Source organism: Haemaphysalis longicornis, unplaced genomic scaffold (genome assembly GCF_048455015.1).
Source record: "Haemaphysalis longicornis isolate Haplotype H1 unplaced genomic scaffold, Haemaphysalis longicornis Haplotype H1 scaffold_5, whole genome shotgun sequence".
Lineage (NCBI taxonomy): Eukaryota > Metazoa > Arthropoda > Arachnida > Ixodida > Ixodidae > Haemaphysalis > Haemaphysalis longicornis.
In genome coordinates, this window is record NW_027526385.1 from 120,238,141 (window position 1) to 120,310,229 (window position 72,089).

Consider the following 72,089-nt stretch of genomic DNA (forward strand, 5'->3'; position numbering starts at 1 on the left):
GCTTTGGGAACTTCTGTGCCGTCCGAAGCACCCCGCGAGCCCGAGGCTATGACCTACTCTGCGGCTGTTCGTCGACCCCGCCCTGCCCCAACACGCCGTCAAGAGGCCCCGCCGTACCGCCGCCCACTGTCACCCGCTCGACCCCCGGTAGCCCGAAACCAGACGCCGAGGAAGACGGACGTATGGCGAACTCCCGATAATCGTCCTCTGTGCTACCACAGCGGAGAGGCCGACCACATCTACCGTCGCTGCCCATACAAGAGACTCGGACTGCGTGGTTTCTCCGTCGACGCACCTCGCCCTCTCCCTGGCCAACGACCACGTGAGATCGACGAGTATCTATCTGAAACCAGCCGTGGCCCATCCCGTTTCAACCGCTCGCCATCGCCCTACCCGTACCAATCGCCGAACCGCCGTAGCAATGCTGACTTCTCACGTGGAAGGTCCCCCAGCCCACGCGGGGGAAACTAAAAGCAGCAACCTCGGGAGGTAAAGTTGCACAACGGCGGAAAAATGAAAACCCTCCAACGACGCAGCGACTCGCTGAAGACCATCATTCACGACATGCGCTCATCCCTACGACCCGACCCAGCCCTAACGAGTCTCCTGAACACGACGACAGCTACACGGCGCGACGCGTACCCGACCTGACCGAGACGTCCGTTGAGAAGACGACGACAACGACGATGCACACTGCCCGACCGTCAACACGTACAAGCAGAGATACGACGCCCCGACGAACCCGAAACTCGAGGAAGACTGCTTCTGACGTCAAGGTGTCCATCGACGGCTTTGACGTAGTCGCCCTCGTAGACACGGGAGCTGACTATTCGGTAATGAGCGGACCATTTGCGTCTAAACTGAAGAAAGTTATGACCAGATGGGACGGTCCGCACATACGCACAGCAGGAGGCCACCTCGTGACGCCAAGCGGAACGTGCACATCGCGCGTCACCATAGACGGCACAACGTACCCTGCGGCGTTCGTCATTCTGCCTAACTGCTCCCGCGACGTAATTCTTGGGATGGACTTTTTGATGGACAACGGGGCAATAATCGATCTGCAGACCAAGTCAATAACTTTTTCCCCCAATCACTCCATGACGCCGGAAGCGAACCCCGAACGACGTGCTGCTGTAAGGATTGCCGATAATCATGTCACCCTGCCACCCCGCGCAAGCTTGATGGTCTCAGTCTACTGTGAAGATGCTGCTCCTGACGTCGACGCTATCGTAGACACTGATCAAAGGGTGCTTCTCGACCGTGGTGTGTCGGTCGCAAGAGGCTTTGCGCGCTTCAAGGAACACCAATCCCACATTCTGGTTACTAATTTCACCGAGGAGTACCAGCTATTAAACAAGGGCGCGGCAATTGCATTCCTCGAAGAAGCGCAAGAAGCAAGTGACGTGATCGCGGTCGCCGACTTTGAACGCACACCCGTAGAAACCTTCAAGCTCCCGCAGCCCTTGCACGTGAATCCGGCGCTACCGCAAGAACAACGAAACAAATTATTGGCTTTGCTGCGTCGCTATAGCGAATGTTTTTCGTCGAGCGCAAAACTACGTCAGACCCCTCTAGCGAAGCACAGAATAATAACCGAAGATGGAGCCCGACCTACCCGACAGTCACCGTACCGCGTCTCTTCACACGAACGGGAAGCCATCCGGACTCAAGTCGACGACATGCTCAGCGACGACATTATACAGCCATCGAAAAGCCCCTGGGCTGCGCCCGTCGTACTCGTAAAGAAAAAAGACGGCACATTAAGGTTTTGTGTTGACTACCGGCGACTGAACAAAATCACGAAAAAGGACGTGTACCCCCTCCCCCGAATCGACGACGCCCTCGACCACCTCTGCCACGCGAAGTACTTCTCATCGATGGACCTGAAGACCGGCTACTGGCAAATTGAAGTGGACGAGAGAGACCGAGAGAAGACTGCATTTATAACCCCAGACGGCCTATACCAGTTCAAGGTGATGCCGTTTGGGCTGTGCACAGCACCAGCGACGTTTCAAAGAGTCATGGACACTGTGCTAGCTGGCCTTAAGTGGCACACCTGCCTCGTATACCTCGACGACGTAGTGGTATTCGCCCGGACTTTCGACGAACACCTTGCAAGGTTGGAGTCTGTACTCGAGGCAATTCGTACGTCGGGGTTGACGCTGATGCCTGAAAAGTGCCGTTTCGCATACGAGGAACTCAAGTTCTTGGGCCACGTCGTCAACGCCGCGGGAGTCCTACCTGACCCGGCAAAAACTTCAGCTATCGCGAACTTCCCTAGGCCGAAAGACAAGAAGGGCGTGCGAAGATTTCTCGGGCTGTGCGCATACTACCGGCGCTTCGTCGCAAACTTCGCACGCATTGAAGAGCCACTCACGCGCTTGACGAAAGACAGCACCCCTTTCAGCTGGGAAAACGACCAAGAAAAAGCATTCTGTGAGCTGCAAAAACACCTGCAAAGCCCGCCCGTGCTCGCTCATTTCGACGAAAATGCCGAAACGGAAATGCACACGGACGCCAGTGATATAGGCTTGGGTGCCGTCCTTGTCCAAAAGCAAAGCGGCTGCGAAAGGGTAATCGCCTATGCCAGCCGTGGTCTGTCGAAGGAGGAGAAAAACTATTCTGCCTCTGAGAAAGAGTGCCTGGCTATTATATGGGCGATTTCAAAATTTCGCCCATACGTGTATGGAAGGCCATTCAAGGTTGTAACAGACCACCATGCGCTGTGTTGGCTCGCCAATTTGAAGGACCGCTCTGGCCGTCTTGAGCGGTGGAGCTTGCGCATGCAGGAGTTCGACATTACAGTCATTTATAAATCCGGCAGGAAACACTCCGACGCCGACTGCCTGTCCCGCGCCCCCGTCGACCCACCACCACAAGACTCTGATGAAGACAGCGCGTTCTTCGGGATCGTGACGGAGAGCGACCTAGCGGTCCAGCAGCGTGCCGACCCCGACTTACGCGTCATTATCGAGTACCTCGAGGGATGCAACGTTGCCTTTCTTAGAACCTTCAAACGCAGCTTACCAGCATTCAGCCTGAGAAACTCCGTCCTCGTGAAGAAGAATTTCAGCCCCGGAACAAGAGCGAATTACCTTCTCGTCATCCCCGCGGACCTTCGTGACGAAATCTTGGAAGCGTGCCACGACGACCCGTCTTCCGGACATCTCGGCACAGCCCGCACTATTGGAAAAATCAAGGCGAGGTACTACTGGCCCGGCCTTACCTCTGACGTCACCCACTACGTCCGGAGCTGCCGTGACTGCCAGCGACGAAAAACGCCGCCGACAAGACCCGCCGGACTTCTACAACCGATCGCCGTCCCATCAAAACCATTTCAACAGATTGGAATGGACCTTTTAGGCCCGTTCCCTACGTCACGATCGCAGAACAGGTGGATTGTCGTAGCGACAGACTACATGACGCGCTACGCCGAGACCGCCGCTCTTCCGAGTGGGACTGCACAAGAAGTGGCAAAGTTCTTTATAAGCCAAGTGGTGCTGCGACATGGAGCCCCGGAAGTCCTAATCACAGACCGCGGAACGGCATTTACTGCGGAGCTGATGCAAGGAGTATTACGCTACAGCAACACGGATCACCGAAGAACGACGGCGTACCACCCCCAAACGAACGGACTAACAGAACGTCTGAACAAGACAATCGCAGATATGCTGTCAATGTACGTTGACGTTGAACACAAGACTTGGGACGAAGTGCTCCCGTATGTCAGGTTTGCGTACAACACGGCTATCCAGGAGACGACGCAGCTGACGCCGTTCGAGCTTGTCTACGGTAGAAGGCCGACTACGATGCTCGACGCCATGCTTCCGCACGTAGAAGACGACGACCTCAACGCCGACGTCCACGGATATCTTCAACGTGCGGAAGAGGCCCGCCAGCTCGCTCGAGTTCGTATAACGGACCAGCAGCAGTTGGATGCGGGCCGCTACAACCTCCGACGCCGAGACGCCGAGTACCAACCAGGGGATCGTGTGTGGGTTTGGACTCCCATCCGACGACGCGGACTCAGTGAGAAGCTCCTGCGACGCTATTTCGGACCCTACCAGATTCTACGACGTGTTGGCCAACTTACCTACGAAGTGATCCCTGATGGTGACTCCGGCACATCACGACAACGCAGGCGGCCTGAAGTCGTCCACGTGGTTCGCCTAAAACCTTTTTACGGACGATGACGAACTTTTATTTTCATTTGTTCGGACTGTCGCTTATGTTAGCATCGGGTCGATGCACTCTTAGAGGGGGGGTAATGCCGCGAACCATACATTGGGTTTGTTTATTTGTGTTTTGCTTTTACCGCCCGGCTGCGCCGGTCTGCGTTATCTCTGCGACAAGGGAAGCGCGTGTTCCATTCTTTCTTTCTGTGCCGCATGTGTTATCTGTTGTGATAGGGAGAGCATTCCGATCTAACGTGAACAGCCCAGAATAATCTTCTTGGATCTACTATGTTCTCGATGCGAATCGACGTTTCGAGAACCACGCGCGCCGAAAGATAAAAAGCCTGCAGTGCGGACGCCAGGGCATTCGATTCTGCGACGCTCGCTGACGCAAGTCACTTTGTTGACCGCTGCTTCGCCGCCTCTGTATTCTTTTGAGTTGTTAGGGGAGCACAAGTTCGCTCCAATAAACTTGTTTCTCCTGCAAGACAACTGCGTCGTCCTTGGCTTCATGACAATATGTGTGCTCTAATGCGAACTCAATATTTGCTAGATTTGTCAACTAGAACTTCTGGTGTTAAAAGCTCACAATACTTAACAGAACTCTGTTAATTTAAGTAAGCAACTTCCAGGACTGTGTGGGAAACTCCCACGAGAAAAAGGAGCTTTGATTTCGTCATTTTTTGTTTAGGATTAACATAACTGTGGATATGTGATGTACTAGATTTGAAATACTGAACCCGAAGCATATTTTCAATAACCTCAAATAAACTTATTTTCAGGTGATAATCACTAGCGAACCACATGTCTTTAGACGAGCACGAGCAACACAAACGCCGCTTTACTTTCAAATGGGACCTTTCGTTTCAATTTAAGCTTTACGAAAATACATTTTTGCGCTTTCGGCTACGTATCCCTTTGTAAGACTATTAGGTATCTTATTGATTACTGATTGTGCCTTAAGTAGTTTAGGATAATTAGGCACTTGAATCCTGCCTCGAAATTGTTATTGCTCTATTTGAAGAAGACGCGTACGTGTGCTATGAGAGCAATAGTACAGGAAGGGTAAAAGCTAATTTAAAGCATTTGAGTGTATTTTAAAGCACCGAAATATCCACTTGCAACAGTTTCTTTTTTTCCGAATGCCAAAAACATCTTGCGCACGCAGGATAGAAACTTCGCAGTTGTGTTCTGGAACAACTCCTCGTGAAGAACCTCCATCGCGAGCAGTTTTTTTTTATTTTCCCAGCTGTTTCTAAGTTTTCAGAAAAGGCTTTTGGGCAGTGAAAGAAGTGACACTTTCAAAAAACCAGCATCGTAAAGACGATTAATTTGAATGCGCAACAACCCTCCTTCGAGCGGGAGTTACCTTAAAAGCGATTGGCCGGAGGACAACTTCTTGAACTGGCAGTTTTTTACACCTTAGGACGCATATAGGTTCCAAGTCCAGCTGATGTGATGAAGCCCGAGAACAGAAGGCAGTAATCTGAAAACACGTGTCATTTCTCGTAACATAAAAAAAATAAAATAAATGTATAATACAAATGCTTCCTTTTCATGTCAAGAGGAGGTTTCACCAATATCTAGAAAAATAAAATCGATTCGTCTTTGTTACCAAACGAGACGCTATGACGCAGCAATACTATGCTGCTCACCAGCAGAAGATGCAGTTCTAGTAATAATAACCACGTGTAACAGAATATACGTAGCAAAATCAGATCGACGCATGTACGTTCGATTAGCCAATAGTATAAAGAATGCTGCAAAACCGCAATGTCTCACTGGCCTTTATTACAGCGACCGTTGCTATGTAGTTCAGTGCCGAATCGCCACGATAACATTAACGATAACAAGTATGATGACTAATTAGATGATTGCAGCAACGGGGTTTTTTTACCGGTAAGGGGACTGTAAATTAAGCCTTTGTTTATTTATCCACCGAACAGCGTACAGTTAAACCTGGATGTAACAAACCTCTATGTGCGGAATTCCTGCCGTTAACGACGTTTTTCATTTCGCCATTGCCAACGCTACAGAAGCCCATGTGTTTGCGAACGCTATGTAGCGAAGGCATTGCGGTGGTTACCCTTGATGTAACGAAGTCGCTAAGGTGATCGGCCATTGTTTTTTGCACTTTTACTTCAAAATCGGCGGAGGAAATGCAAAAATATTCGGACTACTAGCACTGCTCTAGGAAGCAGCAGCTATGAAGACATCTCCGCGCAAAACCAAATTCGTCGTGATGACCATGATGAAAGCAGCGTTTAGCGCCATCCAATGACTAGCATAGCACCAACTTGAGCTTAAGTACCGGAAAACCAGGTTGCAAGTGTAACCGCACTTCAATGTTTTGGGGGTGACTTGCGTCGTCTCTAATATCTCTCACCGCCCCTCTCATCTTTCCCTTCTTCTTGCTTTCTGCCATCTTTACTTCAATAAAATTTACTCATTTAGTCAATCTTATTTCACTCGTACCGCAAACTACCATTTGTTTTCATGTGTAAGTACGTTGTCGGTAGGAGATTTACGCTTTGAGGTTCTAGGCCTGCCTTTCGACTTGTAGTCGGGCGTCTTCAATGCTATCTATTGTGTCGGGTCACCGGTGACAAGTCCTGTCGTCACAAAACGATGTTTTCGGTTTCGAAGACATGTTCGCATTTTTAAATTCTGTCTGTCTCCTCCGGTACAGTACTCCAGCGAGCACCCTCTGAACAATTTTGAGTGTGAAAAAGAGCAGCAAGTTAACAAAGGGCGCACTTTCAGAAAAATTTTGGTTCTTGAAACGCATTTAGAACCCAAAAGTGTTAAAAGGCAAACGTGGTACTCAAGCTACGTTTGTGAATAGGGGCGTAAGTGACCTAACGCCTTTGGAGCGCTGTGTGGTGCCTAAGATTGTGGAAAGCGGCAGGCGCAAATGAGACAGTTTTTCACTGTGAAATAAACCCTGGAAGGGTGAGTTTACCATCCCTTAGGTCTTGTGGTTTTGCTTCTGCTTCATCCACGCCAGGCTTAACTCGAAACCGGCAGGTGACGAAAACCTGGATGTAGGAAAAATTTGCTCGCTTTTGTCGCCTTCGTTATATCCAGGTTTAACCGTATTTCAATCCGCAAGGAACTATGGGCTACAGGTGTTTGGTTATTTTGTTTCGCAGAATTGGGTGGGAATATTTCTTCTGTCGAACGAGCGACTGCTTCATAGTGGCGCTGTTACCGCAAAGGTCATTATTGCGTTTTGTATTAGGTTTCGACGTTCGTTTCCTTAAATGTGCACTGCCGTCTGTCGAGCAAGGTTCCTGATTACAGGGCTCGGTAGTATCGCGATACTACAATATGGCGATAGTATCGCGGGGATACATTTGTTCTGTGTATTTCAGTGTCAAAATACACTAGAAAAATGTATTTGTATCACCGTTTGAAAATATTTTAAGTTGTGTCAAGTATGTTGCAATAATAAGGCAGGTAAGAGTACCCCATTACAATTATTTTTGTGGCGCAGAAGACACCCGCTTTATTTGTTGAGTTGGAGCCATAGGCTCCGGACAGCGAAATTTGCCGCACGAGCGCAGCGCCAGCCGCGAAAGACACGCTCAACTCTGAGTCGGTTCCGCCGCGCCGACCGCCTTCGGGGCCAGTGAACGCAACTTTGCAAAAAACGTGTGTTATAACGCTATTTGTGCGTATATGTGCTACATAGTGCAACAAAGTCTTGCAAAATGTTATATAGTCGGGTCTTTAATTCACGTCTTTAAATAAAACGGGGCGCTGATAAAATGCTGTCGCCTCGCTGCCGAGCCGTAGGCTAACACAACTGGGAAGCATGTGTTCAAGGCTTTGCATTCTCCCAGGGATCCTTGATCTCTGCTTTTTTTTCGCAGATACTAAGCATGGTTACTGAATCTTGAAAGTCCCGCATTAAGCGAGCGGATTACATGCTGCCGTGGTATACGATCAGCTTGTCAGTAGGCTGGTTAGCAGGTGGTCAATACACATAGGTGCGCTTTAAATTTGGTAACAAAGAGGGCCCCCAAGCACAGTTATAGCATTGTAGTTCTATCACCCAGCGGTTCTACTCTGCTTTATCTAATATTCCACGTGCTTATACCGCCGCATTAAATATCTAACCACATATGGGGCGCGGACACTTATAGACGTTAACGTTCCCAAATGTTTCGCGAGCTTTTAGATAGCATAAAATAACCGCCTATTCTTGCACAAGAACAATGAAATTGTCGTCTAAGCCACTGAAAAGCAAAGAAAAATAGGGCCAAGACGTGCCGCAATAAAAGTTGGAACAATATGTACAGAGGAAAAAATTTTTCGCGTTCGGGGAGGAGAAGAAGGAGGACAAACTTTATTTATCTCATCCGTTGTGATTGCGGTAACTCTGGGCCAGTGAGGAGTGTATTTAGGGAACTAAATTTTTCTCCCGTGACTTTTGTTTCAAAGGTGTAGACGGTAATAAAAGCGCTACTATTCCGGAAGTCTCCTGGCGAACCCGTTGGCGTGGAGAGAGAGAAAAAAAACCGAATATGAATATTCGGCAATTTATTCAGATACGCCTATTAATTGTTATGCTTACCCCTCCCCCATCCCATCCCTGCCCAAAGGAATTTCTTGTGATAGCCTTCTCGGGAAGAGTTTCTTTTTTCTGGGCGTGTTTACATGTATGCAACTAGCGTACTGGGCTACAAGTGGAAGCCCAAAAGTTTCTTGGCGAAGCGGGTACTTATTTACGTCCGCACTTTCACTACACCCCAACAGACGTGAATTTCGTAATGTTACATGTATGGAGCATCGCATTCGGATCAAAGACCCGTATGTATACCTCCCATGTGGTCCAGTTAGAAGTTCTGCACTCGCATGCAAGTGCACTCACATGGATGGAATACCCCACGCGGAAACATGGCGCAACGTCTGATATATTTGCAGACAAAGCCTCCTTTTTTTGTGGATTGAACAATATAAATTACGTTTTCTTTTGAAGCGAAACATGCTGATCTTGAGAAAGGTTTGCCCCGCAGGCAGGCTGTACAAGCGTCTCTCTTCTGGGCATCACTCCTATGCGGCCTCTATATTCCTTCCTATACGCGAATTCAACCGAATAAATCCTTCTTCATTCACATGCACTATGTGACAGGATTACTTTACAATCTCTGGCTTCGTTTTGAGCCCAAAAGGGGCGTCTAATATGCTTAATCCGCGCTGCAAAAAGAAGAGCGCCCCCGAGCCAGCAGCGTACCGGCTTGCGGGGACCGACCCGGTGTTGCGCATATCTGCCGAAGGGGGCGCTGGGTGTCGCGGGCTCCGTGTCGCCCTCTGGGCGCTGTCTGGCGCCTATACCACCCGATTTCCAAAGCCTCTCCCAGTTTTACATCTACCTTCGTCCTTCTGTGCACGGTAGCATTCGAATAAAATTCTTGACGCGGCGCTGATAAAGCTTCTGGGTAGATAATTGCCACCCGAAGGAGCCTGTGTGTTCTGGATCTCTTTCGTTTGGATAGCCACACAAAAGAAAGCAAGGGATTCGTGCATGCAGATGCAGTTATCTGCACTATACCGATTGGGAAATGGAAAGGCAGTGATAGTTGCATCGTGCACGCACTCAAGCTTCACCATGTGGTGGAATCTGGAGCAGCACTGCGAGAGGACCAGTTTTCGAGAGGTTGCTAACAGAGCACAGTTTATGTACTTATGGACCACGCTTTAAGGACTCGCGCGAAGAGATGTCATCACAGACAGTGAACCACAGCTTCTACAATTGCGAAGGCAAAGACTTCCTAAGATCAGGGCGGTGCAAGCCGAAGCTGGTTCGAGCTGAGGCCTTTCGATACTTCGAAGGCCTATTAAAGATTTCGCTAGCCTGAAGGACTTTACATCCATGGAGGTGGCGTTTGTTTATTGTAACAGAAACTTCTGCCCTTCTGCAATGGTAGAAAGACTTTTCGAGTTTGTGAGCCTCGTGCTCACCCCAAATTAACGTTGTCTTAAAAACAGTTGGTTTGAGAAGCTGTTTTTGCTTAGGTAGAACCGATGTTTTCTGGTGTTGCGAGGGAAGCTATCTAATCCTGTTCAAGATTCAATTGTAATAGTGATTTACTTTTTTCGTGTATTGGTTTCGAAACACATTACGCTTCATTAAAATGCATATTAGAAAATGAATTCGGCAAAATAGGAAAACTATTTCAGTATATATTTGTACCTTTAAGCTGTATTCCGGAATATTTCGTTGGGCGTGCAAAATTTATTCTCGATATTTGTTTACGTGAAACCTAAATGTATTTAATATCTGTATTTTAAGCGCCCTCGTGCCACTAGACAAACTATAACAGTAGCGCCACTGAGGCATGAAGTCAACAACGCTGGCCGTGTTTGCGTTTATTAGTGTTGTCAGGTTGCCGCTTTTGCTGCTTCGCCGCTATCTTCTACCGGGTCGTTTGTTAACAACACTGCTGAAGATGTATAAATCGCTTCTGCAGACACTCTTTTGCCGCGGAAATTCTGCTACACGCGTCATTTGAATTCGCGTTCGGAACGACGTCAATTGCGCACAGCCGCTGAGCAAGAAGGAAAGCTAAGTCTACCACAGTTTACCGTCTGAAAACGGCAACAAAATTTGCGGCGCCCTTGAACGGTCCCAGTGCAATTAAGTGTCACATGGTGCGAAATAACCAGTGAGCATGGCGGCAGAACGGACATTACAAGAAAAGACTCCCCATATTCTGTAATCGTATCTAGCTACACTAAGGTGCCCAACGCGCGTATGCCGATATTTGTATTCGATAATATATTTAGAAGTATGTCTGCCCAGCCCAGTCTGATTAGATAAAGAATTGCGCCCTGTAAGTTCTAAATGGTGGTCACTATCCTGGCATTTGTACCGCGAAGACTATTTCCAACCTACAGATTTTCGAGAACTCTGGGCGAGAGAATATAAACGTATTTGGGAAGGTTTAGAGGCAGATGACAAAGTACTATGTTGAAAAGAAATAAAATTTTTTGTTTATAATTTTGTCTTATTTTTTTCTTTCAAGGTAACGGGTGAAAAGAAGTTTGGAACATGTGACGGCCAACATCATTGTGTTGTTGTACATCAACCACAGTGCGGGGAGAAGATATCATTACATACCTTGAGCCAGTGTTCAAGTAACACATCGGAGATTCTGATAAAAACCTTTAAAAATTCAGTATGTTTTATACGAAGAGGCCTTGTAACGAAAAATAAAAGAACTCATGAAGCACCAAAATTTTACTTCGGTGAAAAATTTAGTGCAGGTAGATACTTTCCGCATTGCTTTGCTATCGGCTTCTGCGCTTACGGTCTTTAAAAGTTGACAAATGAAAATACCCTAAAACATTAGGTAGGGCGAAATCACAAGTGTGGCTATTTTAAAACACTCCAAATATATTACAAGTTCGTTGCAGATAAAGGCAATTGTTCTAAGCATTGCAAATATTCATGGTAAATTACCCTGAACGACCGGAGTAAAATTCACATCACTTCTGAAAATTTACCTTATGGCGCAGACGTTTTCTCAAAATAACTCTACCAGCACGGTCTCACCTAGGCAGCACCAATAGCCCTACCCGTCTTGTAATCTATATAGGAACAGAGCGGCAGTGGTATGGCCCCACCGTTTTTTCAGTCATAAGTCCTGCCCTGTCCTCGTCACTAGAATACCGCAAGTGGTCTGGCGGCGTACTTCTGGATTGCTTTACCCGTCTTTCGTTGGTGCACAGGCCACGTGTACAATTTAAGCACATAATTGGTAAATGAAACCACTGGCAACGTTGATTGCCCGAAGCTACAATGTCTAGCTGGCAGTGTAAGTTCGTTCTTTCATGTGGCCGTTATAATAACCCAGCAAATTTTTATGCCGTATTGCTGCTTTGATCAATTCGCCATATCGAATAACATTTGTAGCTAAATCGTCAGGCAAAGACAGCCTGGACGGCAAACCCAAGCAAGATCTGGCACTGGCATTCGGAGCCGGTGAACTAACGGATTGTGCACGAACAAAAGACAAAAATCAGGGGAGCCGTCATAATTATTCATTGGGAAAAAGCTGTGCTGAATGAACGACGCTACGTAATGCCATTATTAAGTACACCCTCGATTACTTTCATGGACACTCCCAAAAGTGCCTTAGTGGATATGGCGTTGTGCTGAACCCGGGAACACCGGTTTGATACCGGCCTCATGGCTGCTTTTCAGATAAAGCGAAAAGCAAAAAAGCCCGTGTATTCTAGAATTCGGCGGACGTATAAGAGCCGCAGGCGGATAAAAGTAATCCAGAGACCTCCACTGCGATGCCTCGCAAGGTGTCTTCAATTAGACATCATGCACCTCCTGCATGAGTTCAGAAAGAGTTCAGCGCAGTGGCCCAAACTGAAAAATCTGTGCTTGACTTTTTTTTTTCGTCTGTGCCTACTCCTTCTTTGAGAAATGCCAGAAAATCCGCGATTTAAATTCTCACTCTCTGCACCACCGGTAAATTGAAAAGTGCATTTGTTGCGCGCTGGACTCGAAACTCGAAGAGGACAATGATGCACTAGCTGAAGGAGTTCCGCGAGTGCAGCCAAATCGAAGACGCGTATATTCAAAGTATACCTTCGGAGCATCAACCAATCAAAATTTGACTAATTTTTGCTCTTGTGTTTCCAACATTACAACTTCCACAATGATGCATATCTATAATAAATACCACATGGGAGTAAGATGTATTGCTGCATGTGGAAAAGCAATGCCTTTTTTCTGGTGGAGCAGAAAAGAAGAAACGCCTGTGTGGTCGAGATTTTGGCGCATGTTAAAGACCACCCGATGGTCAAAAATATTCCGAAGCCCTTCAATACGGCGGGGCACATCGCTTCAGTAGCATTGGTATCGAACATCGCAATCAATCAATCAATCAATCAATCAATCAATCAATCAATCAATCAATCAATCAATCAATCAATCAATCAATCAATCAATCAATCAATCAATCAATCAATCAACCAATCAAAGAACCAATCAATCAATCAATTATTCAATCAATCAATCAATCAATCAATGATTTATACCTGTAATATGATTGAAGGCTAGTAGTTTTTGTTGCATGGCTAAACTACGCCAGAGAGCGGAGGGTCCGAATCCGATTTCTCTAAACCTATTTTTCCGCATATAATAAACACACTTCCTCGCTTCAGTTGCTGGAAACCGTTCACAACTAGTAGGCTCAAGTGAAGCATATGGAACAAAAACTCTGCAGAAAATGGAATTGTTGGTACTCTCACGTGGTTTCTGGAATTCACAAACCTTGCTTTTTGGTGTGTTTGCACTGAGCGTGCAAACAGGGTGGGAGGTTTTATTTTTTCTTTGTTGAGTTAATTCATGGGCGGCCAGATCGAAATACACCTTGGTAACTTCGCAGTTTATTTTCAGTATTTTTTTCTACACACACGCACGAAGCCACGATTTGGCGTTCGCAGGCCGCAGCTCTATTCAAACCGCTTTCGAATAACGCTGCCAAACGGCCTTAGTTCGGCTCCAGCTTCTCACAAATACGCCTGCTGAGCGCAGCAGGACATTTTAATGGAGAACGCCATTATAGACATCTCACCATTAGCTTAGGTAGAACTTCGCCATTTTTTTTAATATTTTAGTTTTACGCCATGGACCTGAATGTTTTCATTGATCCTTACAGACTTTGTGTTGCGGTATTTGGCAAATAGTGCTTAGACCTAAAAAACACGTTTCGGCGTCAGGTAACACACTCTATCACATTTTTTAACACCCTTCACATTCGACTGGCGCCAACGTTTAGTTGTCATACGTGTGAAATTGTCGGGTTAAAGGTAGGGACGCTGGTTGGAATACTGCGATTCTCAATGAAATATACAAAAGAAGCGCAGCTGTATCTCCCGAGCTAGCATGGCGTCACTCCTAGTACACAGGTGGTAAGTGCTTCTCTTTTCAGACCAAACTGTGCTTAGTTATGCTACCAATAAAGCTGGAGCAAAAATTTATCATCATAATCACCACCAGCCTGTCTACGCCCACTGCAGGGCAAAGGCCTCTTCCATTATTCTCCAATTACCTCGGTCCTGTGCCACCTGTGACCAATTTATCCCCGCAAACTTCTTGATCTCATCTGCCCATCTAACTTTCTGCCGCCCCCTACAGCGCTTGCCTTCTCTAGGGATCCACTCTGTTACCCTTAATGACCAGCGGTTATCTTGCCTTCGCATTACATGCCCTGCCCACGTCCATTTCTTGTTCTTAATTTCTACTAATATGTCTTTAACACCAGTTTGCTCCCTGACCCACTCCGCTCTCTTCTTGTCCCTTAATGTTACACCTATCATTTTCCGCTCCATTGCCCGCTGAGTCGTTCTCAATTTAAGTTGAACCCTCTTAGTGAGCCTCCAAGTTTCTGCCCCGTAGGTGAGTACCGGTAAGATGCAGCTGTCATACACTTTCTTCTTCAACGACAATGGTAGGCTGCTACTCATTATCTGAGAATGTCTGCCATATGCACCCCACCCCATTCTGATCCTTCTAATTATCTCTGCCTCATGGTTGGGATCTGGGGTCACAACTTGGCCTAAGGATATATATTCGCTTACAACTTCCCCTGCCTCGCCATCTATCTCAAACTGCTGTGCTGTCCCGAGGTTATTGATCATTACTTTAGTTTTCTGCAGATTAATTTTCAGGCCCACGGTTCTACTCTGTTCGCCCAGTGCGGAAAGCACGCTTTGCAATTCGTCCCCCGAGTTACTTAGCAAGGCAACGTCATCATCGAATCTGAGGTTACTGAGGTATTCTCCATTAACCCTTACTCCCACCTGTTCCCAATCCAACGTTCTGAATACTTCTTGTAAGCATGCTGTGAATAACATTGGAGAGATTGTGTCTCCTTGTCTGACACCCTTCCTTATAGGTATTGTACTGCTCTCCCTATGGAGGATGATGGTAGCTGTAGACCCATTATAGATATCCTCTAGTATTCTTACATAATGCTCATCTACCCCCTGGTTCCGTAATGCCTGAATGACTGCTAGGATTTCGACCGAGTCAAATGCTTTCTCATAATCTATGAAGGCTATATATAGGGGTTGAGTATACTCAGCGCACTTTTCTATCACCTGATTGATCGTGTGAATATGGTCCATTGTTGAATAACCTTTACGGAACCCTGCTTGTTCTTTAGGTTGATTGAAATCTGAGGTTGCAGAGATTTGGTTAGCGATTACCTTGGTAAATACCTTGTAGACGACTGACAGTAAGCTGATCGGCCTGTAATTTTTCAAGTCCTTCATGTCGCCTTTATTATGGATTAGGATGATGTTCGCGTTCTTCCAAGATTTCGGTTCCAGTGCGGTCATTAGGCATTGCGTATACAGGTTTGCCAGTTTTTCAAGTACAATTTCTCCGCCATCCTTCAAGAGGTCTGCTGTTATCTGATCCTCACCAGGTGCTTTGCCCCCTTTCATTTCTTTCAAAGCCTTCCTTACTTCTTCGGTCGTTACTGGTGGGATGTCTATCTCCTCTGGACTACTGTCTCGTTCGGAATTATCCTGTATGTCCCGGCTACTGTACAGATCCCTATAGAGCTCCTCGGCCACTGTGACTATTTTATCCCTATTTGTGATGACATTGCCTTGCTTATCCTTAAGTGCATACATCTGATTTTTCCCCACGCCAAGACGCCTCTTTACTGCATTTAGGCTACCTCCGTTCTTTACAGCGTATTCGATCCTCTCCATATTATACTTCCGTATGTCAGCTGTCCTGCACTTATTGATTAACTTCGAGAGCTCTGCTAGTTCTATTCTGTGAGCTGCGGTAGAGATTCTCATGGTTTGCCGTTTCCTGATTAGATCTTTCGTCTCCTGTGAACGTTTACCAGTATCCTGTCTAGCCATAGTGCCCCCGACTTCTACTGCACACTCCGTGAGAATGCGTGTAAGGTTGTCGCTGGCTTCCTGTGTCGTAGGCTCGGCTTCCTCGTTAAGGGCAGAATATCGGTTCTGCAGCGCGATCCTGAACTCTTCTACTTTACGTCTTACTGTTTGCTCATTTATCGGCTTCTTTAGTACTAGCTTGTTGCGGTCCCTCCTCAACTCTAGCCTAATTCGAGATTTACCATACGGTGGTCACTACACCTTACCCTTCCGAGCACTTCCACATCCTGCACGACGCCAGGTTTATCGCATAATATAAAGTCTACTTCATTTTTGTGCTCCCCATTCGGGCTCATCCAGGTCCACTTCCGACTCTCCCGTTTACAGAAGAAGGTATTCATTATGCGTGGGTTATTCCGTTCTGCAAACTCAACTAGTAGGTTCCCCTTGCTATTTCTACAGCCCAGACCATAGTTCCCAACTGCCTTGTCTCCAGCCTGATTCTTGCCTACTTTAGCATTGAAGTCCCCCATAACTACATTATACTGCGTTTTTACTTTAGCCATTGCCGATTCCACATCTTCATAGAAGCGTTCCACTGTTTGGTCGTCGTGGCTGGATGTGGGCGCGTAGCCCTGCACTACCTTGAGCTTGTACCTCTTATTGAGCCTAATTACAAGACCTGCTGCCCTTTCGTTAATACTATAGTATTCGTCTATTTTGCCAGCTATGCTTTTATTGACTAGAAATCCCACTCCCAGTTCTCTTCTGTCCTCTAGACCACGGTAACATAGGACGTGTCCATTTTTCAGCACCGTAAAGGCTTCGCCTGCCCTGTTAACCTCGCTAAGCCCTATTACATCCCATTTAATGCCCTCTAATTCCTCGAACAACACCTCGAGACTTGCTTCGCTAGATAAGGTTCGCACGTTAAACGTTGCCAGCTTCAGATTCCATTGGCGGCATGTCCGGATCCAGGGATTCTTAGCACCCTCTGCTGCGTCACAGGTCTGACCGCCGCCGTGGTCAGTTGCTTCGCAGCCGCTGGGGACTGAGGGCCGAGGGTTAGTTGGCGTATTCATGGAAGGTTGTGGCCGTTACTACACCAGGGTGACCAATCCTGCTCTGGTGAGGGTGTGCATTACCGGCAATGGTCGCCGGGGTCAGGCCGCACCCCAAGCCCCTGTGTGCAATTCCATCAATACGGGGATTTTTTTTTAAAATCCGGTGGGAATTGTCCGGCACCGGGATTCGAACCACGGTCCTTCTGCACGCGAGGCGGCTGTTCTACCTCTACGCCATCGCTGCGAAAATTATTATGATTGAAACCGGTAGAAGTTAATATACTGTGAAGCGAAGGCATGGTGAGGCAGAAAACGGCTTATTGGAGCAACCGCGACCGAGGTCCTAGTCTGAATCTCTGATGACAATGATAAAGTGATGATGACATAGAACCTCCCACTCGGTATAATGATGATGAGAGTACACAAGAAGTGAAACAAACAATCTGGGGAGCCTACGCACACTCATTCCCTCTCGTATGAAGGTGACCTCCTCCATTCCAGTTAGAGCAAATGTTGCGGGTTAACGGCTTGCGCTGGCGGACATGCACAATTTCAGTTCCACAGCAGTGGCGGTCAGTACTAGGTGTCGTGGTGTGACGCGGTAGTTCACCGGCGACGTTGTCTTGAGAACAATGTAAGGCCCGAGAAAACGATGCACAAATTTCTTAGAAAGGCCGGCTACTCGCAAGGGAGTCCACAGAAAGACCTCGTCGCCAGGTCTGTAACGTACTGAACGGTGTGACGCGTCACAGCGACTTTTGCGGTTGTGCTGGCTACTTTCAGTACACTGTCGGGAGAGTTGACGGCAGTGCATTAGCCCAGAAACGTAGATTTCTTCTCGGGAATCATAGGCGGACTCCGAGTCGAAGAACGACACCTCTAGCACAAAAGAACCTTCCCGTCCCAAGACCAGGAAAAACTGACAGAATCCTGTAGTTGGTTGAACAGCGGTGTAAAAGGTGGACGTGACAAAGGGAAGAATTGTATCCCAATCTGGTTAATCACGCTCGATGTAGATAGATATAATGACAGATACGGGGCGATGAAACTGTTCAGTGAGTCTATTTGTCTGAGGGTGGTAACTGGTTGTCGTCTTGTGAATTGTGTTGGATGCGCGAAGTTCTTCTGCAAGGACGCTGGAGAGAAAGGTGTTACCGCGGTCACTCAGAAGAACATGTGGGGCACCTTGGCGGCACAGTATTGTGCTCAAGAGGAAGTCGGCAACCTCATATGCGGAGCCAGAACAACGGGAGCTGTCTGGGCATATCGCGTAAAATGGTCAGCCACGGTGACAATCCAGCGTTAGCCAGCAGCAGTTAAATGCAGGGGCTAATAGAAGTCAATTCCGCAATTTTGAAAAAGCTGGATGCACATGGTAGTGGCTGGCGGAGTCCAGCAGACGAAGACGTAGGGCGTTTGCACCGCTGATAAGCAGTTCACGAATCCATGCATCGCGTGATACGGTTGGAGAGGCCCGACAAAGAGAAGCGGCTACTGACACGATCGTATGTCTTGTGAAAGCCCAAATGGCATCTGTCGCATCGTAATGCAGGTGTGCGGAGATTCGTGGTTGCCGTGAGAGGGTTACCGATTTGCTGCCGGAAAGATAGTAGTTGCCCCGGTACAATACATCTCGCACTAGCTCGAACTAATTAGGTTGACGGCACTTATTATTAGGTTGAACGTATTGATTGATCGTGGGGTTTAACGCACCGACGCAATGCAGGCGATGAGGCGCGCCGTAGTGGAGGGCTCCGGATTAATTTTGACCACCTGGGGATCTTTATCGTGCGCCAAAATCTCGTACACACAGGCGTTTTTGTTTTTCGCCTCCATCAGAAAAGCGGCCGCCGCGGCTGGGAATCGAACCCGCGACCTCGTGCTCAGCAGCGCAACGCCTTAGCCACTGAGCCACCGCGGCGGGTCAGGTTGAACTTATTAGTTTGACGGTTCGGTAATTCTGTGCATCCGATCAGGCGATAGATGATTGTCCGACGGTACATTCACCCACGTTGAAGTGTCCCAAATCCGCAGGGAAGCTCAGGACGGACATAGTCGATGGGGGCAATGGGAAAGTCATTGCTAATTAAAGCGGAGCATCGCTGCCCTTAGGATGTCCCAAGTTGGCAACATATAAGAGTGTGTGTGTCAGATGTATCTTCCCCGATTTGTAGTACATAGTAAAGTCGTACTCTTGCAACGGGAGGGTCCAACGGCTAAGTCGTCTGACAGGTTTTGCAAAGACGAGAACTAGCATAGAGCGTGATGTTCCATCACAATTGTAAAGTGGCGGTCATTTAGGTAGGGAAGCAACGACTCAACCGCCCAAACAGTAGCAAGACACTCCTGTTCAGTGATTGTATAGTTCCTTTCTGATGATGTTAGGAACCGACAAGAATATGCGCCGACACGCTCGCGATGTTCGGTATCGAGTTGGAGAAGGACGGCGCCGACACCATGTCCACTAGCATCTGTGGGGAGAATGGTGGGCCTTGATTAGTCAACATGGCACAGGACGGGCACTTACGTGGGTGCAGACTTAAGCTTTTGGAATGCCTCTTCGCACGCATCGGTCCGACTAAAAGGAGATCCGCTTTGAATAAAATCGTGAAGGGAGGAATAAATGGCGGCGAAGTTTTGGACAAAACATCGGAAACACGGCGCGAAGCCAAAGAAGCTGCGAAGGTCTTTCTGGTGTAAGGAGCTAGAGAAGTTTGCAAGAACAGCTATCTTGTCCCGGTCTGCTTGTAAGCCATCCCTACAAACAACATGCCCCTACACATTGATGCTCTTTAATGCGAAATGAAATTTCATAGCATTCAGCTGTAGGTTTGCATTAGATGGGGATGTGAGAATCTCTTCCAGGAGCTCTAAGTGTTGGGAGAGAGTAGAGAAGAAAAACATAATGTTGTAGAGGTAGCATGGGCAAGTTTTTCTTTTGATGCCACGCACTACGGTGTCGATCATTCGTTCAAACGTGGCAGGAGCATCGCAGCAGCCGGAAGGCATGAAAATCAATTCGTACTAGCTATGTGGTGTTGAAGAGGCTGTTTTGTCTTTGTCGGCCTCATCCATGCCAGTAGCTTGAACGAAGATCAAGACTGGGGAAGTACTGAGCTCCTTGCAGACAATCCATGCCATCTTTTATACGAGGCATCGTGTAGATATCCTTACGAGTGATCTTGTTGAGGGCAATGTAATCAACACAAAAACGCAAAACTTATCCATCCTTTTTCTTCACCGGAACCGCAGGAGACGACCACGAGCTAGATGATGGATGAATAATATTGGGTTTAAGCATGTCCGAGACGTGTTCGCTAATGGCTTGTCGTTCCGCTGCTGACACCTTGTACGGACGACGGTGGATTACACGGGAACCGTCAGTATGAATCCGGTGCGTTGCAGCTGTTGTCTGTCTGTTGCTGCTAATGTTAAATGCTAACAAGATGACTAGAAAGTGGCATGTTGTGGCATCCATGGTCTTCTCCCATTTAAAAGCACGGTGTCATTTCGCGCAACATTAGGTACTTGAACACAACTGCTGAGAAGCCAGAGAACGCAATATTTGCACTCTAGACTAAACTATATTCGCTAACTGCAGCGCTGGGGGTACTATCTGGATATAGCAGGAGTAGGTGTAGTTAAATCACGACATTCATGCTCGTTACGAAGAGCAGTAGCGGTAAACGAAGGCACCATGGCAAATCGGATTGTAGTTATGCAACTGCTTGATGGTGCCTGCCATAAAGTTCACAATGAAGCAACGGAATCGCAATTGCTAAACACTGGCTGAAAATCTGTAGTCCAATATTGAAAAACTTTGGATGCTTCCAAAACAAAACTACCCGTACTCTCATCCAGATTTCACTTGTGTGGAGTTATCATCAGTTTCAAGAAATTACCACCGGTCCACGCTGTAACAAAATATCATTACTTAAAGTCAGCCTTTGGAGTACGAAAATGTGATAATATATGTCCTAAGCACATGGTGTCTGTAACGCTTAGTCTGTAACGCATAGTCCTTGGCAATTCAGGTATTTAAAGTAAATTCATCCTTTTTTATTTTTTCGGGGTGTCTTAGGCTGTTGCAGTGTTTCTGCCACTTTGTTTTTGTAATGATGACCTCTGTATTATTGTTCGAGGCACCCCGTAGAGTCACTGACTTCGGAACCTTGTCTGTAGTCTTTTGCTTATCAACTTTTCTAACGCACTTCAAATATTTTTTTGCTGAATGAATTCGCTGTAACTCTCTGCAGGCTGCCGTATATTGTTCAGCAAGAAGCCCTTGGGAACCATGTTTCGGTCCTCGATGGGCTGCATGTACGGGACCCATTGTGCAAATTTTAAAATTCATTAGTAAGTACCGTGCCCGAACTCCTGGTGTCACGTGGCGAAAATGATGGGTTAACTACATAAAAAATTGTTGGGTATTTTTTTCTATACTGGTTAAATACCGCAATGCCTACGTGCGGTGACCTATAAGCCAGTACCACACTCTAAAGGACCTGAACGTCAATGCAACATACGGGGAGGCCATCACATCAATAACCCTATTGCTTCATCGACTGAACAAGAAACCTATAGGCCCAGTAACAGACCTCTACACCGATAGTACCTTCAAGAGGCCCACACGCTTGCAACCTCACAGGTCCTTGAGCCGACCTTGATATCATCGAGCGGCCGTAAGCCGACCAACCGAAGTGCCGAACTTCTTATTTGCCTGTCGGCCCAGCAACCAGAAGGGCTCTTGATTTTTACCTGAAGTATATTTAGCGAAATTCTTAACAAAAATTATAATTGAATTATAAAAATCATCAAGTGGTCAAACTTAATCGAGAACGCCACTATGCCGCGTTTCATAGCCAAGGCGTTGCTTAAGATGTGAAACCCCACAATGTATAAATACAAGAGCGTTCTGGTGTAGTGATTGGACTAAAATAGCTAGGTGGTAAGTATTGCCGATCAATAAAAAAGGTCCATATGTACACAAGCCGGTAGGAATCAGTGTTTATTAACCTAATTATGAAGTACTAAAAAGTGCGATACTGCCCTTTGCGAAAGCCTGGTATGATGCAAACGGTGTCATGTACCCAAGGGTATATTTTGTCCACTCTTTAAATCTAGTAGGTGGGTTTCCTGCCCAGTGTAGTTTTGAAGTGAAGTGCGTTTCATACCGAATGTGGAGCCTGGCCCCCACCGATATCCCGGTGCTGATTCCCAGAACATTAGGTGCCGCCACAGGAGACCACGTTCGGTTTCTGGACTACATCATGCCGGTGGCATGTGAACCTTCAGCCAGCGAGTCGGGCCACGGACGCGCGCAATTTCGGGCATTTCTTCTGGTACTTTTGTATAATGATCTCATGAAACCAGTGTAATGATGATGATGATGGTTGTGTTTTTATGGCGCAAGGCCGACTAAGGGCAAAGAGCGCCAGAGAAAAGTTTATTTAATGAAGTGAGGTGGTTACCACCAAAAAAAAACATAAAACATGTCAACCGAACAGAGTAAAATCCGTTAAAGATAATGGTGATGGCTGGTGTATAGGGCCAGATTTGATTATGCGTGATAGGAAATGAGGTTTAAAAACTTAACGTCTGACAAATATTCAAACACACGTTTTACAGAAACAATGGCATCGTCACCTAGAAACAGCGATGGATGTAGTGGCATATGTTGTCTGTAGAGTTCTCTGAAGTGTTTGTGTCGTGTTGTGTGAAGTGCCTTGCATGTGACTAGTATGTGCACTACGGATAGGGCCTCTCCGCACCTGCCGCACAGAGGTCTTGGAGATCCAGTGAGCAGGTGCGAGTGCGTCGCATGTGTGTGCCCTATCCGTAATCTGGCCAAGGCGACTTCTGTGTGTCTGTTGTGTGAGTCAGTTGTGTACCGTCCCAAGTGGGGCTTTATTACGTGTAGTTTGTTTTCTGTCTGTTCGTCCCAGTGTGTTTGCCATGTTCTGCGCAGGTGTTGTTTTATGTGAGGCTTGAGGTCTGTATATGGTACGCTTGTTATGTCGACAGTGTTCCTGAGTGCAGCAGCACCGGCCCTCTCGTCCGCCAACTCGTTCCCAGCGATCCCAGCGTGTCCTGGGACCCAGCAGAGGAGCAGCCGATGCTTCTCCGCATACACCGACATGATAGTGTTGAATACAAGATTAATTATTTGGTTTTTGGGGGATTTATGCGATGATAATGCGCAAACAACACTCAAAGAATCTGTGTAGATGATAGAATTGGGAATTTGATTTTCAAGGATATGTCGTACAATCAGTAAAATTCCGTACGCTTCTGCTGAAAAAATTGATGTGTGCACGCTCATGGTTCTGGCTGCATTGAAATTAGGACCATGAGCAGCGCACGACACCATACTGTTGGTTTTAGAAGCGTCACTATAAATTTCTGCACATGTGTATTTAAACTGCAAAGACAGAAAGTGCTGCAGTATTGCAGCTCGTGGTACACGATTTTTGTCAAGTGTCATAAAAGAGAGGTCGCACGACACAGGGCGAACTTGCCAAGGCGGTAAACTGTTAAAAAAAGATGACCTGTACACATCTAAAAACGAAGCACTGAGATCCGAGGCTCGCTCTCACTCTAAGTGAAAAGGGCTGAGGAACGGACGGGCGATTTGCAAAGAGCAGAGATGTTGATGTATCGTTAAAGACAGGATAAAGAGGATGATTATTCAGTGATGAAATTTTAAAAGCATATAGCAAATCCATGTACGTTCGTTGGTTCTCAAGGCTCCACTTATCACACTCGATATACAGACTCTCGACAGGGCTAGTGCGAAAAGCACCCGAGGCGAGACGAAGCCCCAAGTGTAGCACTGGGTCAAGCATTCGCAACGCTGTTTTAGTCGCCGACCCATATACCACACTGCCATAGTCTAAACGAGACCCAACCAAAGCAGTATAGAGCCGTAGTAGGAGTTCTTTGTCGGAACCATAAGATTGATGGGAGAGAACCTTAAGTATATTCATTGTTTTCAGACATTTATGTTTAAGTTCCTTGATGTGTGGAATGAATGTAAGTTTCTGGTCAAACACAACACCTAAGAACTTGTGCTCCTTGTTCACAAAAAGCGACACGCCATTAAGAGTAATTTCTGGGTCCATATGGACCCCGCGCTTCCTGGAGAACACAACGCAAGAGCTTTTTACAGGATTTAATTTAAAACCGTTCTTGTCTGCCCAACCGGCAAGTTTCTTTACACCAAGCTGGACTTGTCGTGCGCAAATTGACATATTGCATGATTTATAGGATATCTGCACGTCATCTTCATACATGGAATAAGAGATTGTAGGTGGCAGTGCCTTACCAAGAGAGTTCATTTTTACTATGAAGAGAGTGCAGCTCAACACGCCACCCTGTGGCACGCCATTTTCTTGCACGTAAACGCTTGAGAGTGCACAACCAACTCTTACTCGAAACGTTCTGTCTGACAAGTAACTAACAAGAGTGTTCAACATGTTACCCGAAACACCGAATGACTTGAGGTCACTAAGGATCCCATAACGCCAAGCGGTGTCGTATGCCTTTTCAAGGTCGAAAAAGACAGTTAAACAATACAGCTTATGCGCGAAGGCATCCTTGATATACGAGTCAAGAGCTACCAGTTGATCGTTCGTCGATCGCCCAACCCTAAAGCCTGCCTGGCAGCTCTCGAGAAGACCGTTGTACTCGAGGAAGTACACGAGCCTGCGATTTACCATCTTCTCGAAGAGCTTGCACAGGCAGCTCGTCAGGGCTATAGGACGGTAGCTTGAGGGGGACGACGGGTCCTTTCCCTCTTTCAGGAAAGCTACAACTATAGCCTCCTTCCAGGAGTTTGGAATGTGCCCCGAAAGCCATATCTTGTTATATAGGTGTAAGAGTGTTAGAAGAGTGTCTGCGTGCAGGTGTTGTATCATTGTGTATGTGATGTTGTCTGGGCCTGGAGCTGATGGTTTACACGTGCTCAAAGCAGCCCGCAGCTCATGCAGTGAAAACTCTGAGCTATACGAAGATGTTGTCCTATTGTTATCTAGTATAGGCTTCTTTTCGGCCGTTTGTTTGTGCTTCATGAAAGTGTTTGTGTAGTGTGCGGAACTGGACACGTGTTGGAAGTGTTGTGCGAGTGTGTCAGCCTGGTCTTCGAGTGTGTCCCCTGTAGTGCTGACCAGAGGCAGGCTGTGTGTTTGTTGTCCCTTGAGTTTGCGTATTCGTGTCCATATTTTCCTTGCGTCTGTGTAGGAGTTTATTGATGTTATGAATGTACGCCAACTCTCTCGTTTTGCCTCACGGCGCACACGTTTTCCTAACGCCTTGGCCCGTTTGAACAAGAGGAGGTTTCCCGACGTGGGGTACCGACGAAGGATACCCCACGCCTTGTTCTGGGCCTCTCGCGCCCGTCTACAGTCCTCATTTCACCACGGCCTCCGCTGGTTGCGCGGGGCACCAGAGGCGTGGGGAATGGACTTTTCGGTGGCGTCGAGGATGTGCGCCGTGAGGAGTTGGGTAGATTCTTCAACGTGTAGGTGTCCTATGGATGTGTGGTGTAGTTTGGATGTCTCTGTAACTGTATTCCAGTTAGCTCGTGTTTCATTGAACCTATTATGGGAAGATGGACTGCATGGGCCTTTACCTATGTATGTTAGTGAGGTGGGGAAGTGGTCACTGCCATATGGGTTAGTTCCCACACCGCACTCGAGAAGAGGAAAGAGAACTGCTGAGCCAATCGCCAAGTCAAGACATGAGTATGTGTTGTGTCCTATGTTATGATATGTAGGCTGTTTATTGTTGAAAAGGCATGCTCCAGAGGATGTAAGAAACCTCTCTATCAGGCGACCCCGGGCATCCGTACGAGAAGAGCCCCAAAGAGAATTGTGAGCATTAAGGTCGCCTGTTAGAATGTATGGTTGGGGCAGTTGGTCAATCAGCGCCTCGAAGTCAGAGCTCAAAAGTGTGACATCAGGAGGAATGTATATGGAGCATACCGTTATCAACCTATTAAATATTATTAAGCGTATTGCTACAGCCTCAAGGATAGTGTTCAAAGTGACAGGGTGGCATGCTGAAGATTTCCGGGCGATTATGGCCACACCCCCAGAAGAGTGTGTGCAGCCATCCCTGTCCTTTCTGTATACCAGGTAACTATTCAAGAAATTTGTGTGCTTGGAATTCAAATGTGTTTCCTGAACACACATTACACTTGGCTGATTAGCATGCAGTATTTCATTTACATCGTCAAGATTTTTAAAGAGGCCTCTGCAGTTCCATTGTACTATGTTCTCTCTTCCCATTGTGAAGTGTTCGGAGCTACTGGACTGTGTTGTTTATGTGTCGTCTTTCGGGGCTGTGATTCTCGTCTTTTTTGGCTTGTCGGGAGGCTTTGGCGTCGGGACGCGTTCCTTGCGGTGCACCGCAGACAAGAATGTACCGACGTCCATTTCATCCTCGGATGTCCTCGGAGCGCCTGAGGGATCAGGCTCCTTGGACCGCGAACCCTTTGGGGTGCGCTTTTCCTTGCCCGCAACCACCGAGGGATTCAGGAACGCCTCGGATGGCGCAGGCGGTGCGGTGGTGGTGGGAGCTGCCGCTGGCTCCCCCAAGTCCATCTCCTCTGCGCCCTCGCCCGTGGTTTGGGACGCTGGAGTGGAAGTGGAGGATGCAGCATCGCTTCCACCAGACGTGGTTGCCCCCACAGCCGCTGCTGGCTCAGCGAGCAGTGCGGAGGCGGGTTGGGCTGCCTGAGGCAACCCAGGGGGGGGCGGGGGCGGGACCAAGTCCGACTCGCGGTACTGGGTCCCCGCCGAAACCAGACGCCGCTCCGCCCCCCGGCGAGCTGCGTCGGCGTACCTCCCCAGGGGGAAAGAGGCGAACCTCTTTCGCGCCTCTGGGAAGGTGATGTTTTCCGTGACCTTGATGTTTATTATTTTTTTCTCAAGCTTGAACCGCTCGCAGGTTCGCGAATATGCAGGGTGAGGTCCTTGACAATTAGCACAGAGCAGTTGATTTGATGAACAGTCATCAGTGAGATGGTGTTGGGCACATTTAGCGCAGGTTGGCTGGCCCCGGCACGAGTTGGTACCATGCCCGAACCGCTGGCACTTGTAGCAGCGACGCGCATTCGGGATGTACGCTCGAACGGAGCACGACATGAAGCCTGCCTTAATGGATTCAGGAAGTGTGGAACGGTTGAAAGTCAGATTATATGTTTTGTGGGGATTTCCTTCTTGTCTCGTCTGATGGTTATACGCCTCACTGCAGTTACACCCTGATCTTTCAGGCCTTCTAACAGATCAGCTTCGGTCTCATTCAACAAATCAGTCTCCGAAATCACACCCTGAGAGCTGTTGAGGCTACGATGGGGAGTGACTTTGATGGCCAGATCTGCCATGCAGGTTTGCGACAGGAGGTTAGTGGCTTGTTGCTGCGTCTTGACATTGACTAGAACTTCACCGGTACGGAGTTTCTTAGCATCGAACGATTTTCCGAGGATGCCTTCCAGGAACTTAGTGATCAAGAATACGGACATGGAAGAAACAGGGTTTGTTTTGTCAACTGCCTTGATAACCAAGAATCGAGGATAGTTGTCAGGTTTCGGACTGTGGATTGTTGGAAGGGATGGAAAGAAAACTTCGGTGCGGCCCCTTTTCGGGGGCCGATCACGTTTGGGGGGGGGGGGTTTGAATTATCCATATAGCATTGGAAAAAAGTAGGGGACGGGGGTACTTTCGTCTCAAACCTTACCCTAATAGCTTGAGAGGTCCCGGAGCTCCCTGCCTGGTGAACAGACAGGGAGCCCATCCGGCGGAGCTTGACCTGGGCTCCGACGGCCACCGTTCGTGGTTTCTAACCCTCCACCTATAAACACATTGCCACGGTTGGATCCAGCTTATGTTTGGGGGCTCGGGGTCCGCGGTATCGCCAGTACCGTCACCAAGATTGCTCAAACCAGTGTAATCCAGTTTCTGAAAACAAGAAGTTTTAATTTGGCTTTCAATATGTTTCACCACAATGATAACAGTTGATTTTGTCCCTGCGTGCATCGTCACTAGCGACCTACCTTTTTGAAGACTTCAATAGCTAACCGTGTTTGCCTTTGCACCATGTGCTCAAACAGTTTTCCGACACACGAAGTGAGAGAGATGGGGCAGAGGTTCTTTGTAATGAGCGATTTGTTGGGCTTGGGTATTAGGGTGATTTCGGCGTGCTTCCATTGTGGGTTCCAGCCTTTGGCGTGCTTCCATTGTGGTTCAAGCCTGCCAATGGAAGTTCAAAAATTCCAAAAGCTTTTCAAGGGCAACGTAATCAAGGTTGCGGATGAGCTTGTTAGGGTTAGGTATGTGGTCTCTTCCTGGGGCTGTGTTGCGGGTTAGATGGGGAACGCCTGCTTTCATTTCCGCCATAGTAAAAGGTGCGTACAGTGCTCACGGATTGAAACGCGACACTGCGAGCGCGTGGCCGCCGGAACATGCAGCGCCATCTGTGGACGCCCGTGGAAGCTAGGTGTTGCATTGTGGTATACCGCGAGAGTGAGAGTGTTTTGACTGTAGGCTTACTGCTTCCGGGTACCAATGAGCGGGAATGTGGTTCCGTGCAGCGACAGCGGAGCGCTGCGAGCCTGGAGGGAGGGAACGCGTTTGCGCGCCGCTGGTAGTCACCCGACTTTGCGCGCAGCCAATTTCGCGACATCGTCTGCAAGCGGTGTTTTTGCGCGTGCCCTTGTGATGCGGTACAGATAATGTGCATGTAAGGCAAGGTCACGCTCATCGGAATAAAACAAACGTCTGCACGAAGGAACAGTAAGCTTCATTCCAGGATGGAAACTAAAAAAAAGGAAAGACGCCTTTGCAGGCACGTTCGCGTGTAGTGCGGTGCATTAGTACTTCGTCGCCTCTCCGCCTATTTTATTTTATATCATCGAATTAATTTGCTGCTCCTTCGTGCAGAAGTCTGTATTATTGAGATGAGCGTGACCATGCCTTACATGCACATTATCTGTGCTGCATCGGAAGGGCACGCGTAATAAGAGCACGCGAGCAGGCGATGTCGCAAAACTGGCTGCGCGCACCGCCGGCCGACTATCAACGGCGAATAAACGCGCTTCAGCGCTCCAGGCTTGCAGCGTCCCGCTGTCGCCGCGGGGAAAACTGGAAACAGTGAGCCTACAGTCAAAATGCTCTCACCCTCGCGGTATACCACAAGGCAACGCCTAGCTCTCACGGGCTTCCAAAGGCGGCGCTGCATGTGCCGCCGGCCACGCGCTCGTAGTGTCGCTTTTCAATCCGTGAGCACTATAAATGTCTGGATTGGGTTTTCCCGTGTATGATGGGAGTGTCAGAGTAGTAGCCGAAATGGGTGCTTGAAGCGTTTGCTGAAGCTCTCACAAGAAATCTGATCCTGTACCCTGGTAATTGTGTAACAGGCGTTTCAGATGGCGTTGTGGGGAGGATTTTGATTTCTTGCTGCCTAATAAAGATCGGAGTAAGTGCCAGGTGCGGCGGGTGCCGAGAGTGCCTTGAAGTTGGTTGCAGAACTCAGTCCAGTTTTGTTGGCTCAGTTGTTTTGTGTACGCATCTGCCTCTGCTGTGATTTGAGCGATACGGATGCGAAGTTTCTTATTTGTTCTGTTTCTTTTCCACCTTCGAAGCAGGCCTTGTCGGGAATCCCAAAGATAGTGAGGGTGTGCATCAGTTGCTGGGGTTTCTTGGGTTAGGGCAATTTCTTTTGCGTAGTTCTTGGCCGTGTCAAATAACCGTTGCACCCAGTCATCTAGATTAGGGATGGAGTCCGCAGGGGTGTCGTCTCGAAAGTCTTTCCAATTTGTGAGTCTGGCGGTGCCAATGCGTTGATTAGCGTGTATGTGTGCGCAATTTCTAGTGTTATAATATGGTGATCGCTGCCGAGCGTTTCCTCAAGTCACGTCCACGTGGCACTCTTGTTATTATATGTGAAGGTTAGGTCAGGGGTGGTGTCTCGGGAGACGCTATTCCCAATTCTGGTCGGGAGAACTGGAATTTTGCACAAACGCAGAAGGTTTTGAAGTATTCAATCATATAGTTTGTTGCTTTTCTTGATGCCTTTAGGCATCCCCAAGCCGTATGTTGGGCATTGAAGTCACCAAGGACGATTAATTTTTGTCCGCGCGGGCTCTGCTGGACGGTTTTAAGGAGTTTGTCGGTGAAGGTTAGGGGTTTGTTTGGGGGGCTGTATATGTGAAGTACAAATAGACTGGCTTAAATAGACAAATAAACTGGCTTGATCGGTTGGCAAAGTGAGATTGGGCCGTTTGGGTTGACTGTACCAGGATTGCGCTGCGGGAGCCAAGTAACAGTGACAGTGTCAGCCTCTGTTTCTTGCAATGCGATGACGTCGGGTTTGTGCTGTTGCGTGTAATGGGTAAGTGTAGACTGCTTGTTGCGGTAGGACCGCCAGTTCCATTGCTAGAGGGTGAGCATCGATGGGCGTTGCCTTTTGTGTTACATGTCATGGTCGGATTGGAGGGTCGATGATGTGTCGCCAAGTTCGGGGGGTAAAGGCCGCCTCATGGGCTTCTTGCGTGCTTTTTTGGCGTTCTTAGTTTCCTCCAGGAAGTGTATCCTTTGATCCACGTTATTAGGGCGTTCGTCGAGGCGTTTGCCCATGCCGCGTATAAGGCGCTCTGAGTGGCTGAGATCGACTGATGCGGGTGCAGACGCGTGTGGGATGGCGGACAAGGGCTCTAAGCTTCTATTGGCGACTGAGGCGCCTGAGTTCAAGGATCCTGCTTCTGGGTTTCTGTCGGCTGGAAAAGTTGGGACGCTTAGTGATTGCTTCCGAGTTATTTGTTCCATTTGGGCGAGTAGCTGGTTGATGCGATTTTCAAGAGTTGCGGTGCGTTGTGTTGTCTGTTTGAGCTGTTGATTTTCTGCTTGAAGCGTCTGGATAAAAGTGGAGGGGGGGTGATGTGATAATGGGTGCGGCAGGCGCAGCGGGTGTGGGGAGGGGGCGAAAAGATGTACGAGCAGTGAGTGGTGGTGCAACAATGGCTGACAAGCTTACGTGGGGAGTGGTGTTCGTTTGGTTGGCAGTCTGCCTTTGTTGATGGCTGGCATCGTAATTATGTGCAGGTCGATGGCTGTTCTGGTTTTGGAATTTGTGCCGTAGATGGGGGGTGGGTGGTAGCAGTCGTAGTTTCTTTTTCCACAATCTGCTGGCCATGAGGGGATCTAGTCCGCAGATCTGACACATGGGTTTGCAGTCATTGTAAGGTTGGGGGTCAGGCGCGTGGCATCGCAGGCAGATGGCGACGTCGGGTTTGGGGCAGACATCTCATCGGTGTACAGCACTGTATGGTCTCGCGGTAAGGGCGAGAACGGGTTAATAGGCCATACGTCTTGATGTATATTGGGATGTCAACTTCCTCAAATGTGATTAGAGCTGATGTGGATGTTCCGATGATTCGTGCGTGCAGTATACGTGGGTCAGTTTTTGATAGGATGTAGGGGAGCTGCTTTTTGGTGGTGTTGGGATTGAGCCCCGTTATTACCCCTTGAGACGTGCCGCGTAGTGGTTTCAGGTAGGGCAGTACTTCCTTTGTTGTTGTCCCAAGTTGTATAGACGTAATCTCGTTCAGTGCAAGGGCATAGACCTCGTCGGGGGTGCACGGAATGATTACGTTTTGGGCAGCTTGGTTTTGGATAGTGACACGCGCATACAAGTCACACGAGCATTGGGCATGTTGCTTGCCTGCTGGATGCCCTGGAAAACTTGCCAATCGCTTCAAGAAGCTACGCGAAACCCGGCTTGCGGTCTGTAGATTATCTTGTAGTCGGAATCCGGGAGCTGTGGTCGTGGGACGCTACGCGGGGTGTCCGTAGTATGGCTGCCGGCGTTGTTGGCTTCTGCTTGCGGGCGTGGCGGTCTCGTAGTATGTGCTGCCATGGTCCGGGGGCATGGATCTGCCGCTGTTGGGATCGAAGTCCATGGTAGCGTTGGGGTCTGCCGGTGATGCCATGGCGATGGATTTGGAGCCGGGCCCAAGCCCTGACTGCGTTGGGTTGGCTAGAACTAGCAACGCTAGGATTAGCTGGTTCCAGCGTGGTGGGCTTCATGTGGCTGTAATATACGTACCGCCGTCACATTCACGTAGCGGGTGGGCGTGACGTGAAGCGCGTGGCGTTACGAAGGCGTTGATGGTGATTTCTTCAGCCAGAGAGGACGTGGTCTACACCAAATAGACGTTTTAGCGAGCACAAGCGAAGCGTGTGTTGACTCTGTAGGCTGCTTATTATGATTACAGGCCATTTTAACTGCGGTTTCATACGTGGCTATTCTAGAGTGGCCAGGAACCCACCTATTTATTATTTGAAGACTTGAGGCGTATGGTGACAAGGGCCTTAAAAACAAGATTTATTACATACTTTTTTGAGTGTTTTCTGGACAAACGTGCACGTACAACGCTAAGAAAATCTATAACACTATGGACTTTGAAATTTGATGTTGAATGATGCGATGCAAAAGAAGTAAAATGCCGTGTGCTTCAGTCGTAAAAATGCTGTTGTGGGAGTTTATTCTTCTCCACACGTTGAAGTTCGGCCCATGTGCAGCACAGGACACCGCCGTAGCTGTCTATAATGCATCGCAGTTATACTCTGCGCACTGATGCTTCTCCTGCAGGAAGAGGAAATGCTGCATAATGGCTACCCTTGGTAACCTGTTTTTATCGAACTGCAGAAAGGACAAGTCACAACAAACAACCCGGAGTTGATGGGTTTGTGGATGGGTGTCTTGTGGATGTGTGAAAATGACACTGCTAGCTCAGAAGCTTCTGCTCTCACTCTGAGAGGGAACAGAATGGAAATAGATGGACGGTTTTAAAAGAGCTACTGTGAAGATGCATCATGAATGGTTGAATTAAACGGATGATTTGTCATAGACATGATTTTAGAGGCGCACAACAAGTCAGAGTATGTCCTCTGGTAATACAAGGACCATTTGTGACACTTTGAATAAAGACTTTTAGCGGGACTAGTGCCAAAGGCGCCACGGCCAAGACGAAGCCCCAAATGCAGCACCGGGTCAAGCATTTTAGCGCCGTATGTGGCTAGTCTACGAACCAGACAGAGCTGACGTAGTAAAACCTCTCACAAAACATATATGTACACATAGACTTGGCAATTGTATCTCTTTCTATCTTTCTATCCGACGGTTGGGGGTTGGATGACAGTTCTTGTTGAACCGACCGATTCCCAGGCATAGTTTAAAGCGCAAATAATGAGCCACCTAGTTCAATGTAGTATAAAAATGTCCAGAGGAATTGCGGATAGCGGTTCAAATGTACAGAAAAATTAAGCATTTGCTTGCAAAACTGCCAAGCTTAACAAAACCTGGCACCGTGTCACAACTCGTTGGTTTGGCGATGCCGAGAGCTAGATCCATCAACCACGCCGGTTCGATTCCCGGCTGCGGCGGCGGCTTTTCTGATGGGGGCGAAAAGCAAAAACGTCCATGTGTACGAGATTTCGGCGCACGTTAAAGATCCCCAGGTGGTCAAAATTAATCCGGAGCCCTCCACTACGGCGCGCCTCATCGCCTGCGTTGCGTCGGCGCGTTAAACCCTACAATCAATCAATCAAGATCCATCAACCATTGGCGGGTCAGCCGTAGCACAATGAGGGTCAGGTCGACGAAGAAATACGAATGGGTACCACAGTCGCAAAAGACAAGATCGAATATCCACTGGAAATATATGCGTATTTTTCGAAATTTCAGCGGGTTCAGGCACCATTATATTGTACTTGAAGGCAGGCCGAAGAGCTTTCGAATTCTTTAGTCATATCGATATATTTATATACAGATACCTATTAGGTTTCTAATACAGTGAGAAAACACAAAAGGTAAACCACAACCTACCCCTGTTCAGCTTTAAAGTGACGCGTTGGAGTAGCAGGTAGAAACAATTGTCCAAATATATCAATCGTATCCTGTTGTGTCCGCTACGGAAATGCTTCCTTACAACGCAAAAAGAACCATTCACAGAACAACTGCTCGTGATTTAGAAAGAACACATGAGCTAATCAACTGCTAATTTTCCCCAACAAAGCCGTTGCTTCCCTGTGTTGCGCAATCCGCGCCACAAACGAACAGCGTTAAACAGATCTGCAGATTCACCCCTAAAGCACCTGCACACAGATGCCCTCTAAACAGTCTTGCACGAAATAAACAAAATATGGGTGAAGGAATATTTTCGTATGGGTTGGATAGAAACACTTGCAGTTACGCTTTCCAACAAGAGAAAAGATGCGAAAAGACAAATTAATGCCCAGTAGCGGTGACAATTTTCGGGGAAAAATGACTGAAAAGGCGGTGAACAGGAGTAACCTTTTTTTTAACAGAATGGCATCTTAGTTAAGTTGGAAGGCCGGATACCGATTAGGCCATGCCCCGTTTTTTGTGGTAAGGTGGCTTACAATGATGCCTGTCAGCGTTTCTAAGGGCGCTGGCGAGAAGATTCCATCACCAGCTCAGCCGAGAAATCACTCGACCGGTTCCACAGATCACCAATGACGACGGAATGGCCGTCTGTTGCGACGGCTTTCACCGACAAGAGCCAAAAAAAGAGAGCCTTGAATTTAAAACCACGGCTGATTTATCTTTAAAGAGATAAGGTACGTTACATGCACGAGGATTAAAAAATGCGAGTGGTAACTACAAATAGTACACACGCAATAGAGTAATTATCGTTAACATGCTACATACTGCCGGGGTTAACAATAAACGTTGCAAACAAGATGAGTTTACTAAACGATAAAACCTTTGATGCATATGCAAGGCACGAAAGTCGTAGTACACTCACCGACCCTACACTCTTAATCTTGTTCCATGTAAGTTCCATTTAAAAGGGTGATTCACATATTTTATGGAGATCTGAACAAAAAATAACTGGAACGAGACATATAGCTGGATCTTATCTGGAATCGTCAACTTGTTTTCTTTATGTTTGTGGTTTTTGTTTCGAACCTAATAAATTGGGTCCTGCGCTTTTGCCTGTTCCAGTTACTGTTCCACTTATGTTACATTAATCATTTGTGGGGAGTGTGTTTGAATTATTTTTGCTGGTCGATTGTTCCACATATATCGTGCACGGCAGTGAAGTATACAGTGTTTCCTGCAGGAACTGGAACAATTACAGCATATATATTTCGGGCTTTCTGACCGAAGATGCATTTGCGCCTTTAAAAATACACGCGCACACTGCCTATAAATTTAATAACGTTCGCTGACATCTTTGAAATTGCCGTCCACAGTGCACTTTGATACAGCAGCTAGTACGTATTATGAGTTATGTCCTTTGACAGAAATGAAATCCCACTTTCCTTTCCAACGCCGTACAAAGCATTAAAAATGTTGACAGAAGGATATAATAAAGAACAGAAGAAATTGCAGGAACCCATTTCCAGGTGTCCTAATGTGTTAAATTGGCTAATATCTGAGCTCTTTGTTCTAGCCTCAGAGCCACGTAGACGTCGGCTTAGTGACATATTCCCATTTTCCGAAGCAAATAAAAGCGACCGAGGGTGCCGAGATTGCGATCTCTTCCGCAGACTGACCAGTGGCAACGACGAGCATCGCCCAAGCCACGGAGGGAGACGTTCGACGAAGCCATTATGAAACGACCGCCCCTTCAGTGCAGCGTGCCATGCCCATACCTAGGCAGCCGCAAGGCAGGCCGGTTTGCGTTCATGCTTGGTATACGCCTCGAGTTTCGCGATCGCTGCGCCGCCTGCCGCCGGTTCTCCGCGGCTTTTACGGGACGACCGCTGCGCAGCTGATAGCGGCTCATGCAGTGTTTTGGTTATCTTTCGCTTCTTTTCGCCCTTCGCCGCCCTTAACAACTTGTTATATATATAAAGAGAATAGTCCTTAATGATACTGGTGTGGTTAGCCTAACACCTTGTTATGGTGATGTCTGTAAGCAAATTGTACGTTTAGGGTTCTTTAAAAAAAAGAGCTGCGTCCTGATAGAGTGCTTGAACGCCATCAAGAGCTATCCGGGGTGCGGTACTGCGGGCTTCTTCGCCACTCTTGCGGGCGTCGGCAACGTCAGCACCATATCACCCCTGTCACCGCCGAATATGACAGGCGCAAGTGAATTCTTTTGCCTCCTCGTTTAGACCTGATACGGGCAAAGAGGCCAACCCTGGCATCTTTAAAGTATATGGAACTTGATATACACATAAAATTGCATTGTGTGCACTATAAAGTGCCCAGTAAGTTCGCCATTAATAAGTATGGCTCCCGAAGCTTGCTTAATATTTTCTCTGGTTTTCCGCTGGTTAATTACAGCAAGGGAGATGTACAAGGGATATAACGTTACAAGCTTTTAAAAATTTTGCCCCAATACAAATTACCATTTCGTTCAAAGATCATACCCTGAGGGATACTGGGAGATATTATTGTGACGTGGGAGGAAGGGTTTATACTTCAAAAGCGTGTTCGCAAGAATACGCATTGTAACTATGGACAAGTCACAGAACAGACAAATCACAGATGACATAAGTAATGACACCAGTCATCTTTTGTATCTTGCTCTGGATAGATATAGGAAATTGTGATATGTGCGCAGTAGGTGCACAGTAAGGGCAACCATTATTATCTATTCTAGATACTTTATGATCACCATTGCTGCACTGATGGGGTTATCATCATCGGTGCCCATTACCACGTGTGAGCAGTTTTTGTTCGAGATCCTTTGTCTTCGTTACATCCTGATCTTGTAAATGGAATCACCATCGTATCACCGGAACATCGCTGCCGTTGTTCTCCTTGATTTTAGAAGTTGGGCTCACAAACCCCGTATAAAAGCCCTCCTGCGATTCACAGTTATCTCAACTTTGCCCTATTAGAAGGAAGAAGACCCTGCGACGACTGCAACGGACCCTGATGATGAACAAAGCGACGGTGGTACTACCCAAAGGCGAACGATGCGATCGGTGGACGAGACGTCTCCGCACCCGTGACAATTTTGCCCGATTTTCTGAATCGTGAGGAGAACGCCAGAGCTTATCTTTCAATGGAAGGTGCAGTAACTTTGATGCATGAACAGAGCATTTCTCGGTCTACAATGCGCATTAATGAACTGGAATTCAAAACGGAAAAACGCGCGTTTTATTGCTCAAAGGCTATGCATTGACGCAAAAGTAGACTCAGAATGCTGAGTAATGCGAAGTGACGCATCCCAGCTCCCTAAATAACGAATATGCCACCAACGTAGAATACAAAGAATACATCACTCATATTGTCACAAAGCCAAGAACGACGCAGTTGTCTTCAAGGAAAACGAGTTTATTGGAGCGAGCTTGTGCTTCAATGACAACTCAAAGAATACAGGCGGCGAAGCGGCAGTCAAAAAAGTGACGTGCGAAGCGTCGACCATTCCAATACCGCGGTGTCTGCTCTGCAGGCTTTTTATTTTTCGGCGCGCGTGGTTCTCGAACCGTCGATTCACATCTAGAATATCGTAGATCCAAGAAGATTATTCTAGGCCGTTCACGTTAGTTCGGCACGCTCTCCCTATCAGAAGACATAACACATGCGGCACAGAAATAGAGAATGGGACACGCGCTTCCCTTGGCACAGAGATAACACATACCAGTGAAGCCGGGCAGTAAAAGCAAAACATAAACAAACCCAATGCACGATTTGCGGCCTTACCCCCCCCCCTTTAGAGTGCATCTACCCGATGGTTAAATAAAATGACAGTCCTAACAAACAACAAAAATAGCAACAAAAAGTTCAGGATCTTGTGCGGTAATGTGTGAGGCGAACCACGAGGACGACTTCGGGCCGCTTGCGTCCTCGTGATGTGCCGGAGTCACCATCGAAGACCACCTCGTAGGTGAGTGGGCCAACACGCCGTAGAATCTTGTATGGTCCGAAATACTGTCGCAGAAGCTGCTCACTCAGTCCGCGTCATCGGATGGGAGTCCACACCCACACACGATCCCCTGAGTGGTACTCGGCGTCTCGGCGTCAGAGATTGTAGCGTCCGGCAACCATCAGCTACTGGTTCGTTATACGAACACGAGCGAGCTGCGGGCCTCCTCCACAGGTTGAATGTATCCTTGGACGTCGGCGTTGGGGTCCTCCTATTGTACGCGCGGAAGCGTAGCATCGAGCATCGTAGTCGGCCATCTTCCGTAGATAAGATTGAATAGTGTCATCTGCGTAGTTTACTGGGTCGCCGTGTCGTACGCAAACGTGACAAACGGGAGGACTTCGTCCCAAGACTTATGTTCAACGTCGACGTACATATACAGCATATCCGCGACCGTCTTGTTCAGACGTTCCGTGAGTTCGTTCATTTGGGGGTGGTATGCCGTCGTTCTTCGGTGATCTGTGTTGCTATAGCTAAGATTACTTTCATAAGCTCCGCAGTGAAGGTCGTTCCGTAGTCTGATTCCGATTTCAGGGGCTCCATGTCACAGCACAACTTGGTGTAAAAAGAACTTCGCGACTTCTTGTACAGTCCCCATAGGAAGAGCGGCCGTCTCTGCGTAGCTCGTCATGTAGTCTCTCACTACGACAATCCACTTGTTCTCGAGTCTTGACATAAGAAACGGGCCCAGGAGGTCCATTCCAATCTGTTGGCAGGGCCTCGATGGGGCGGCGATCGGCTGCAGAAGTCTGGCGGGTATCGTCGGCGGCGTTTTTCGTGGCTGCAGTCATGGTAGCTCCGGACGTAGTGGGCGACGTCAGAGGTAAGGCGGGGCCAGTAGTACCTCGCCTTTTTTTCCAATAGTGCGAGCTGTGCCGAGATGTCCGGAAGACGGGTCTTCGTAGCACGCTTCTAAAATTTCGTAACGAAGGTCCGCAGGGATGACAAGAAGGTAATTTGTTCTCGTTCTGGGGCTGAAATTCTCCTTCACCAGGATAGAGTTTTTCAATCTTAATGCTGGTAAGTTCCATTTGTACGCTGTAGGCATGGCGACGTTGCGTCGTTAGAGGTAGTCGATCATGACGCGTAAGACGGGGTCGGCACGCTGCTGGGTGGCTAGGTCGCTCACCGTCACGACTCCGAAGATCGCGCTGTCTTCATCGGAGTCTTGTCGTGGTGGGTCGACGGGGGCAAGGGACAGGCAATCGGTGTCGGAGTGTTTCCTGACGGATATACAAATGATTGTAACGTCAAACTCCTGCAGGCGCAAGCTCCACCGCCCAAGTCGGCCAGAGGGGTCCTTCAAATTAGCGAGCCAACACAGCGCGGGCTGACCTGTCACCACCTTGAACGGTCTACCATACACGTATGGGCGAAATTTTGAAATGGCGCAAATGATAGCCAGGTACTCTTTTTTGGATGCAGGGTACTTTTTCTCCTCCTTCGACAGACCACGGCTTGCGTAGGCGATTACGGTTTCCCAACCGCTTTGCTTTTGGACGAGGACGGCCCCCAAACCTATATTGGTGGCGTCCGTGTGCATTTCCGTTTCGACTTTTTCGTCGAAATGAGCGAGCACCGGCGCGTTTTGCAGGCGTTGTTGCAGCTCGCAGAATTCTTTTTCTTGGGCATTTTTCCAGGCGAAAGGGGTGCTACCTTTTGTCAGGCACGTGATTGGCTCTGCAATGCGTGGGAAGCTTGCGACGAAGCACTGGTAGTATGCGCATAGTCCGAGAATTCTTCGGACGCTCTTTTTGTCTTTTGGTCTTGGGAAGTTCACTATTGGCTGATGTTTTCGCGGCGTCAGGCAGGACGCCCGTGGCTTTGACGACATGGCTCAAAAATGTGAGTTCCTCGTACGTGAAGCGGCACTTTTCAGGCTTCAGCGTTAACCCCAACGTATGGATGGCCTCGAGTACACACTGCAACCTTGCAAGGTGTTCGTCGAAAGTCCGGGAGAATACCACAACGTCGTCGAGGTATGCGAGGCAGGTGTGTCACTTCAGGCCAGCTAGCACAGTGTCCATGACTCTTTGGAACGTTGCTAGTGCCATGTATAGCCCAAATGGCATCACCTTGAACTCGTATATGCCGTCCGGGGTTATGAATGCAGTCTTCTCTCGATCTATATCGTCCACTTCAATTTGCCAGTAGCCTGTCTTCAGATCCATCGATGAGAAGTACTTCGCGTGGCAAAGGGGGTCGAGGGCGCCGTCGATTCGTGGCAAAGGGTACACGTCCTTTTTGGTGATCTTGTTCAATCGCCGGTAGTCAACGCCGAAGCTTAGTGTGCTGTCTTTTTTCTTCACGAGTACGACCGGTGCAGCCCACAGACTTTTCGACGGCTGTATAATGTCGCCGTTGAGCATGTCGTGGACTTGAGTCCTGATGGCTTCGCGCTCGTGTGAAAAGACGCGGTACGGTGACTGTCACGTAGGTCGGGCTCCATCCTCGGTTATTATCCGGTGCTTCGCAAGAGGTGTCCGACGTAACTTTGAGTTCGACGAAAAACACTCGCTGTAGCGACGCAGCAAAGCCAATAACTTGTTCTTTTCTTCTTGCGGTAGCACCGGATTCACATCGAAGGAATGCGGAAGCTTGAACGTATCTTTGGGTGCGCGTACAAATTCAGCGACTGCCATTACGTCACTTGCTTGTTGCGATTCTTCGAGGAACGCAATTGCAGCGCCCTTGTTTGCAGCTGGTACTCCTCGGTGGAAATTGGTGGACAAAACGGGGGATTTGCGTTGCTTAAATGGCGCAATGCCTCTTGCGACAGACACACCGCAGCAGAGAAGCAACCTTTGGTCACTCTCCACGACAGCGTCGATGTCAGGAGCAGCACCTTCGCAGTAGACGGTGATCATCAAGCTTGCGCGGGGTGCCGGGGTGACGTGATCGTCGGCGATCCTTACAGCAGCACGGTGATCGGGGTTAGCTTCCGGCGTCATACAGTGATCGAAGGAAAATGTTATCAACTTGGCCTGCAGATCAGTTATGACGCCGTTGTCCATCAAAAAGTCCATTCCGCGAATTACATCGCGGGAGCAGTTAGGCAAGATAACGAACGCCGCAGGGTATGTGGTTCCATCTATGGTTACGCGCGATGTGCACATTCCAATTTGGCGTCATGAGACGACCTCCTGCTGTGCGTATGTGCAGGCCATCCCATCATGTCATAACGTTCTTCAGCTTGGACGCAAATGACCCGCTCCTTACTGAGTAGTCGGCTCCGGTGTCTGTGAGGGCAGCTACGTCAAGTCCTTCGATGAATAACTGGACGTCGGAAGCAATTTTCCTCGAGTTTCGGGTGCGTCGGGGCGTTGTATCTCGACCTGTGCGTGTTGATGTTCGGGCACTATGCGCCGTCATTGCCGTCGTCTTCTCAGCGGCAGATTCTGACCTTTTGAGTATGCGTCGGTTCATGTCGTCGTCGTGTTCGGGAGACACGTCTGTGTTGGATCGGGTCGTCGGGCTGAGGGCATGTCGTGAATGATGGTCTTCGGAGAGTCGTAGGGGAGAGTCGTTGCGGCGGCGTTGGGAGAAGTTTCCGCAGCTCCACCCTCACTACTGCATAGATAGTCTCGCGTAGGCTGCCTGGTGGAATACGCACGCTGTCGACGCAATTCGCATTGGCCGTGCCAACAAAGTTGCGGTCATACTGCTTAGCACGCATTTCGAGGGTTTCCTCAATGGTGCTGGCTTCGGTCACGATTTCGGCGATGGTTTTGGTTGGATTGCGGACAAGTACAGCAAACAGTTCTTTCTTCACACCGCGCATTAAAAGCGCAACTTCTTTTCTTCCGCCATGCAAGGGTCAGCTCGCCTGAAGAGCCTCTTCATCTCTTCGGCAAACACAACAACGCTTTCATTAGGGTGTTGTGTCCGCGTTTGCAGCAAGACCTCGGCCCGCTCTTTTCGCACAACCGTGGTGAACGTCGTTAAATATTGCGTTCTCAAATTGTTTCAAGTTTCTAGAGAGCTTTCATGGCTTTCAAACCAGATCCGTGCTCAATCCTCAATGTAGAAGAACACTTGCCTCAGTGTCTCCGCGTCGGCCCGTCGGTTGAACAGCCTGACTTGTTCGACTTGCTCCAACCACTCTTCAGAATACCCAGAAGGTGACCCATGAAATGATGGGCGCTCCCTGGGTTGCTGAAGGACGAGGGCAGGATTGGGAGCGCTGGTCATTGTGCCTGCGTTGATCACGGTGGTTTTCACGACATCTTCTTTCTTCACTTTATCCGAAAGCAGTCCGAGTTCGGGTGGTAAACCTTGCAGGCGGCGACTGGCTCTTGTTGGACTGGCTTGGCGGCTTGCATAGGTTGTAGGGAGCATAAAGGGTGCGTACCCAGCACTTCCAACAGATGTCACGAAGCCAAAGACGACGTCGTTGTCTTCAAGAAAAATACGTTTATTGGAGTGAAATTGTGCTCTCCTGACAACTCAAAGAATAAGGCGACGATGCGGCAGTCAACAAAGTGATGTGCGAAGCGTAGACGATTTAAATACCCCGGCATCTGCTCTGCAGGCTTTTATATCTTTCGGCGCGCCTGGTTCTCGAACCGTCGATTCATATCTAGAACATTGTTGATCCAAGAAGATTATTCTAAGCCATTCAGGTTAGTTCGAAACGCTCTCCCTATCAGAAGAGATAGCGCATGCGGCACAGAAAGAGAGAATGGAACACGCGCTTCCCTTGGCACAGAGATAATACAGACAGGCACAGCCGAGCCGTAAAAGAAAAACATAAATAAACAAAACCAATGCACGGTTTGCGGCACTATTATGATTCGAATATATTATAAATTACGACACCAAAGAACTACGACACCATAGGACAGTGCCAGATGAACGAGAAAATAAATTATTATACAAAGTTCAATGGGTGGTGTTATTGATAGAAACATTCAACGACCCACGTCAACAACTGAAAAGGGTAGATAAGACAAAACAGGAAAAGCGATGCGCGGAACGCACAATCGAGATACCGGTATTTTCGAGAGGTATCCCATGAGAACTGCTGGTGAATGTGCCAGAACACTGAGAGTACAAAAAAGAGTTCGCGGAAAGCACGCTTTTGGAGACAGAATACATCTGATAACTGCAGCCGAAATGTCAATCTGCCAAGGACCAGAAAGACGCAGAAACCGCGGGGGAGCTGTTTTATGAGCAAGGGATCTGCATTTCAGGAGCTGACATCTGAGTATAAAAGCTTCGAAGATTTTCTACAAATTTTGACGTGGCTGCGTCGACTGCACCGAAAATAGTGGCGTATGCGAAAACGGTCCGTGTTGTAGTTTCGCCGTTCAATTCTCAGATTTGCTGAAGCAAATCTGACAAGAACGAACCCAGTATAGCTGGTGGATGGGGACTAAACACGGCTTGTGCGTGGCTCGGTAGATGTAGAAACTTTATGATCATCGCTGCACCGATGACGTTATTGTGCTCGATGCAAGTCCCACGCGTGAGCAGTCCTCGCTCTAGCTGCTTCGCCTTCGCAACATTGTCATCTTGTAAATACAAGCACCATCATATTAGCGGGACGCCGGGACCCTTGGTTTCCTGTTATGTTACAGGTATGGCTCCCGAAGCTTGACGATTATTGCCTCTGATTCTTGGCTGGTTAATTGCTAACTTGTGAAATGGACAAGGAGCACAGTGTTACATGCTTTAAAATATATGCCGTCATACAAATTTGAATTTGTTCCAAGGCTCACGCCGTCACAGATTCTACAAGCGAAGCCAATAAATTCGCAAGGCGTGTTCGCAAGCATAAACAGGGAAGCGGCACAAGCTAAGCCTGCGGCGATGTCCTTGAACCAGCACGCACGCCAGTACCACCGAGCGTCTTGCTCTTTCCTTCCTAGCTAATGGGAATGTTTAGCACAGGGCGTGTACACGTAGGGAACGGTTGCTGCTCGAACAGTTCTGTTTACAGTCCAAACACCCGTTTAAAGAGCTTATGGCAATTTCGGTAGCGTGAGCTACACTGGGCGACGTTGGGCAGTTTAGCGTGGCCCCTGTATAGCCGTGCTGCCTAAGCGTGGCACGTGGCGGCCCGGTCCACTTCATGATTAAGCAAGGGGTGGCCGGGTACGGAATCGATGACTCGTGTGTTGTAGCAACACCGGCGTGCGCCTGTGGAACCGCACAAAACTGGCCGGGGTCTTCGCCGACCTCCGTTCCGCACGTGGTGGCGCGGTGCATCTGATGATCATGCGAGGGGTGGCCGGGTGTGGAACCGATGGCTCGTGCGTCCCCGCTATATAGCAGGGCGTTTGCCAGTGAGTATTGCCATGGAGAAGGAGAGCGAAACGACGCACAGCTCGCCCGCATGAGCCGCCGCCGCCCTTACTGGACTGGACTGGACTGGATTGGATTTGTTTGGAAATCTTCTCAACAGCACTATGTATGATAAGGAGCAAATCCTACACAACCACTAAACCTAATAATAACCAGCTCAACCTTATATCACGCTAGGTATACTCTGGCATAGCCGAGCTAAGCCACTGCTACACTTTTGTGGCGTGAGCTACACTGGCCAAGTTTAAAAACTTTCGCGTGGCTCCTGGGGAGCCGTGCTGCGCAAGCGCGGCACATGGCGGCTCGGCCCTCGTTATGATCATGCGAGGGGTGGCCGGGTGTGGAACCGATGGCTCGCGCACCTCAGGAACACGTGCTGGGCAAACGCGGCACGTGGCGGCCCGGTCCACTTGATGAACATGCGAGGGGTGAGCGGGTGGAACCGATGGCTCGTGCGTCACAGTAACACCGGCGTGCGCATTTGGAACCAGCTTAGCTCTGGGGCGATTGGTAACGCTGAGCCAGAGCGACTTGATAAATATACACGTGTCACATAATGCGTATACCATGTGTGTGCCATTGAAGCAGCAGTAAGCATGATAATCAGGCTAATCCTAGACAACGGGGAAAGCTAAGAATAACCAGTTAAACCTTAACGCACGCTACGTATATTCTGGCATATTCGAGCTAATCCACTGCTATTTTTTTCTTCGGCTTAGGCACTCCTCAAAACAACGAGAAACGCGACAATATTTTTCTTCATTACCGTTTTAAAATAAATTTTACACCTTTAGGCATGCAGTACTTGATAGATATTTATGAATAATTTGGTATATTCATCCAGATATTTGAAGATGCCTCTCCGGTTTCATTGCACTAAAATTTGGTCAATAATTTTAACTTTTTTTCTCAAGCTCATGAGTCACTTGTTGATTGTACAGCTGTGGCTCTCAGCAACGGTTGATTCTGTCGCTGGAAGGACACCCGCTGATCAATGGGAACTTGCCATGCCAGAGGGGAGGGCATTTCCTTGCCTCGTGATTACGCAGTTATCACTGTCTGGCCTTTTCGGGCGCGAACCGATAAGAGCTTCACTTTTGTCATCTCGGGTGCCAAAAGCAGAGGACCCGACGTGGGTGGCGTGGGTCTCGCGGCGTTTTCTTCAGTGTCCACCTCCATGTGCCCGCAAATTAGCGGAATTTGCGGATGGTGTGATGACAAAGGGTGCCGAAGTTAATATCCCAGGGTGAAAGCACGGCAAAAAAAAATTAACCGGGGCTGCATTGTGGCACTGCCAGGTCTGCGTCCGCACACATGCGAGAAGAAAAAAGGGCGAACCGTTCCCGAGCCTCTTAGTAGCTGCATGTTTCGCCCACCTAGATGCTGACAATTTCTTTCTTGTGCGTGAAATTCTTGCTTGAATGGTAAATGCCGGATGCAGTTTGTCACATTTATTTTTAATAGGTTATTTCTGAATTTCGTGGCCTCGAGATCCGATTGGTAGGATCCAAGTCATGTTGTTCTTCCACGGCAGTTGCGAAGTTTGTGCACTCACCGCTGGAATTTCAAGCAGAGACATCGCCTTGTATGTACGGAGATGGTGGGCACTGGAAAAAGTGGCAGAGACAAATTCTCGTACTGCGGCGCATTGATATTTTAGGCAGATATGCTCACGTCTGATGTGCAGTAGACTGATGAAGCATCAACTTATAGTTCTGGGTAAGAATAATTTAGTATATACACTTAGAACTGTATAAATAAATAACTCTTTTTGGCGGTCTTTGCCCTGGCATGCTTTAAGACAATAAACACAAATAATAATCATCATCAGTTATGCGTCCGATTGGAGAGAAGCTTTATTCACGCATTCTCGGAAGGATATATTTCTGTTTTATTCAAGAGACCTCTTTTACGATGCCTTGAGTTCATTTGAGTATGCGGTGTCGTGTCGCTGTAATTGCATTCACTAGGTTGTTGAAGACTTCTTTGCGAGTGACGACGATCAGGTTTTCATAAGCCAGTTTTTATAATATTGCAGTTTTTATGCACCATGCCCTGAACTAAATTTGTGAATATGAACACTGATGGAGCAGTTGGCGTCGTTTTGTTCTTAGTAGATATCATACCAAGGGAGCTTGGAAAATTAGAAGGTGTTTGAGGCTAAGGTTGATTAGTAGTTCAGAGATCGCCCCCGTGCTGTCTATTTTCTGGGTACCTTTACGTGGACAGGATATGGATATCAAAGCAGGGAAGCGTGGAAAGACAGAGCGTGTTTTAGGCTAATGTTACGTCGTAGTTTAGGGATGACATGGGTGATTACCCTTTTCTGGGTACCATTACGTGTTCTTGTGTACTGTCGAACTACCCTAATGCACAGTAAAAACATCTGCGAACGCTGAGTGCATAGTCCACTAGTTTAACCTGGTACATAGCAATGTACCCTAGCTTCGTTCCTATTGCCAAGACGGGAAGGACACCGGCCTGAGCCAGGCGCTTAATCAGACGGTGCATGTCCCAGTTATGGGACATGCATCTGTCCCATAACGATTTAAAACCTGGAATCTCTTGAGTTCTATTCTCGCGTACAAACCTGTGGCTATCCGTTTTCTTTCCCCCTCGTATGCATCTTGCGGTGTGTGTAAGATGCCTGTGTAACGCATCAACCCAAACCCGAACCACTCGATTGAGGAGGACAGCCGACTAACTGCATTGAGCCATGAATATTCGACATCCAAATACTGGCACCATCGGCATTTCATCGGTAGCGGCATGAAGCCTAGCTGTGCGTGCACGCCCCCCTTTTTCTACCCGCAAACCGCGCACTAATAAACTGGCAGCCGGTAATGGCGCATCCTAAGGCGTGAAAGACAATGGCGAAAATGTCGCTCGGTAGGCCTTCCAAGCTGAAAAGAAATATGGGCTCCAGCCGGCGTTCCAACTTGGGAAGTTTCTCTTCTACCGGGAGGGATTCGCAGCTACTTAGCCAAGTGAATTTGAGTGAAAACGGCGACGGCGGGTTTAGGTCGTTTTAGGCGGTGGCACTTTAGCACCCGTTACTTGAGCTTTGCGGGAGTGGCGTCTGTTTATGTCCGCGTAAACAAGTGAGCGAACGCCGCAGAGACGAAAGAAAGAAAACGCAGAGGAGCGTCTAGCGCAGGGTGAAGCTGAGTACGACACGTGCGGCGACGGCGTCATCTCTCTCACTGCCTTTCTCTCACACATCTTTCATGTGTAGCCACCAAGGAGCGCCCTACCCCTGACACGTTCCCCAGCCGCTGTTCCATTCTCCGCTAATCCAAACCACGTGACATTTGCGGGGGGGGGGTTCAAACACGATATGCAAAAACATTCTTGCTGCTCCTTTGTGCAGGGCTAATCCGAACCACGTGACATTTGCGCGGCAGCTTCAAGCTAGATTTGCAACTTGCTGGCCGGCGGAGGCGGCGCACTTCGAGGTAGCAGCAGAGTAGCTCACGCCGTCCTACGTTCGCTGATCACGCGAACATTTCCTGAGACGCATCAGAAATGCGCCGTGACCGAGAAGGCTGCAGCTCGCTCTGAGTACAAGTTTCATATTAGGGAGTGTAGTAATCGTCAATGCATTTTTACGCCCGTCCGTGCTTCTGTTTATTTTTCGCAATCATCTCATAACCGCATACCACCGTTAGCTGCCGACTGCGCAACTTGCTAAAAGGGTATCGGTGGAGGCGACGGGGAAAATAGTTGTGAAATAGGTGTCAGGGGTGGTTATGAGGAGCCCCGGAGCGGCGCAGAGAAAATTCATGACACCGGAATGAAAACTGGGGGGGGGGTTTGACATATACTGCTTTGCAGTAAAAAATTCGCGCCGATCCATCCTGCGAATGTGGTTGGAAAGCAAAGCTGTTAACGGCACCCACAACGATTACTACTGAACCTTGACTTAAATTCACTCACGTGGCTCTGCAAATACTGAAACCAGAGACAAGTGAAATGCACTTAACCATACCTTTTATTACTCAAAAAGATATGCTCTGCTAAGGTTAAATCAACGCATGATGCATGAATGGGGGCAGGTTGACTGGTATTGTTGTAGCACTTGAGTTGAAACTCCTTTTCTATAAAATTAAAGGAATCTGAAACCCGCTGTTACACGATGTCACTTCTCTGTCTCTGCCACCGGCGACGGAGGTGACGAGATCGGTGGCAGAGATAGAGGAGGAGGAGAAAAGGGGGTAAATTACTTTTATTCAGATTTCTGAATGGCCCAGAGGGCACCGCAGGGGCTTGATTCCTTCAGCACATTGGCGTATAAGACGTTAGATGCCCTGCGTTGGTGTGAGCTTCCTTAAATGGTTGTAATTCCTTGCGCATGCGCAAGGCGCGCACACGGCCTCTACACTTGCCGTGGGCGGAGCGCACAGGGGTGCGGGAGATCGCGTGTAGTTATCACGTGGCATTCAGCGAGAATGCAGGGGGGAAACCTGCAGATGTGCTTGCTCAGTGCACCACCTGTCTTCCCCACCGCCGCATGGGCTCATAGCTCGATTAGTAAGACAACACGCTCATGCCTTATTGCTCTATTAGTTCCAGGTTCGATTCCTCGCGGTGCCAGTACCTTCTTTTATTTGTATGCGGGAGTTTTCTGTAGACACCTACGGTCGCGGAAGAAGCTTGGAAGGTAGAAGTAGAAAGCATTGCTTTAGAAGTGATACATTTAACATCAGGGTTGTGACAAAGCTGTAAAAATATACAAAACGCAGGCTTTTCACGCGATAGTTGGCGAATCATCAGGTGTTACCAGTAAAACCGGCGAATGACGCCCAGCTGTCCATTGCATCACTTAGCAACGACCAAGCCCTTCATCGGCCCTAAGTATAAACGTTGCCTTCAATATTACACGAAACATACTGCCTACGCACGACACATTGCATTGTCGAGGATGTAGAAGCCGACATTGTCGTACTAACGGAAACATGGTTACACAAAAGCATACTCGACCACGAAATCTTCCCGCCTAACATGAATTTCATAGCGCCAAGATCGCAATAACCGTCGCGGTGGAGGAGTCCTCATAGCCATTAAAAAACACTTTATCATCCTCGCTTATCATTCATGACTACCCATTTGAACTAACCCGGGCGCGAGTTTAAAACGTTGCCCTAAAGGCAATTTTTTAAATTTGTTACCGGTCGCCTGACTGTGCACCTGGCTTTTGCAACCTCTTTTCCAATTTAGTCACCCGGATAAAACCGAAGTTGGAAGCCCCTATTTTCCTTTAGGTGACTTTAATTGCCCTCAAATCAACTGGAATTTACTGTCAGCCCCTGGTGCATCCCCGTCCAACTAACGCAAAACAATTCATCGATCTGACGCCAGATTTCAACCTACACCAATCTATAACGTACCCCGAAAATGGCGATAACACTTTAGATCTTTTAACATGAAGGCCGGATGACATAAAGCAACCAAAACTAATTGCCGGGTTCCCCGACCAGAATCGTATCCACAACTGCATATCTCTACCTCTGATTAGGAGGCCACCAACTGAAAAATTTATAACCTATTACAGACAAGGAAATTTTCACGCTATCAACAACAATCTTAGTTTCTTGACAGGTTTCGCGAATCATATCAAACCCGTGCAGTAAATTCCAATTCGAAGATATTGGAAAACACCGTACTGAACGTAAAAAAACTGTGTTTCAACAATTCGCTTGAAATCGGATTCCAAACACCATTGGTTCAACAAACTGAGAAATTACCTAAATCGGAAAAAACGCCTTTACAAGACCGCCAGTCAAAGCAATAGCAATGTAACACGGGGAAAATATCATCTGTGGCAATAAAATATATTACGGAACTACAAAACGCTAAAGATAAATATTTTTCTTGTGATATACATCGATCCTCTGCTCACACCCGACTAAATTCTGGCGCATGCTCTCTCCCCAAAATCAAAGTAAAACATAATACTTTTAAACCCAGGCAGTGAAGCAATTGATATAAAAGAGGTTCCAACCGCAATAAATGATTACTTTTCTTCTGTCTTCTGTACTTCTAACATTACCTCCAAATTACTAGAGCATAATATGTCTTCTTATATAGCGACAAACCTTAAATCAATAACTTTCTTCTACACTCACCAGCACGGTTTCCGAAAGCAGCTTTTATGCGAGATCCAATTAGCCGAATAAACTCACGACCTACTACAAAACATGGATGATAACCTTCAGATTGATGCCCTAAGCTTAAACTTTTCCAAAGCTTTCGTTCGCGTGCCTCATTATCTATTACTTTTGAAGCTTAGTTCACTTGGTATTGCATTGAATATTGTCTCCTTGGTTGAACACTTCCTGACTAACCACAAGCAATTCACCTCTGCTAATAATCATGACTCCTCTTTAACTAACGTATCATCAGGCGTCCTTCAGGGCGCAGGCTTATCACTTCTTCTCATTTTAGTAATTATAAACGACCTGCCGAAAAACATAAAAACAAATCTTAGACATTTTGCAGATGACTGTGTCGTATACTCCGCCATTGAAAACACTGAAAGCGGTACTAAACTACAGCAAGACGTCAACAAAGTTGCGCTATGGTAGCGACTTATCAATGCCGTTAAACGTAACCAAATGTGAATCGATTTCATTTTCCCGCAAGCGCGCTACTGTTCATCATACTTAGTCAATTCGCTTCCTTTAGACGCGGCTACGTCATACAAGTATCTCGTAGTTCACATCTACCAATTTCTTTCATTTGCGCTGAACGTGCAGTCCATCTGCTCAGACGCTCTTCGCAGACTTGGATTCCTGCGCCGTAATCTAAAATCGGCATCTCATAAAGTTAAAAAACTGGCATACCTAACATATGTACGTCAAATGCCCGAATGCGCATCGTCCATTTGGAATCCATCCCAAGCGCATCTCTCTAACAAACTAGGATCAGTCCAACACTGCACAGCTCACTTTATAACCTCACATTTCTCTAGATAAATCAGCGTCATCGCCCTGAAACAATCGCACTGCCATCTCTCGCGCCACATCGCCTCATCTCGCGCCTATGCCCTTTGCAGAGTTTGTTTCCACCCATAATCAAGACACGAAGATTTAAAGCTCCCAACTGGAACTTCTTCCCGAATTAACAATTCCAACCCCATTGTACGAATCAACGGCCGAACATCCGCAATGAACGACTCCTTTTTCCCCCATGGAATTAACCTTTGGAACACCGCCCCGACACCATTGTTGCAACAACTGACCGCACATGATTCCGCGTAAAGCTGGAATCCCACTTTGACTACATCCAATAACCGCGATTGCAGATATATTCTACCGGCATACTGCATGCATATTTTGTGACAAATTATTTGTGCTCTTTAACCTCTAATTACCAGTTCAATCGTGTTTTGCTGTCTTTTTGTGCTGTGATTTTTGACCAAACTACCATATGCGTGTTTAATACTGTAATGCATATAATTTGTTAAATTGAATTGTACAACATCACAAAGTAGCCGTTGCCACCCCCCCCCCATTATGTATTGCCCTCGTGACTTTAAGGATTCAATAAATCACACGAAAAGTAAAAAAAAAATGTTTCTACCAGAAAATACACATACTGCTTTTGGGAGTGTTCTAACTTCAACAGTAACAAAAGAATTCAGTAGAGGGCGCGAGCATTGCGACAGGGGAAAACTGGATTGACCTGACCAAATCTCTAGTGTGTTTATTTTGGTAGGACGAAAACGGAAGAGGAAGAGCGTAAGAGGTAGCACGGAATGAGAACGGAGGCATTTCCGTGACAGGGGTGGTAGGCGACTATAATCTTTCGAAGTAATTTGCCACGAATTTAGCAGATTGGCCGCCAATTTTTGTACAGTCTGTGCGCGATCAATACCCACTAGCTGAGACGTGTTTCGTGGTGCATGTACCACTCATAATATTGCCGCCTATCTAGTTTCCCCGCGCACATGTCGGGAAAAGGGAGTAGGGGTCTCCCGCCTTGCCCTATCACAAATCGACTGTAGTACCTGTTGACGCGTTGTGCAAGCTTCAATGGCACACAAAGTGACGACGGGCCGTAGTACTTAACCGCAGAGCTTCAGTGATGTTAGGAGAACACAAATTATAATGCTCAATTGTGCAATTGGGTACACGTTACCGCGAGTATTCGAACTCGAGATTGTGGCGGTGCCAGAAGTATGTCGACCATGGACTGTATTACTGCAGCGGCTGTTCGTAAGAGCGGCATCTTACTAATTGCTTCTACGACTGCGACAGTGATTTTGCTTACGGGTGTGTGACTCTTCCTCGAAATCTTCTTCGAACGTTGCATTGTTACTGTAAACAGGCTCCCCTTCCCGTGAGCCCAAGGGCGTATTCGGGGTTCGCGGAACATGTTTGTCGGTTCGTTCGTGTTCGCATTTGTAAGCGTCAGAGAGCCTTTTGCTTTACCATCGGTTTTCTTTAGTCATCTTCCATTGAACAAGTTCAGTTGCCTTTGACTGTTCGTCTGCGGAACGGAGGCAATTCTCCTGCAAACTACTCTCCAACCCCGCTAACACAACCGGTCGAGTTCGAGTGGTAAGCATTTGTTCATGTAACACAGCGCGTATCCACCTTCATCGTCTCATTCTGGCCCTCGCGCACTTACGTTCCTCTCTCTTTCCAGTGATGAAATAAATGTATGTTTGCGGAACCTCAGCCAACTTTCGTGGCTTTGCACTGTTGGCGTTCCCGTTTTTTAAACTCAATTGCAGCAACTCAAGATTCATTTTCAACAACTCAACTCTTTTTCAACAAACTCAAAAGCGCCCATTGTATGAATAAACGAAAGCGCTCGTACTTACACAAAAAACTGCTCCTTTGCAACTTGATAAACGTGAGCAAAAAAGACATTGCAGAGGGCTGAGCAGACATGGAGACACAGTGCTGTGTTTAGATCTCTCGTAGCAGAGGGGGCTTCCCATTGGCTACATAAAAGAATTAGTTTCCTATACAGGAGAGTACCCGGCAAGGGGACACAAAAAATGCGCAATTATTTACAGCCTGCCTGAAGGGATGTCTTCAGCAAAGAGGCGAGGGTTATACAGCGGTGCTAATACATTTGGAATAGCTGAGCCTCCTAAGGTTTTCAGACATCATTGTCTAGTTCAGCTAGATCAGGCAGGCATTGCAGGGCGTGATTTGCCAACCCTGCTGAGAACATTTGGATGCCGGTGTAAAAATACACACAAAATGTCGTAGGTTATGTTGAATATCACTAATAAAGAACGTGGCTTGAAGGTAGGCAAAAAAATTTTGCAAACAGTAAGCGATGACGTCTATGTTGGGGAAATCATTAGTGCTGACCCCAATCAAGGAAACGAAGTTACGGGCAGAATAAGCAAAGAGTAAGCTCAATACTAATCTTCTTCTGTCAATAAAAAATTTTGTATTTAACCAATGCGTACTTCAGCTAGTTATGTAGCGACAGAAACTTCAGGTATGACTATCGACTTAGAATTAAACTTAGATCGACCCAAAGATCGATTTACATAAGAATAGTAGATGCCACGCTCAGGGATAAAAACACAGATCCATGGAGTAGGGAAAGAACTCGTGTTCCAGTCATTCTTGCTGTACTTAAGCGGAGAAAATTGGCATTGGCGGGTCACGTTATGCATATGAGGGAGAGTAGCTAGACAATCCGTTTGGCGGAGTGGCTGTGAAGAGACCGGAACCACAACATGGGCCGGCCAAAGAACAGATGAGGAGACCAATACGAAAATGTGGCGGGCAGGGGTGGACACACGTAGCACTCTCTAGACGTAGCTTGAAATCTGTGTGAAAGGCTTTCGTATTGCAGGTGACACAACCAGGCTATTCATGATGATGGGCAGAGCAGTAGTGTAGTGAGCTACTTCATGAATTGCAGGTCATGATAACCGCGGGTAGAGGCGGAGGGGAATGTGCTTCCAAAGGAGTATAACTAAGGACGCAATGGCAAACACTGCCCGCACGTCAATTCGAAATGGGGCGCCCCGTGCAGAACGACTTAAGAGAAGAAAGCTGCTGCCGATATGCCACGCCCCGAGCAGAGACTAAATAAAAAATGCCCAATGGGGCCCCGCATAATGAAAAATTTTTTAGTGAACTATAAGCAGTAACAGACGTGTAACCCAGGTCCCAGATACAGCACTGCTGGTAAGTGAACTGTTCGGAGTGCATGGATGCCTATTATTTTGCTTTTGTTCTGCCTGGAACTAAACTAGAAATGTAAGAACATGAAGGTGTCCCTTACGGAAGATTGAATTGAATTGGCCGATTTGTCGAAACTGATTCACAGAAATAAAAAGACATTCGCGTATATATTATGGCAGTGGTCGAGGAAACGCTGCAAATAGGGGGAAGCTTGAAAGCAACCATGAGAAAGCTAGGCATCGGCAAATATAGAATTTACGCCCTCAGAGACAAGCACGGTAACATAACACACAACTTGGACCCGAAAATAAACGTAGCAGAATGATTTTACACCAGACTGTATGTCACTGACGTTATGCCAGGAGATACTGCTGAGGGTACAAGCTTAACTTGCGATGTGCCACAAGAAACAAACCAGGAGGCAAGAAACGCGCTCTCAATGGCTTGGAAAGAGGAAAAGCTGCAGGTGGCGACGCCATAACCGTAGATCTTTTTTCCAATGCAATCATCCATATCATCACTACTTTCCAAATTTGGTCTTTGTTCCTAAAAGGCTCGAAAACCAACAAGGGCTCCGATAGAGTGCTTACACCTATTTCTTCGCTTGTTTTGGGTATTGTTTTTCAAGGAGACAGCTGTCATAATATTCTTGTATTCACAGCACCCAAAAGAAACAAGGACAATAGGCGAGCGCGACATACAAGCCCTCACTTACAATTAAAGTTCATTGCTGCCACAGCTGGCATATAAATACCGCAGAAATTCGGGCAACGAAGGGCACGGGAAAATGAAATTTCAAATTCGCCACGACATCGCTACCGGCTTGTGCTTATACACTGTCTAGATAGGTAAATTTTTTTTATGATACCGCGACACAAGGAAGGCTTACACACTTTTTCTTTTTTTTGCTATTTTATGAGCTTTTATATTTCCCATTATCAGTTTATGCTTATTTTAAACTAATGGTATTTGCAATTGTTTGAATATTGACTCCCTATCGCCCATGTTTGTTGTGCACACTGTCAATTCGAGAATATGGAACAGCAACTCGCCCAAGCATCAACGTTTACTAGGAATAATAGTTTGTTGTGGATTCCTAAGCTACTGTTATAAGCCTTCAATACTATAATGTAGTCATCACCTTTCGAGCTATTGAAACCGGTATTTATGATAACGATGGCGTCGATGTATATTTTTGAAAAAACAGCATACGCCCGAAGTACTCTGGACAACGCATTGTACCCCTTTTCACAGTCCTTATTATCATCATTATTGACAGCTTCCGCAGGTCCCCTGGATGACGGAGGCCGCGCCCAAGGACCTCCAACCGGTGTTTTCCTACGGTGCTCGAGTACACGGTTCAACCGCGACTTTTATTTCGTCCATGTATGTCATTTGCCTTCCACTTCTTCAATATCCACCTCTCCGTTTCCACTCTGGTACCCTGGTGGTGTTCTTGGCACTTCTGTTGACTACATTTCCAGCCCATGTATATTTCTATTTCTTTATGTCAACTATGTTATGATCGAACGAAATTGGTTCCCAAATCCAGGAAGCTGATTTCCTGTCCGTACATGTTACTGCAAATATTCTTTTCATGCCCCATTCAGCCGACCTACGTTTGCATTCTAATTGTTTTGTAAGGTGTGAAGTTTCTGCTCCATATGAAACCAAAGGCGGGGTGCATTGCTTGTACATTTTTTAGGGTAATAGAGGTAACGTACTTGTGATTGTTTGGGAATGCTTGCCGAATGCTCCTCAGCGCATACCAATTTTTCCGGGATCTAAATCTTGTTGTTCGCGGCAGCACTATACAGCTATCCGATGTAGCTACATTTTTACTTGTAGCGAATCTCTGTCTAATGCATGTCCAGTGCATTTACGAGTGAATAAACAACACACATTCAATTTTACGCTCTTTCCGTGTACCGGAAAAAAAATTGGTTTGTAAAAATGTGAAAGCGTGCGATCCAGCATAAAGAAAATTTTCACTATACCTTTTTGTGACCCTTGAAATATCGGTAAAACTAAAAAAAATGTGAAGGTTCAGAAACATTTGAGGAATTACACGTTGTGGGCAGATATGTTTTTATCCACAACAAGCCAATAGCAAACAAAAATGGACCAGCTTTTTGCTACTTCCTGATGTTAGCGTTGGCGGCGCTGGGAAACACCTCTCGTCTCCGAGTTGAAAATCCCTCTTAAAATCATTAGCGGAGTGTAGTTACCTGAAGTTTTACCTGGGAGAGCTAAGCCTTGGACTTCACAAATAGGCTCCAAAAGACGAATTTCTGATGGGCTTCACAGACTTTCATGGGGGATACTGTCACGTGGTGTGGCTTGACCAGCTTAGATATATGGACGCAGGACAGCTGTTGATTGCTTAAGCCAAACGCACATTTATTACATCCACATTGAAAACCCTAAGCCAAGCACACTAGACACAAGCATCAAAAATGATTTACAATAAAAGCCCTTACTAAACGTAACGACACACATGGTCAAGCAAATTCAAAAGTCGCTACAAAATAGCGTTACAAAATCAAAGTAAAAGATCTGTATGCACACATTATAATGAATCATCATGTAGTAAGTGCTGTAAATACAAAAACTATTTCCTAGTTGTGATCTGCGAAATGTGTCCTTATTGAGCCTGTCTACCCGGGTTGTCGGCACTGGTCTGCCCGTTGCATGGCCGTGACGCCGTTTTAGCCGTAGTCGTCGTGTGTACGGGAATATGGGGCGGCGTCGCTTTGCGCAGTCATTGTGCGGATGGCGTTGGCGGATTCAGAACGAAGCCTTGTGGGACCTTCAAAATGAAGGTCAGCGGGGCAGGAAAGCTGTGCGCCGGTGCCCGGCCGTCGCCGATTGAGCTACCAGTATGCCGGTTTGCAGTGCGACTAGGACGCCGCAGTCGATGCAAGGTCGGCCCTCTCCAGGCCAGGCTTGCTAGGTATAGTCGGTTTCTTGGCCGCATCCCCCTGGCTGGTTCCTTGAAGATGGCGTGCTGCTTCCTTCTCCAGGTTCCCTATATTCCCCCGCCATTCTTTGCCTGCTCGCCTCGCCTTATGTGCCTTCTAGGCTCCATCGAGGCACTCTAGGATTGGCTTTCACGCGTTTCTCCAATATTTTCCATATTCATTCAGGCAGCCATTTTTATCCATCGCTGCACTCATGGATTTGATCATTTAAGTGCCCAAATAAAATGTCCCTTCTTTGTTTTCATTTCAATGAGTTGGGGTGCATTCCCTCTCAGAGGGTTTCCCTTGACACAGGATGGGTACAATGTGACGGTATTTGGAGGTGTCAGAAGCTTCATATAAAGTTGAAATTAAGCAAATACGCTTTTACATGCACCCAAGCACCAAAACGCGTATGAGTCAGAACAGAAAGTACTTCCACGCGCACGCGGTGCAGAAGACCACAAAGGCGCAAGTCACAAGACTTACTTCAGACGATAGGGAAGGTCACTCCAATACCTGACGGCCTCAACGAACACATATCGCGGTCTGATGTAGCACAGCGTCAACCTACGAGTACCATTGCCCTGAACAGAAAATTATTCGATAGCTACCATATGCAGTCATCCATCGTTAATGGGCAGTGGGATATCTCGAAAAATCGCTTAAGTCGTTTTCTTGTCTTGCGTTCGCATCCTATGGGCGCAATGTATTTGCCCCCTTTTTGTCCCAAGGCATTTTCTCTAGGGACCACAGATATCTAAAAATGTTGACAGAAAAGACAAAAAGAGAATTCCGCTACAGGCAGCTGATAAGAAAACCTTTCAAACGGTTAGCTTCCATACGCTCTGAACGTGGTGCAAACGGCGAATGTAGACGAAGTACGTGTGGTACAATTCCGATGGCCCGTAACCGAAATTGCCTCTCTAGCCGAAAAATCTCAGATCACTTTGTACGACTCAGTTGATCATGCTGATAACGTGGAGCCTCGAAAAGTGCCTAAAATGAAAGAAACAAAAAAATATAAAGCGGCTGATTTGCAACACGGTAGAATGCAGCAATAACGACAAACAAACGATGGAAGCCATGCATTGAGAAGCTCGAGTAAGCTTTCCTGGCGCTACATAAAAAGGACAAAATAGGCGTGTATTACGCCGTTATTTCTTTAGCAATATTAAATATTTCTAGTTACTTCGCCTTTGTTACGAAAGCTCCGCTTTGAACTGCAGGTTCTGTTACCAGCACTAATTTTAATTGACCTCGCCACAATATATATGGGCATTTTGCCTAACTGAAACCTCCGGTGATCCAGATATTTTCACGGAATTTTACCACTCGGTGTGGATGACGGATTGCTGCATTCGATTTACATTACACGACGATTTGTTTGAATCAGCTTAAGGGTGAGTGACGTTTACCGCAAAAACTTTACAGGTGCAGCCGAATTTAACAGATAATTTTTGAATTTATGGTGCTGTCAGGAACAAAAAACCGCGAAGGGCTTCGCACTCTTCACATATTAAGTTTGATGAAGCTAGTCAAGCATAAATAACTGACATCATGTTGCACGACGAAGTGGTTAATCTGGGTGTTCTCTGAGCCACTGCTCTATAATTACGCTTCTGAACTGAGGACGTATCGGAAAAGGCTTCGAATCATCAGTAACAATATTACAAAACTTCTAAATCAGAAAAAACGCTCACCTTGCATTTTGTACCATCCTTGATTACTTTTGTGCAACTCCAAAAATCTCTGTATTCGCAGTGCACAGCATATATAAGATGCTAAAGAATAGGAAAACCGTCGAAATGAATATTTCTTCCACATATGGGCTTTCGGGCAGTCGTAAAATCTCCATAGCAATGTGAGGGAGCGTTAAAACACTGACTACGCACTGCCGTTCATGTCGAGCACATACAGTGGCATTGTGGCCGCTACACCATTCGCTGCAGTAGTCGGCTACTTCATCAAGAAAGAAATAAGTGTGGTAATCTGGCGGGTAATTGTCCAGTTCGCAAAAAGTTTTTCTATTGTAACACACTGCTTCAAGTTATTCTGGGGCACGAAGTTTTGGTTTACGGATGTATAAACAGTAATTAGAAGCGGAGATCAACGCAAATAACGAGGCAGGTGTTCGCAAGGTACAGCCCAAGAGAACGGTGTGCAAACTCTTAGAGCACACTTCTTTGTGTACTGTTGCCGAAGATTGATTGATTGATAGGCTTTAATGAGAAACAGGCAAGATCCCTGCCGGCAAAAAGGGAATAAGTGGAAGGGGGTGGGGAGAGGGCTCACATAATATTAGTAGGGGATAGTATTTAGTTCTTGTGTAGTGGCTTTGAGTAAAAAAACACATTGAAGGGCAGTAAAGTGAATCTCCAGAAACTGGGCAACAAGTTGCCGATCTTCCAGAGACTGCACTGAAGAATTGACCGCCATTCACGTAGACTACTGAGTTTGTAAAAAAAACCCTGAAGGGCACTACTGTGAATGTGCACAAACTGGACAAAAGTTCTACCAAAGGGCGCACTGAAGGTGGGATCGTCGTTCACGTGTCAGACAACCTTATAAAGATCACTGTGTAGTAAAAACCGCAGAAGTCCTTCAACTAGGGCGGTGTCACTCCGAACTCTTAGTACGTGTTCTTGCGCATCATTTGGAAAAGCTTGGGAGGCGAGGAGTTGTTCTCGACCCCGAAGAAAGTAAGGGAATATTCATATTAAAAGAAAAAAACTTAGGGTCAGTGCGTGATTGACAAAATGGACTTTTTGAGGGAGAGTCACTATGTGGATTAGTCCATTTACGAATGATATCCGGAGTATAGGCAGACTTCACGTAGACCTTATTAGCAAAGGTTTCTCCTTGCTATTCGGGCAATTGAGAGTAGAAATCAATCCTGGTGGAAATGCGTCAAACATCCGTTTCCTGCTCATCACCTTGTACTGTCGGTATTGCAGGGGCCAAATAGGAAGGGATGTATCCGGTTATGGAGTAGCAGGCTCGTTATGTAGTGGGACCGAAGAGTTAGCAATGGGAGGCTGGAAGATACACTTCCTGGTAGCAATGTGTGTGTGGCCTACGAAAATTTTACGTTCATTGTCTCAAGTGCTGATGCGTGAATGAGGCCTAAGGTAATGAAATCAGGCAGTTTACATATTTCCTACCGCTATTGTGTACTCCTAAATGTGCCCATTACAAACAGCGTGACTATGCTCAAGGAAGACATATATACATTCTTACGCGAAGCTGGAGACAAGCCCGTGGTCCTTACCGCACACATCGCCATGTTCGCGTCATAGCCTGCCAGTATGCTCTTATTACACACAGCGCCTCGTCCGCACTTTCTAGGAGCGGGAAATAAAAAAAACCCTTGAAATACCAGCATTAACATTTCGCACCAAATGCCGTACAATCAGCCGGAATAAGTGGGAACATTCAAAGGAACAACAAAAATTGAGAAAGGCTAGACCCTTTTTGAGTTGGCTCAGATATTTATGTACATATTTATTTATCTGGCAGTACCTTCTGCTATACTGTACTTCTTTGTGATAATTATTCTTTCGTTGTAATTGAGATTGTCCATTGTATCAGCTTGGTTAAGATTGTTTGGAAGAACGGCATGATATATTCTTACGCAATTTAACAGGTAACAAAATTTATTAACTGGAACTGAGCTTTTAAACGCTGTATTTCAGGATTGCTTCTGGGTTTCTCCGCAGTTAACATTACTTAGGCTTACCCACCCGCCTTTATTACAATATTCACAAGAAGGGGACTGCAGTACGAAACCAAAGTGGCAGTTCTGCTACCACGCCATCACTTCGCTCCAAAGGACGGACGCTTCTGTGTTATACTTATTAGATGACGTGCTGAAGCTTCTTCCCAATTATGTATGCCAAAGAAGGAATACTCGTAAGGAAAAAGTTGGTTCCTATATTGGGCGTTGAAACCTCATAATATTGTTACGTTATCGGCGTGGCGCTGCTTACGAATACGTGGGACAAAAATTCAACTGCAAGGGCTTCCCACTGAAACTTGCCTTGTCCCTTGCATACTGAAGGCTCCCACTGAAAGTAGTGTGGCCTTGTCTTATTCGACAAAAACGGCATCTAAGACTTGAAGGATTGATGCACAGTGAGATCATGTAGAAAAATGTTTAATGAAAATGATAGATGACCTAGATTGTAGTGGCTAAGATTTTTCATTTGACACAAATCACCAACAAGAACGGAAGAAGGAAATACTCCGGCAATTTCATTGTTTAGTCAGATATAGACATAAAGACATTATGAGAACAAAAATATTCAAGAGCAATGTATCAAACACAAACATTATCTGATCCTACAAAGAAAAATGAAAGCCAGCTTCCACAACGACGCAAGCTTGATGTTGCAGTAGAGCTGTGTTCTCCTGACTACGATCATTTCGACGAGGTCCCTTGAAGCCACCGACGGCCTTGTACTCTCGGTACTCTTCAGCGAAGGAGCAAAATTAAAAATTACTCCAATCTTCCCGCGAGGGAACCTTGGTGTGATGCGACGCATTGGGGGGTTCGTTTGGAGTGACGCTGGTATTGGATTGTGCCACCACTCGCTGAAGGGACCGTCGCTTCTATCACGTCTTCATCGGAAGAATCAAGTCAAGCACGCAGTCGTCAAGCAAAGTAACGCGAAGTCGAACGAAAGCGAGCGCTGACTGAACCGCCACAGCGCGATACCGGCTGTATATTCGCAGCGTCTCAAGGAGAGGAGACAACGGAGGAGAGTTGCGCATGCGCACACTTGCGTTACGGAAGCGGAGCGAAGCGAGCGCACACAGCTGTTGTTTATGATAATGAGACGGAGTGAGAGTGTCGCGCGCACAGTTGTCGGAGAGAAGACGGGAGGAGTGTCGCGCATGCGCAGCTGGCGTGCGGACGCCGGACTACGTCGACGCAGGAGGGACATGCCTCAGAGCAAGAGATGCGTCGCATCTAACAAAAACTGAAATAATAAAGTATATGAGTGCTTTATTTGTACAGTTCCCATTTCATTCTTCATAAACTTCACCGTCTGCAGCGGTAAAATCATCGTCGAGGGCTCCCTGGCCGTTCCAGACCCTATACTACTACTTGTTTTTCAGGGCGATTACATTATCACCTGGCAGCGCACCCGCTGCCTGATAAGCCACTTCTTCTTTGGGCATGCGGATATTCTTTGGTCGCCGAACCCTCATGTGCGCGGCACACATTCGAATAGGCTTCGTCAGCCACCGTCGCGCCTGTTCCAAATTTTATGCGCGCAGGAATTTGTACCTAGAAACGAAGAGCCAGTGACGTCAGTAGCCGATGACAGACGTTCTGCCAGCGAAGCTGTTTGCTCAATTGCTTGTGAATATAAGCTCTTATTTAAATCAAATGCTCACTTTCTAATTTACAGTTTTGTGTTGCGGGCGCATTGGCCCTCCTAACGCCTGATTCCTGGCCAATCCCCAACGCAGGTAGGCGATGCTTGTCGTACTCACGAGATTGAAAGCTCTTATTTGGTTCCAACCTCTACTTCTCATTTTGTTTTCCAATTCTCGCTTGTCATTATATGCTCTTTGTTGATTCAAATACTACTTTCTATGCTGCAGTTTTGTGTAGGGGCCGCATTTGTCTTCCCCGCGCCCGATTCATGGCGTGTGCCGCAGGTGGGTATGTGCCGCTGGGCACTCTCACGAATCTCACTATAACATGCGCTCGGTATTTTCTTAATATTGTTTTGTTTCACTAACTGCGCAACCAAGAGACTAAAGAGCTCTACTGTTAGATACAACCAAACCGTCTGACTGACATCGGGCAACACCAGGCCATTCTTGCTAATAACAAAACGCACGACACAATATTGCTAACTATCGAATCAAGCCCACCTACTGATAAAAACAAACCTCTTCAAATTACGAATAATTATTCATGTATCAAACACGTAATCATTTCAACATTGCTAACTCTAATATCCTATAGCCCTTACACTTCCCTGATTCATTCAAGAACCAGAAAAATAAAGGTTTCCACATATGCTCTGAGCCAGTGGTTTCAATAATTCAGTAGCTCAATTTAGCGGACAAAAAATTCACATGAAGGAAAACCAAAGTCAGCCCTACAAGGCCGGTGTGTTCATGTGAAACAAGAAAAAGCCTCTTTGAGCGCCGCTTTGACGCCCCATTTTGTCGACATACAACTACCCAAGAGTTGGCTGTCTTTCTACGGCCCCACGGTGGTTCTATAACTAGCACCAAACGATCTACGGCATACTGTCAAAAGCACTCCCATCTCCAGAAACCAGGTAAGGTGATACATTGGCAGATATTGCATTACGCGCTGCTTTTGCCAACACCACTTCAGATGGAGCGACAAAATGTCAACTTCCCGAAAGCAAGCCCCTTGCTGCGTCCCGCAGTCGTAACCAGTTCCATGTTTTAAGGTATCACCACTGCAATGGAACACTTCTGTGACATCATTTATGCTCTCCTGCTTTATCTGGTTAACGCTCCTTTTCAACTAGGATACTTACTATTGCAGCATAAACTCACAGTACTTATATCCCTGTAACACTAGAAAGACAGGACATCCACCGGTGCTTTGGAAGCAGTTTGTATTGCATCGGTAATGAAGTATAAATTCCCATTTATACTTCTTCGCTCGACAATCTTGCCTTCTTTATACTGTTCGGTATGGCCAGCGACGCAGCAGAGAGTGCAAAGAATCTCTCTGAGTGAGGGCAGGCCGCCTCTGGAACTTGAATTTGGCAATATTCAAAGCAGGAAGCTATCGGACGTAAATGGAGAATTATTGGCTTACGCAAGCTCAGAAAAACCGAAGACGGCTTCATAAAACTGAGTAGTGGGCACATTCTGTGCTATCAGGGCCCTCATGAAGAGAAATAGCACGGGATGGTATTTCTGCTCCACGTGGACGTAGCAGCTGTTGTGGAGAAATATTTCAGTGTTAAAGAAACGGCCGAATTTGTTGTGATCAAGCTAAACAAAAGTACAGGTTAAGGACAGTACAAGCCTTTGTAACAACAGCTGGCTACAATGATGACGCCGCAGATACATTCTACGAAAACGTCGACTCAGCAATGACTAAGGAAGCGACACAGTTCAAAATTGTAATAGGAGACCTTTGAGCAAATTTAGGCGGAAACAGGGTAGGGAAACCTCAGAGAATAGTTTCGGAATAGCCACTCGCAACAGTACAAGAGATGAGATAGTTGTATTTGCGGAGAGAAGTTTCCTAGGGCTTTATTCCACCTTTTTCCCACAAAAAAGGAGTAGAAAAAAACATTGAGTTGTGTGAACGGAACGAAAAAACTGACATAGACTTCACTTTCAGGGTCAAACCAGTTACGGTGCAAGACGCGGAGGTTCCAGATACGATTCGGAGCAGTGTTTACGGGATGGTTAGGTGCAAAGCAAGGTTGACTATAAATTGAGATAATTAGAACCAAACTTGTAGAAAGTAATAAAACCAACATGATGTTAGTCAGAGACAACACGCAGAACTTTAAAATAACCCTTGTAAACACATTTCCGCCTCAAGGCGGTGATAACGAGGAAGGTGTTGACCTCTAAACGACAAACTAACAACAGCAATCGCAGAGTAAGAAGCGGATATTGGAAAAACAGCGGGTAGAAAATAATGATGGCAAGCTAACTCATCAAACAAAGGTTATTGCGAAACATATAAATATAAAATTGTAGAATGCGGTAGATCTATTTCAATTAGCTGAGCTCTCAATATTGATTAAAAGAAGTAAGAGAAACGACATTCGTACTTACGATATGGGCATCATCGAAGTAATGTTGGAAATAGGAGGAAGCTGGAGCGTAGCAAAGAGAAAGCTGCATAGTTGTACAGACAGACGAACGCACTTAAAAACGAACCGGGGGACATTACCCGCAATATGTGCGACATAATGAGAATCGCTGAACGATTCAACATCAAGCTATATGCAAGGGACGTAACATCACGCGAAACTAGTGAACCAACAAGCTTAGCTTGCAATGTTACGCCAGTCTCTAAAGGGGAAGTGGAAAAGGTGCTTAACGGAACGAAAAGAGGGAAAGCTTGAGGCGACAACGGTATAACCGCAGAACTATTAAAGTAGACGTGGGTTAGATTACTAGAAATGCTTGCTAAACAATTCTCAGTATGCTGAAGGACTTTAAAAGTACCCACAGACTTGAAATTACTATAGCTTTATCCCTTTGAGGGTCGAATTTGTTCACCAAATGCGACGCCCCAGGAGCGATTTTTTTACTTCTGATTTAAATTCTTCGGATGAATCTACTTCGAGAAAAAAATTATCCTAATTGTTGTGGTGACCATAAAGAGACAAGAAGATCGTATCTGTTGTTACATAGATGTGGTTTATTCATGAGTAACAGAGGAAAAATTCTAAACAAAAACGAGAGTGACAAGCCGGCACCTTTTGAGTGAATCGAAATCAAATAGCCATCAGTTTCGCCCACGTAAAAAGCGGGAAGCGCCCCGAGGGTGATAACGAAACCAGTGCGCGCGGCCGGATGCGTTAGCGATCGACGCCGTACCGCTCCTAAAAATACACAAAAAGGAGAAAAGAGCCTCATCAGTTTCGCAGGCGCCCTTGGGCTGTGGCAGGCGCAAGAAGCGAGAAGTGCCCGAGGGGCGTAAGGGGCCTTAGGTGGACGATACCCAGCGCGCCCCCTTGTTACTTTATGCGCAAGCGATAGCCGGCTTGCCGCTGAAGTAGATCATAAAAAAATAAAAAGCAGATACAACCGCGCAAGAAAATAATTTGACGTATATCCGCAGTGTGGCAGCACATGCTGAGCAAGAGAAGTTGGCGAAAAAGGCGCGCTCTTTAAACATACAAGCGATGACGTACATTTACGTTATTGGCCATTTTTAAGGTGTCTGCAGAAAATGTACATGTACGTCCGTGACTGAATATACAGGAAGGCTGATAAGGATCTTAAGAACTCTATACCTACCAACCTTCAGTATACAAGCTGTTTACAAAGGTTTCAGTTTACAGCATAACCCGTAGCATCGATTTCCGACAACACGAGAAACAGTTTGGAATTGCAAAACGATTCTCTGCAATGAATCACATCCATGTTATCACCCAAGTAATAGCAAAAATGCAGAGTTTAACATGCCGCACGTGTCAGGACATTCATAGATTGAGAAAAAGCATTTCATTCAGTGAAAACTGCCGCAACGATGAATGCCCTAAAATACAAAGGCATAAAGGACACCTACCTACCTAGTACAGCTAGGTGACTTATATAAGGAATGCACGCAAAGGGTAATCCTTCATAAGCGACGCGCAAAATTCCCGATCCGAAAGGGGGTGCAACAAGAAGGTACCATCTCACCAAAATTGTTTACAGCATTTCTGGAGGGTGTATGTAGGAAGCTTGACTGCGAGAACTTTGGTTTGCGGGGGAACGGGGAATACCTAAACCATTTTAGGTTTGTAGAAGATGTAGTCTTGCTCAATAAATCTCCTGAACAACTCTACAAAATTATTTAAAAATACAATCAGAATATTTCGCCGTAGGGCTGAAGATAAATATGAATAAAATTAAGGTGTTGATGCGCAAAAATGTTGAATGCGTATCTTCAAGCATAGCTAACAAATCAATGAAACACGTAGCTGCCTGTGAGCTTTTTTCCTCTGCCGCCGTCCCTTCTACCCTGTATGACGACAAATAAACATGATTTGATTTGATTTGATAACTAGCTTGGCCATATCCTCAGTGTTGACCGCAACGACGATAAATACACCCGGCGCAGAAAAGGATTAGGGTGTAGTGCCCTCGGCAAGCACTCGCAAATAAGAAAAATTGAGCTGCCTCTATCACTAAAAAAATATTCAATCAATGCACCCGTCCGGTGATGACGCATGGCGGATGGAGCAGAAGCTTGGCTCCATACTAAACAGGTTGAAAGCAAACTTACATCTTCCCGACGTGTCATGGAGCGAAGGACGATATACGTATCTTGTAGGGACAGAAAACTAGCAACCAGAATTAGGAGGCACACTCAAGTAAAAGATATCGTAGGTCAACTTAGGAAAAACAAGTGGATTTGGGCAGGCTACGTATTACGCGGATTAAAAACGGGTGGGGCGTGAGGGCAACATAACCGACCCACAGGAACGGGACTGGAAAAGGGAAGGCCATGAACTCATTGAAGAGGACAACTATCGAAATTCGGAGGCAAAGAATGGACACAGGCAGCGCACTGCAGAAGCGGGTGAAAGTCCGTTGGAGAGGCCTTCGTCCTCGAGTGCACCTAAACGGGCAACGTTTGTTGCTGCCGCTGATGCTGATGATGATTATAGTGGTGGATTTCCTAAGGGGATAAACACGACAAATTCATTGGTGGACTTTTGTAGCTTCATTCCGGAATGCCGGTTTCAAGGGTGATTATCGTTGTTGATTCTTTTTAAATTTGCGAGCGCCTTTAGCTCTATTTAGCATTCAAAGATGCTATATTTTTTCGCTATATCATCTGTCCTAAGAACGTTTACCAGTTTTTTCGCAATAATTTAGAGGGCAGAAGAATGACCTACCACTGACAATACCGAGGGTTTTACACAAGCACTTAAGAGAGGTAGCCCACACAATTCTCCTTACACTAGCAAATATGAAGTCACATAATACTTTCTGCACACGCAGATGACGGGATTGTTGTTATGAGTGGGCAAACATACACCGAGTTCAAAGCAAAGGCTCTCAAGACCTCGATACAATTAACGAATAGCTGAAGAACACACGCTACTTTGGATGAGCCTGACAAAGTGTTATTGCGCACCGATATGAAGAGAGACTAAGGTGCGTTCTGGAAACCCACCGTGAAGCTTCATGAGACGTCCTATTATACGTGCATGAGAAGACGTCCATTAGATTTGTTATGAAATAATTCAACCGTTGTCACGCGCGCCCATTACACCCGAACCAAAATATAAAAACAGGCGGAGTGGATAAGGTACTCCAGTCATATGTACCCCCTCATGAAAAGTCAACTTTTTGTTGTGTTACACCATTGTGTTTTGTTACACCATTTTGTTGTGTCGCAGGCTGTTGTGTATGTAGCTTGGGCGTGGGGTATACGAATTGACATCCCATGCTTACGGCGAGACTATGCTGGATCCTCACAACTAAAAATTTCGCAGTCACTCGAGCGGCCACAAACTCCAAGAGCGGTTGCCCTGGAGGCACTAGCTAGCACCTTCCATTAGGCACACCTTGACGTTCCATTTAATTAGTTAAACCTGTTTTCCGACTGAAATCCTAATATGCAGATCATGTGATTGACCCTAACTCATTCACTTACATTCTTTAAATTGATAGTGAGAAGATAACTGGTGCCGGCGTTAATTAAATATGTTTATACTTTCGTGTATAGGGGTTTAGGGGTGAACTGCATAATTACATGTCGGCTGGTGCTGGCTTTGCGACTGTATGTGGAACTGATTCAATTGCAGTGGTACGCCGTTGCGCGCCAGTGACCTAAGCTCGCTTTTTGGCGCGCATGCAAAAAGCCTGGCCAAACAACTTTAGTCCTTTCTGGATAACGTACCTACTTCTCTAGTTCACTCTTACTGCAACAGTTTTTCATTTCAATCAGCCCATGATATTCCTTCAATCCATCGCCACTAACGAACTCGAAATAAAAAATAGGCGCCAATCCACCCTGTGAAGGTGCTTATAATGCGAAGCTGTAAAAGACACACGCAATGATTACCGATGCGATGTCACTTAAATTCACACACATGGCTTTACGAAGCAGGAAACCACACGCAAGTGAAATGCACTTAACCACACCCTTTATTAATTCTGGGAGATATTTGCTCAAGGTAAATCAGTGCATTATTCATGAACTGGGGTTGGCTGAGTTGTATTAGTGAAGCGCATGAGTGGAAACTCTGTCGTTATAAAAATAAAGTAAGCTCAAAGTGGCTGTTAGGTGATCTCTCTTCTCCTCCGTCTCTGCCGTCACTGATGGACGCGACGAGATCGGCGGCAGAGACGGAGGAGTGCGGTGCCTTGCGCTGCAGTGAGCTTTTATTAATTTTTATAACTCCTAGTGCATGTGGAAGACCCGCATATGGCTTTAAGCCGTGCCCTAGCGCTGAGCAGCGCCAGTGGGCGCGTGACGCTATTACGTGGCATTCAGCGAAAACGCAGGTGTAAAGCCGGAGATGTGCTCGGTGAGTGCACCAACTGCCCTTTCCACCCCCCCCCCCCGATCCTAGAGGGCTCGTAGCTCAACCTGTAAGACAATGGGCTGTCGCTTTGTTTTTCTATTCGTTCCAGGCTCGATTTCTGGCAGTGCCAGTCACTTCTTTTATTTGCTCGCGGAGTGTTGTGTTGACACCAACGGTTGTAACAGAACACTGGAGGGCTAGAGGTAAAAATGCTTCGCTTTAAAATAAACATGCAATATCTGGAAACACCGTTTCTCTTGGTGTTTGGGATGGCAAGCTTTGGAGCCTAGGGTGGCTACTTCAGAAGATGCCGACGGTAATTCATGGAACAGTTATTGACACTGTGATTAACACAAATTTGCCACCTCCAATGGCTGCGATAAGAGTCGACCGAAACTAGACACAGCAATGAAGATAACTAACCAGTATATTTGACATTATATGCTTTTTTCATCCATTTAAAAAGAACAACATCACGGTATTACTGTACATGAAGGGTTCCTACAATATATTTATACGCGACAATTTACGAGGACTTGTGAATGCTTCTGGGCACAGGGCGTGCCTTCAATGTTTTGTTTCGAAGAGTGCAAAAACAGCCGTCGGTACTTGTCGAATTTTCAGCCTAATAAAACTATCTGCGGAAACCCTCCTGTCACGCACAAGTATTCACTGATGGTGCGGCCACTCGACTTCTCACTGAAGCTGCTGACTATGTGTCCAAGGAATGTGTCAAGCTTCAGATTCAATAAAAACTGATAAAACAGTTACTGTGGGACGTTATGTGAGTGCCACGCTTTTCTTCATTGATCATTTTAACGTGCGAAGTGCCCAGTGGTCAGTGTCAGCCATTTTAGTTCTTCGCAGGGTGCGGGTCTGCAGTAATTTAGAAGCAGCGTATCTTATCATAGAATGCGTACTCTGTTCTTAGAACCTCTTTGGGTCTTAGAACCAGCGTGTTCAGCACATACGCAGGACTGCGGTTCTATGATGCCGGGAAGGGAGTCAAGTTTATTCAAGCAAACGCAGAAGTTTCGTCGTTTACGGCTGTGTGAGGGATGTTAGCGGCATGATGCTTCTATATCTGGCCTAGACGCTCCAATACGCTTCGCAAACTGGCTAGAAAAACAACTTCTGTGGAACGGTGAACGTGCTCTTAAGCCGTTCTTTTCATTCTGCGGGGCTACCCAGCGCTTGCGTGCAGGCTGAAACATTCTTTTAACCGCGGTGCTGTTTAGTCTTGAGTTTCAAGAGTTCCGGACATTACACAGTGATCGTAACAGCAAAGAGGAGAAAGAAAAATGAGGTGCCAAAAAATGTGAGAATAACTGGTGAGGAGGCTAGGACAGCGCGAGGTGTGGGGAGTACACGTAGCGGGGCAGATGTTGGGGTGGAAAGGCGCGGCGTGGGGATTAGCTGCGCGTAGTCATGGCGTAACCTATGACGTCCGGGTGTTCTCCTTGTTAAAAGGACGGTTTCAACTCAGCGGCGTCAGTGCCCGAACTACACTTCTGCGCTACTGGTCTGGTTTTTCCGCAATAAATGTTTTTGCGACTCGAATGACCCCACCACTGGTGACAGCCCGGCTGAATTTATTTTAGAAGAAAAGAAAAAGATTTGTACAAACAGGGATTTCGCTTTCGCTGCACCGGCGACTTTCATCGCGCCAAGAGTGTAAAAATCCTGAAGACTGTAATGTCCACCTTGTCCAATTTCCTTCCCATCTTGAAAACGGCCGCCACCGGGAAAACCACAGCTGTCTTCCCCGACGTCTGAATAACAGACGTGCGCCAAGCTAGTTCTGCTTCGGAAAGCTCAGGTATGATCGGAAGTCGCATGTAACAAGCATATGGTGAGGCTTATTTTGACGGGCGTAGCCAGCGTACCAATCGTAAAAGAAGGTTTTCAAAGAAGATTCAACTAAAGTAGCTGCCGAAGAGATGAGGACCATCTGTGGTTGTGGAAGCTGTCCATTCACTTAAACGAGGTACAACAGTACATCTTACCCTACAAACCAGTGCCACCACTGAGAAATAAATCCAGGCTATCGAAGTTCCCCAGAAGGAAGCTAAGGGTATAGCGTGACAAAATGAAAGATTTTGCGTTACCCTAATTATAGCAAACGCGATGCCCTACGCCGCCGCCGACCTCTGCAAAGCCAAACCTGAACCAAGCATCAGCCTAATTATTGAGACAAATTTATATTGGAAATTCTGAGACTAGGGAAATCCACGCAGAAGAAGACCTTCTTGCAGCTTGACCCCCTGGAAATTACAGAGAAGTTTTATGTTACTGAAGAACGTTGCGAGGATTTTAAATCCTCTGCTGCAACAACGTTAAGAAGCAGCGCAAGCCACCGTGTTGAATCTCCATATCATCTGAAGTGTCATAATCTCTGAGACAACT